The sequence below is a fragment of the Strix uralensis genome, chromosome 4 (genome assembly GCF_047716275.1).
Source record: "Strix uralensis isolate ZFMK-TIS-50842 chromosome 4, bStrUra1, whole genome shotgun sequence".
Taxonomy (NCBI): Eukaryota; Metazoa; Chordata; class Aves; order Strigiformes; family Strigidae; genus Strix; species Strix uralensis.
This window is the reverse complement of record NC_133975.1, coordinates 66,541,932-66,614,020: the sequence shown is the minus strand read 5'-3', so window position 1 is coordinate 66,614,020 and position 72,089 is coordinate 66,541,932. Positions and strand designations below refer to the sequence as shown.

At 40.0% G+C, this 72,089-nt stretch overlaps 1 protein-coding gene across 1 annotated transcript; it reads left to right on the top strand.

Moving 5' to 3' along the window:
- Positions 1 to 37,322: 37,322 nt before the first annotated feature.
- CCDC158 (coiled-coil domain containing 158) lies at positions 37,323 to 71,700 on the top strand. Its single transcript, XM_074864947.1, is given in 23 exon segments — positions 37,323 to 37,513; positions 37,699 to 37,780; positions 37,782 to 37,892; positions 39,997 to 40,050; positions 43,310 to 43,419; positions 43,674 to 44,001; positions 44,343 to 44,419; positions 45,072 to 45,135; positions 46,367 to 46,513; positions 49,881 to 50,000; positions 51,495 to 51,692; positions 52,921 to 53,403; positions 54,165 to 54,354; positions 55,662 to 55,814; positions 56,252 to 56,364; positions 57,166 to 57,324; positions 59,054 to 59,146; positions 60,511 to 60,636; positions 62,661 to 62,821; positions 65,947 to 66,014; positions 67,548 to 67,760; positions 70,237 to 70,338; positions 71,527 to 71,700. Coding segments are annotated over 23 exon segments (3,438 nt in total). The 3' UTR covers positions 71,622 to 71,700.
- Positions 71,701 to 72,089: the final 389 nt, after the last annotated feature.

The window sequence follows — 72,089 nt, the reverse complement described above, 5'->3', positions numbered from 1 at the left end:
TCACAGGTGAAAGTGTGGGCAGATTAAGGGATTTGCCGACTGCATAAAGCAGCCTGCAACTGACCCCAAAACTGAACCAAGACATTCCTCAGTCCTTAGCCCAATGTTTAGCTCCTAGGTTGCCCTTTTGCTTATCTTTCCTTTGCCTTAGAAATTCTGTCAGGAAGCTCAGTCTTGGTGAATCAGAAGCTAGATATAATAAAGTTGCCCTCCTCTCGTCCTTACTAGAATTTCTCCCCAAATTTGTAAACCAAAGAGATGTATTTTAACAGGCCTTGTTGCACCACAGTCAGGCTTGCTTAACTAGCAGCTCTGGGGACAAGGAATTAAGTTTCTTACAGTGCTTGTGCTCTCCACGGCCGCTAGCTCATGATTGCTGCAACGGGATAACTGGGGCAGCTGCACAGCGACGCTCACCTGAATGCCTAAGAGAGGCATGTGACGATGTGTGCCACAGCGCTCAGCTTTGTGCTATCTATCTAAGTATTGAAGGAGTCCACATTTTTGAGTGCTTTTGCTGCACCCTGAGGGACCAATTCTGTTCCTGGTAGCTCACTCCAACTCACCTTTTAGGAAAAGCTTCCCTTTTCCCCACTCCTTTTACAATGGTCCTTTCAAGTGACTACATTTCAGCACTAAGCATGCTGCCATTACTCTCCCCCAGGAAGTACCTCAGCTGGCATAAACCACTGAGACACCCCTCACTTCACAGGACATCCACTGCCTACAGAGCTCTTGCAAAACTGGTCTTCTATACTTGCCACTTGTATTACCATCATTTGGCATGACTGCCTTCATTTTGCACATCCATATTGGGAAGTTGGTTTCAATTACTGATAAAATGTATGCATATAAACACCACAACCCAGATGGGGCTTTCAGAGGAGCCCAGGTGACTCTGGCCAGTGTATGATCTCAGCCTGCCTATCAGAGGACGAGATGCTTTTCACTCAGCCATACGCCTGAAATATGCATTGTCACTCAGTGTCCTGACTGATTAACTATGTGGGGGCTGAAGGAACAGCATGTAGTACTTAGCTAATTACACTGGTCGAGATCTTTTGTTCTGCTACTGCTGGATCGCCTCAATTGATTCTTTCAGTCCCTAAACAGCTTTGTGGGCTGTATGCCTGGGCAGAATAAGGTCTTTTGTCATATTTTAACGAACAAAAATGTTTTAAATCCTCTCCTTCTCCCTCCACTCCAAGTGGCAGCAAGGGTAACCTTGGTACACGGACAGCTCTATGTGGCTGATCAGTACCTGTCAAAGGCTTTCTTGGATGTGGTTGCAAATGCACTCCTCTCCCCACATGAACACACTCCTCCTACAAGGCTGTGGGACTTTACATGCTTCACAGCATCGGCTATCCGGTCCATCAGTCTATCAGAGGTATCTATTGCCTCCTCCATCTCCGTGGGCTACAGGGGATTTAAGTCTCAAAGACTTCTTCTAGAACTCAGATAGGCTCTGAGAGCTAAAAAAGCAATCATGGCTATTTCTGTTGGCCCTCAAACAAATAAATAAGTCTCAGATATTGGCAAACCAAGACTGCAGTCCAGCTGTTAAAACCTTCAGCAACTTTGTCTAGCCCAGACTCCTGAATACACATACCTTTTGCAAGAAACTGAATCATCTAGAGGCTAACACTATGGAATTGGTATCAAATGAGCTCTGTTACAAACCAAACAGCATTGCTTCCTGTGTCTGCTTTTCTTTTCCATCCCTTCAGTTAAGTGATATATTCTTTGTGATCAGGATTGTCTCTTGTTGTATGCTTTGGTTATGCCTAGAGCAAGATGCTCCTGAGAGCAAATCATGCTCCCTTATGCTCTCCTGAGAGCAAACACTCTCTTAGCACTAACACAGTCATAGCACTACATACAGCCACCTAGACACTGCACTGATAGTTTTATAAATTAAATGTGAGTGTGCAATAAGGTTTTTTAAAAAATGTTTCTGATTTCACCTCTCAAACAGATTAACAGTTTGATTCCTGATCTTACCTTCCCTTCTCTGCAAGATACTGAGAGCTGACACGATCAATCCCAAGACAGCTAGAGGGATGGTAGGAAGCCAGAAAAGAATATTATTCCGTTTCTATGAACAAATACCTTACAACAGGTTTTGTCAGAAAAAGTTCAACTGTACCCAGCAGTGCTCAACACTGAATCTTGGCACTGAATTGTCACAACCAATCACCTTCCTGCCCCGAAGTACTAGTAAGGTGGATGCTGAACAACTCCAGAAAATCTGGCAAGCACAAATGACTTGTGAATGCAAATCACTTGAAAATTTGTCCAGAGAATGTCTTTGAAGTATTGCCTTTCTAAGATTTTAAGATCTGTGACCCCAAGGAAGTAGTTATAGGCTTATCCCATTTGTTCTGTGAACTTGTAACAACTTCTGCAATGACTTCTATAATTTTCCCGCAGTTAGTCCATTTTGTAAACCCCATGAGATAAATTTCTAGATTATGCTGCCAGAAAACGCGATTGTGAACATTCAGCATAACAACACAGGTTCATGATTAATTAACTCCTGCATAAACCAATCTGAAACATTTTTGGGGGATAAAAATAAAATAAAATCCCACCTTCAGTTTAAAATTTCCAAGGATTAAGAAGCTGCTGTGGTAGATGCTTGAGAAATTGTTCCATTGATAAATGCCCCTTCACAAATAAAAAGCTACCCCTTGTTTGTAATGACATCTTTTAGCTTCAGCATCCAAACACTGGTGATGTAGTTTTTGTAGTTAAACTGAAAACACTTAACATGCAGTTTAAAACGTAAAGTATCAGAACTGGCAGTGTCTCACTGAAGTTCTCCAAAAAACGTCTCCTAGTCAGTTAATCTAATAAACTTCCGCATATAATGCACCTTTTCTCAGCATTGTCTGGAGTCATTAAACCTGGCATATCCTCCTAAAGCACAAGCAGTAAAATGCAGATGTCATGACCAAGCTATGAGCTGACCGTGTTCTGCTCTACATGCCCATTCTCCAGAGCCGATTATTTTTCAGCTGGCTGAGTTTCAGATGTGAACTAAAGTGATTAATAAATTAAAAGGCTCTTATCAACCATTCCTGTGCTCACAGATCCTAAACAATTTTGCCCTGACACTTGCCAATAAAGTTGTAATAGCTCATAATACATGCTTCATCACCTACTGAGAATTATGATCAAAACTCTTAATTTGAATAATAAGGGAAAAACCCATTTCTTTTCCAAAGTAATGGACTTGGGGAAGGAGAGAACACCTTGGGACTAACAAGCAGTTGTTAACCTACCGTGATCAGAAAATAAAGGCATACTGCTCTTTTGTAGCTGCTGTTTACACTGAATGGTCTCCATGTCAGATTTGTTCCCTTTGAGTTAGTTGGTTCGAGTGCCAGCTTGGCATGTCTGAAACGCTAATTGTCTTGTTTCCATTTCACACATCATCATCACAATAACATTTCTGGAACTGGAAGACAAATGCCAGTTCGACTGATAAGGCAGACTGAAATACAGTCAGATAACCTGCAGGTTTGTTACAACTTCAAGTATGGCTTTTTCCTGGCCCAATAGAAAATAAAGACTCTGGCAAAACTGCAACCCTACTGCTTAGGTATAAAAACTATTGTTTAAAACAATGGCTTTCACCCAAATGCTCACAATACATTTCGGTGTCTGCTGCCTTTTGAGATACTGTAGTATCTCTTATTCTCATAGTTTCAGAAATGCTTCTTTCATTCAGGAAGAAGAAGTCAATGCAGAGCAGTATAAAGTCCCAGGTCCCCAAATGCACACAGGTGAAATCAGTTTGGAGCTAGGCACCAAAATCCTACATGTATATATAATTCCTTGTAGATTTTAAAGTACTATGAGAACAGAAGACCCTTCTAAAATCAGAATTTGACTATCTGATTGATGAGGAAGAAATGCATCTAGATCACCTAATGTGATAGGAAAATGCATTAAAACCAGTTAACACAACATTGTCCTTAACAGTCCAAAAACATAGACCACATTTTAAAATCTAGTGGTTCTTGCATTGTCCAGCTCCATTACTCAGCAGAAGGTTTAGAAGTTGGCCATAGGTTTCACTGTATTCAGATGGTTCACTGGGTTCAGGGAACTAAAGCCATGTAGCATATAGAGTTGAGCTCCCCAGGCCCTGTTAACTGGACTTGAAGGCACTGGAGTTATTCTGGTTCCCTTAGGCCAGAAATGTATCTGTGTATGACCACCCAGCTCCTTTTCTTGGCATGTTTGAACCTCATACATAAAAAGAAACTGCAAGTACTTTCAGCAGATTAGGTTTTTCCATGCCCATAGAGAACAAAGACTATGCCAGAACAGCAAACATCACAGCAGCATTTTACATCCTTGGTAGCTTGTAATCAGCAAAGAAGTCCAATACCAGTCAAGTTGGTACAAAGATAAGAAAAATAACCAAAAGAGAACTTGCCAGTTCCAGAGATCTCAGTTACCCAGCAAACCACCTCTTCTCTCATCAGAAAGCACAAGCTCCCGCTGGATTCATTCTCCCACTGTTATTCTCTGAGCTTCATGAGATCACGATTTACAAACAACTTTTGTGGAGCCCAGATTCTGCTTCTCCCAGATGATATTTACTCAGTAGTTTTCACAAATGCTCAATGACAAATATGAAGTGCTAAGGAACATCCCACAACTGTCATTTTGCACCCACACTCACCATCATCCCTGACTATCTGCTCTCTGTACGTCTCCACCAGCTGCCCTTCCAGCGCTTAAAGGCCTCAGGAGAAGGCTGACACATTTGGCAATTCCATCTTTTTGTCTGAAGTGTCAGGCTAAGATGTACGGTAGATATGATAAATAGTAACACTGATACTTGACAATGCTTATTCATCTTCTCACAAGGAGGAGAAAGAATCATAGAGGAATACTGTCTGCTAATAAAGCAGACCATGAGCAGTTATTACATCGGGTTTCAAATACTCTGTTAAGAATCCTGCAAGTCTACATATACACAAACCCTGAGAGGAATGACTTAAAACACACAAGCATACACAAATGTGAAATTTATATGGTCAATTGTCCTTTGTTAAGAATAAATCAGATGCAAGCAGAAGCGAGAGGCTGAGTCCCTATAAATTATCTAGGCATTCAGAATCAATACAGCAGAAAAGAAGATAGAGTTGAAATATATAACCTATTGTTTTCTACCCTCAACATTAAGAATAAAAAGCGCATGAAACAGCAAGAGCTGAAAGGCACATTGACTTTAATTACCACATTTCATTATACAAACCAGGACCTCAGCCCATTCGATAGCACTAGATCTTACAAAATATTCTTGTGTAATATCATTCATTGCAACAGCTTTTTGTATTGTATAGACACCCCATCCATAGTACAGACTAAGAAACTTTCAGCTTTGGAACCATTTTTCCAACACTGTAATATACACGCTGTTGCTTGATCCAATTCTTTTGTGATCCCTTCCAATCTCACAAGCAAACATGGAAGTGGCTGATCTTTAAGCAAATGTTAGCCAACAGATTCTCACTTGGGACGATGATGAGAAGCACTCCTTGCCAAACCGGAAAGACTCCTCTCCGAACAAAACCTGTGTCGCTCTTTATTTGGGTGGGAAAAGAACTCACTCAGCTGAACAACCTGATGCATTTATTAAGTTTCCCTGCATTTTTTCCTGTCTCCTCCTCTTGAAATGTCAGAGGTTGAATGTACTGCTGAAGCAGTACATGAAATTCTGTTACAAGATGGTGTCACTTCTACTCTTGCTTTCTTTCTGCTGAATTTCCATCCCAGAAGCCATCTTTCTAAGAGCAAATATAACAGGGTAACCTATTCTGGTCTTGCTGGCATCCTTCCTCAAAGAGCAGGGCAAGGCTGGAAAACACCACTGCAACTATTGCAATTGAATTTTCCAAAAGACTTAGTCTGAAAGACAGCTGGAAGATTATTTTCCCTCAAAATTTTGCTGAACATTGTGCCTGAGCTTTATGCCTAACACTGCCTACCTGAATTTCTGAGTCTTTCCTTTGTGAGGGAGCAATACGCCTACAGTAATTAGTTTTGTACTTTAGGGACACATTATTCACTCCAGTGAAAGAAACGGTGAAAGAAAACACAGGCCAGTTTCTCAGCTGAGATCCTGGTGTCATTCCAGTAGAATCAATGTGTTGATTTACACCAGCTAAAGCACTGGCCTCTGGAAATCATTCCTACCTGTATTATATTTGATTAATTTGATGAATCAGGTAGCTTTCATGGGAGTGATGGAGGAGGCAAAATTGACCCACGATCTAAGAAAAAGCTCACATGGCTCTTCAGCATCATATACATATTTCTTCAGAACTCAAAGGTGAAGGCCACCATATTTTATTTCTGTACAGTAATGAATTCTACTTTATTCACACAATTCCTCCCTCTTTGTTTTTTTTATTTTTCCCCAGACAGCATGATCCTGTGAGCATGCCCTTCCACTGGCTGTGAACCAGCCCAGTCCAGCTGACAGCAGTACTCCATAATTTTCCCTCTTTACAGCCTCAGTCGCTTTGCTCAAGTTCCTATCTGCCCATTCAGGGCTCAGTCATTGTCTGCACCTGAGAAAGGAGAAGTCTCAGCATGCTGAAATAAGCTCAGACAAGCTCCTTTTAAATTTAAATCATTTAAATCATTTAAATCCCATCCCAGAGTGAGACAGATCTTTTTGCAAGGTCTGGCTTCTCTATCCTACAAAAGATCCCCTCTTCATAGCTCAGGCACAGCTCCCACTTCTCTTTCTCCCACCAACAGCTAATTTAAAGTCCAGTTGTGATCTGGAAAAGACAGGGGAGGCATGAAGCAAAGGTGTATCAGACAGTAAAGAGGTTATTTCCCCTGCTGCTGGGAGAGAAGCAGCTCAGATGAAAAAATGCTGCCTTTTGATGCCATAGCACAAATTTGGGATATTGGCCAACTCCCAAGGGCTGTCCTTGGATGACTTTGCCATCGTCTCCCAGTTTCTCCAGGCAGATAATAATGCTCATCCATCATACTTAAATAGCTAGAACCAAATTCTGCTTCAGTTACGTCAGTGCACAGCAGAAGAAATACTACCGACGTTTCACTGACTCTTTCCAGGTTTACCACAAGACAATTTCAAGAGCAGATATCCATCCTGGGGGTTCATCATGCCCCTCACAGATGCACTCGGCAGTCTTACTTTTAAAGTCCTTGTTGTGCAACACTTCAGAAAGCCTTCTGTATCCATTTTAGTTTCACGGCCCATCACCTACAGCTATTACTTTGTCACCTGCTACCACTGAAACTGCTCTTGTCATGCATTTCCCATGTGTCAGTGGGTAGAGCTCAAGCATGAGTATTTTCCTATTGCATTTTTGTCTTGAACTGGTAATATACATGTTGCTGATCCAAATCCTCAGCCTGAAAACTGTGTGCCGTCCCACAGCAGGTTGCTCTGGTGGTGTAATATTTGGGGAGGGTTCAGCAGTATTTTGCATCACAGAAAAGGACTCTATATAAACCACGGGTTATTGAAAAACCACACCTTACTGCTGAAGGCCCTCTACAAAGTCATTGTTAAAGACAGAAAGTTTGTCATGGCAAAGTTGAAAATTTTATTTCACCCTCAACAGCCTGCTCAGTCTCTTCCAGCCCCAAAACAAAAGTTAGACAAAAGATGGCATGAGTGGGGACCAGAGGTGGAATCAGATTGCAAGCAGAAGCTCCTTGGTCCTCCCACAGGGCCCTTTCTCTTGAACCATATTGCTCTCTTCACTGCCCAGGAATTAAACTGCACAAAACCACAGTGGAGAAAGGATCAGGCATGTAATCTGGTTTCACTTTTATGATTTGTTCCTAATCTGCCTTCAGTTCCCACGCAGTTTTTGAAGTATCAATCACCCCATAGAAAAAGCTTAAAATGAACAATGGATTCATGGTTAATGAGTTTCAGTAACTCCACTCACCTCACTTGAGCCCTTGGGGTGAGAAAGTTAAGTGCTTCTGTACAAGCTCAAGTGACTGCTCACAATTTCCTTAATATTTCATCTCTTTGTATTTTGTAGTTTGCCTTCTTCTGAGCTAATGTTTATTTTTCCAGAGAGTGGTTATTGTGGTAAACTGATATCAAACTAGCAGTGTGGGAAATGCGATTTCGGTGCATTCATCTGCTGTACTTCAATACTTCATTCAGGAAGGCAATGTGGCCAAAAAAGACTCAATCTAAGAGCTTTTTTCTCTTTAAGAAGGATGACACCTTGTTGCTAGGGCAATGCTGACATCCCCATAATCAGGGAACGACTTCACCCTGGCAGCATTTCTGTTTAAACTAAGGAATGGACAGTACTGAAAGGCAATGTGAGTTGCAAGATGGTCTTAAAAAGTAGGAAGAGGTGATATACTTGAGGGTGAACCTCCTGACATCAATGAATGATTTACACCAGCTCAAACCTGACACCAGCTCAAGCCTGTTCATCCCACCTGAGTGGGAGAAATTTTGCTTTCTTTTTCTCTTCTTTTTTAGCATCATCCTGATCCCTATTCTCTCTTCATTCCCAGGCCCCACATCTTTCCATCATCCCTCCTTAATGCTTACTGAGTCTCTCTCACCAGTGATTTTCTATAGCAGGAATTATTTAGATTCCAGCATTTTTTTCTAATGGAGAAGATTCCCCTCATTTCTGTGTGAGCACCCCTTGGGCACATCAGCATCTTCTGGTGTTGTCTGGGTGTTTGGACACACAAGATCTCTAGGAAAATGATTCTTTGCTGTTTGCTCATCTTATTCACACCCTAAGCACGTTTCACTTTACCCGCATAAGTAGTGTTAGAGAAAATACTGGGATTTCTGAGCTGAGAACAGACTAGGCTCCATTTGTGTGTTTGTAGAACTCTACTGTCCAAAACAGTGGAACAAAAATCTCTTTTTACTTTTGCAGTTGTGGAGAGCAGATGGTTCTTTATGGTTAATATAACTCTCTAAGAATGTTTTCTGTTCTAATCTTGCTGACTAATCTTTCTTCTTCTAAAGTTTTAATCTTGCTTAAGGAATAAATGTGTGATATTGTGTTAGAAAAGCCAATCAACTGCTCAGGCTCTAGCTGGGAAGCAATGTGAGTTCCCCTTTGTCCAAGCTCTTCTCAAATGTGATTGTTTCCCCAGTGTCAAATTCCATGGATTTTAGCAGCTGAATGGGTACAAAATTTGACATGGTCAGAAACGTGTGCTTATAAAAACTTATTATCGTTGAATAGCTGGTGCATTCCTGGTGCACTCATGTGCAAACTACACTTTGAGATAGCTGGCTGGCATCACCTCTGGGCCTCATTAGCACACACACGCACAGAGCCCAGAGAGGTCTGGCTTGCGCTCCCACCCTTCTCTCTCAAATACCGTTCTGACTGTTCCCATGTTTCACGTGGGGAGGAGATGCATGAGGCCAGTGTGGGGCAAGCCAGCATCCTGTATACAACAGTTGTCCTCAGTTAACCTTAGGGCTGGCCCAGTGGGTTAAACGCCATGACTCCTCAGCCAAGGCAAGCCCTGGGGAGTTAGGCAGCCCTTGTGGGTGAGAACTCATGTGCTGGGAATTACAGCAATCTCAACATTTAACTCAGAACAAGTTTGAGCAGAAACACCAAGTCTCAGGACCTTCCAGCTGACATTGCTGTGGGCTCCTAGAGGGTTATGTTGAGCACCAGCACCCAGGTAGCTCCCACTCCCACACCATGCTCCATCAGGCTGATAAAAAACAGCAACGTGTAGTTAGATGCTAAACATGAAATGCACAGTGCAGTCAGAGACCGAGCTAAGTGGCTGAGGTGCAGGTCATACAAAACTGAGCAAAGGATGACAGAACATGTGACGAAGTCACAGTTGTCTAAGCTTTGGTCTCAGCCTTGGGAGAGCTACAGGCCTGTTTGGGCTAGGGATGTCTGTGTCACTCTAATGCATGCAATATGGCACCAGTGCACATGAAGCCTATGTGCACGAATCTAGCGCAAAGTCAAGAGCTTACACTGGCACAGAAGTACTAGACTGGTGTATACACACCAGCTTTAAGAAAAGCTGCTTCACTCTCACACGCTGCTCTTCTGACAAGGCCTTACACTACCTCTTCCCTGGATTAGTCCTACCCCTAGATTTAGAGACAAATCTCAGAAGTTATTTGGAATAGTTGAAATAACATGGTTTGGGCAGCTGGGACTGTGGGGGAAGGTTAAGCACTAATGTTGAGCATGCAGTGTCTCCTTCTTGGCCTTATCCAGTTCTTCACAACCTTCTGCTTATAGCTGAGATTTTTAGCTTGGGCAGCAGGAGCTTCTGTTCTCCCATGGAGGTCCCCTCGCCAGACCTGGGGATGATGGCCATCAAAGCAGAGTAACCTCACATTACTCTTTTCCCTGCCTCTCTCCACTGCAGTATTCATGGGCAAAGGGCCACAGTATCCCCTCTGGGTGGAAAGACACCATGGGTGAGAACTTCTGAGTATTAATCAATAAGAACAGTAGCCAATGGGGAACTTGAGTGACAAAGTCAGATTTTTTTTAAGAGTACTCAGTATTACAGCTAAGGACCAGGGAAACTTCTGTGGACGCTAAGTGTTCCTGCAAATCCAGCTCTCATCTACTTTGCTTTAAAGACTGCTCATCAACTTTTCTAATGCCTATGTGACTTAGGTGATTAAATCCAATTGGTGACACGCTAGTAGTGAGAACATTTTCCAAACACATGCTGATTCTGATAAGACATTCATTAAAAAACCACAACAGCCTGAAGTTCACTATTTTTAAAACAAAAAGTTTCAATTTTTCAGTTTAAATTAAAATTTCATTATTTGATTTGATTTTAGTAGTTGAAGTTATTTCTGGGAATTGTCAAAACTAAAACTGTTATTGAAACAATCTGGATCAAGTGCAAATATCTTTTTAACATCCAGTGACCTGAAAATTCATTTTTCACTCAGCTCCAGTTACCAACAATAATACAGAAAGAGAAATATCTTTCTTCCCTACCTTCCCTGCAGATTTTTGGCAGCACTATTTACTGGCAATGCAATACAGGGACAGGATAGGTGCTACATGTGGCCAGTGTTTTATAGACAGCCAAGGAGAGCCTTGGATGACTATGCTACAGAAATAATTTCATGGATGTGTATCAAATAGACAAGGACTTCTAAAAATGCCTTTCATACACAAGGAAGTGGAATAAGAGCACAGTTGTTTTGCAGTCTTGTGTTTGCTTGATCTTTCCCAAGTATGCCTTGACAATGCCACACTGTTTACAGCCAAAAGATATAGATAGCTGGGTGTAAGACAGCGTATGTTTATCTTCCTTTCTCAGGATATAGAAAGAAAAGAGAACAGGACGCATGTATCTTTGCTCCAGTATGTGGCCAGGAGATGTACTCTGGGGAGTCAGAAATGTAAAAAGCAACCACCTTTAGGTACGATAACACTAAGGTACAAAGACTGTAGGCCTTTATTTCCCCATGCAGCAACAAAATCTCTGTTGACTTCAAACAGATGAGGGAACATGGAAAAATTATTTTCATAAGTAATCTTCCTTTTTCCACACCTGCAGTTCATCTAAGACTTCACACAATAGATACTGTGCTGGTAAGAAGCGTAAGAAATCCCAGAGAAAGTTGATTAGATTCAGCAGTTTGGATCAGAAAAAGAGGCTATACAGTAACATCAACTCTATCCAACTCACCAAGCAGCCAAAAATGCCCAGCACACACAAAGACTGAAAGCACATCAATCCTGTATTTAGATGACAATGCACTTTTGGGATGTGTAACATCATGGATAGATTGGATCGGTGGGCCAATGTTAACGGGATGAGCTTTAACATGGCCAAGTGCCAGGTCCTGCACTTGGGCCACAACAACCCCATGCATTGCTACAGGCCTGGGGAGGTGTGGCTGGAGAGCTGTCTGGAAGAAAAGGATCTGGGGGTTCTAATTGACAAGCAGCTGAACATGAGCCAGCAGTGTGCCCGGGTGGCCAAGAAAGCCAACGGCATCCTGGCTTGTATTAGAAATAGTGTGACCAGCAGAAGTAGGGAGGTGATAGTCCCCCTATACTCTGCACTGGTGAGGCCACACCTTCAGGATTGTGTCCAGTTTTGGGCACCTCAATATGAGAGAGATATCGAGGTGCTGGAGGGAGTGCAGAGGAGGGCAACGAAGCTGGTGAAGGGCCTGGAGAACAAATCCTATGAGGAGCGATTGAAGGAGCTGGGACTGTTTAGCCTGAAGAAGAGAAGGCTGAGGGGAGACCTCATCACGCTCTACAACTACCTGAAAGGACATTGTAGAGAGGTTGGTGCTGGTCTCTTCTCACAGGTAATTAGTGATAGAACAAGAGGGAATGGCTTTAAACTCCATCAGGGGAGGTTCAGACTGGACATTAGGAAAACATTTTTCACAGAAAGAGTGGTCAGACAGTGGAATAGGCTGCCCAGGAAGGTGGTGGAGTCACCATCCCTGGATGTGTTTAAGGGTCATTGAGATGTTGGGGGATATGGTGTAGGGGAGAACTTTGTAGAGTAGGGCTGATGGTTGGACTCGATGATCCCAAGGGTCTTTTCCAACCTGAATGATTCTGTGATTCTGTGATCATTCTGTACATCTCACTACCTATCGCACTACTCTCCATCAGAGATTGTCAGTCTCCAAAAATGCATTCACTCATTTGTGTCATTGCTCAATGTTACTTACAGAGATGTTTTCCTGGGTAAACTTGAAGGGAAAATTGCAAGCCACTGGTGCTTGGTAGAAGACAAAAATTAGTATCTCCTGCATTTAGTGCTGAGTCTCTAAACAGAGGTTTGGTGCAGGGATCTCTGCCAGCAGGTATTCGATTGCAAATATGTCTAAGGATTAGAGAAAGTGGCACTGACCGTTTGATATCAGACAAGCCATTTCCAGTCCTTGGCTTGTGATATGTACATCAGCCATAGAGGATAATGGCTACCAGTGTAGAATGTTTTTCTAAGCAGCACACAGCATATACAGCCCAAATGTAAATTAATAAATATTTATCCTGTGAATATTATTATTTATCAGTAACATCTGATCATGAGACCAGTACTCATGTGGAGATGCCTTTTCTTTCAAATAACGTGCCATGCAGAAGAGCTCAGACTGCCTTTTTCAGAATCACTGGTAATTGAAAAATATTAAAAGTTAGTTTCTCCTTAATGTGAGTGGTACCTCAACTTCACAAGTGCACGAGTAACAAAGGATTCATTCACCTGCATCTCTGACCTGCTGACCAACACTTGCTTGATTCACATTACTCCATAGGCTGCAGTGGATCATGAGGCCCATAGAACATTTTTTTGTTATACATTGTAAAACTGTGTCAGTAGCCAAGGATGAAATGAATCAGTGTTTCTTGCAAGCAGAAATATGAAAGTGTTAGAGAAAAAAAACCACCTCTTTGTATGAAAGTAACCTGTGGTTCTGAATGACTCTGTGTTTTGGGACTCTTCTACTGACACCTCTCACACTGGAAAAATGCTCGCAACACAGCATAACAAAACCAAGTCTCCATCTGTCACCCAGTAGTGCTTTTCCTGACTGCCGCTCCCTTTCCTATTATTAATTTTATACAGCCTTTAGCCACAGGCCCTGTGTCTCATCACCAGCTGGTATCAGAGTACCCATTATGGCCTCACTTGATGCCATGCTTGGAGGAGATTCGGGGAGCTGTAAGAGGAGCAGAATACCATCATGTGCTGATGCACTCTGCCAGCTCTTGACACATTTATGAGCATGTTTGAGAACTGCTGATCTGAGACACACTTCCTCTAGTTCCTGCCTCAGCAACTGCTATAGCTCAGACTATACAGCACAGGGTGATTCCGATCCATCCTTATTGCTCCTATACACAAGAGGAAAAAGAGCAACAGCGCCAATTGGTGGATATCATTACATAGCCCTATAAAATATGTGTTTCAAAGCATCACAACTGCATTAGAAATATGAAATGCACAGGAATAATATCCAGGGATATTATCACAACCATTCCTTCATGAAAATTCTACCTCACTACCTAAATTTTCCCAGGAGCTTAATATATCCCTTGTACTATTAAGAAAAAGCCTTAAAGGAGGATTCTGGCAAGTTTCAGCTCTATTTCACCACGAGACAAAAGGTCAAAATAAGCCACAGAGATAATAGAAATGTCATTCATAGGTTGTATGAAGTCTAAATTGCTCCACATTCAAGCAGAGCTTTATTTTGAAAGATGTATTTTGACAAGAGCAGAGCATCATTATGTAGCTATAGTGTGATTCTGTGTGGCAAGAACAAGGCTGCTTCCACATGCAGGTTAAATGCAGTAAATGGTGTTGATGCCTAAAAGGCAGGGAAGAAAGAATAATTTTAAAGGGTTGAAACTTTTAACTTTGACATTTTTGAAGCAGAATATTTGGGTTTTGTTTTCGGTCATTATTTTCATTTCAAAGTTCACCTGCATTTATTTTACAGAGTTGAACAAAACTTTTGAGTTCACCACAAACCCCTACTTTTTTTTCTATTCTTTTTGTCTTTCTACAATTTTGGTTCAGGGTCCACAAGAACTACTCTCTTTATACAGGCCACCAAACCAAGAATATTTCATAGTTCTATGTTCTTTAAGCTTTCCATGTACTAAAAATTATTTTTCATGCTGTGGTCAATACACTGCAAACCTGTAAATCCAAGTGAACAACTAAATTCCTGACATTGCCTGCTCCAAATGCACACCTCCGCTTACACTCCCTCCAAGCCAGCAACACGTGTATGTACAGATATACAAAAAGATAAAAGGAATTTCAAAGTCCCCAGGCCAACAGAATTCTTCCTCTGGTCTCCTCCTGACCAGGGTCTTTGGGTTTCCAGCGTTCTTCTTCCTGGGTGCTGTTGGTTTTGGCAAGAGCAGTACTACCACTAAGAACTTACAGACCCTCTGTTCTATTCCAAAATCAATTTAGTTAACTTAAATCAGAAAAAAAAAAAAAAAACAAACACCTCCTTGTCAGTTGGAATTTCCACTAGTGCCTGAGGGACAGAGGAAACCAGAAAGCACACTACAACCCAGCAGGAAATATTTCTGACCATGATGAATGCTTCCTTTAGCAGTGCAACAGAATCTTTGCAGATGTTTGTGGATCCTTGGAAGAGCTCTATTTACTACTCTCCAGGCCATATTTTGCTCTGAAAACCTTATTACATAATAGAAGCATTAACAGATTCAGAGTAAAATAAGAAAAGATTTGGAGGGGGGGGGGATGTTAAGAAAGGCACACACGGTTTTCCTTTCATTTCATGTGATTATGTTGTGATAATGCCCTCTACAGACCTGTCCATCACTTGTGGGCTCAGGTCAGAAAAGCTCTCTGACCCGACCAGCTGGGTGACACAAGCCAAACAATGACAAATTCAGCTTCAGTTGATCTTGCCAGAAAGATCTCAGAGTTGGCTGTTGAGCAGCTATGAGACAACCACACTTTCCTTTCGGTCATCTTCTTTTTTTTTTTCTTTCCTGTTTTTTGGGGTTTTTTTCGGGTAGGGAGATTTCAGGGATATATGCAGAGTTTGGAAAGGCACAGTCTCTCACGTGCAGAGAGTTGTCTTCTAACTTTGGCTTCCTTACCTAGCTCCCACATTACCAACTTTTAGAACATCTATTCATTCATACCTTGAACGACTTTGTTAGGGAATACTTTAACTGCCTACTCTGGCACAATAAACTTGCCTTGCAGATTTCTACATATTGCCACTGAAGAGGGCCAATGATATCGCACAGTTGTAGGGAGCCTTGCAACACTGGCACTCAGATTCAATTGCCACTGGAGACATTTGTACCCTTTAGGTCATTTGTGAATGCCACAGCCACAGGCGTAATGAAAAATAATGCTTTTATTGAAAATGGCAGGATACTACCACCATTTTCAAATTATCCTAAAGAAAAGCAGACTTGCTCTTGAGTTCTGAAGACTCAACGTCTAGCCAAAGACATTTGACTGAGTATTCTGCTTGGTCTACAACTGGTCACCAAAAGTACAAAGGCAGACTACAACCTCCTGTGATTTATAAAGAGGGCTTAAAACTGAGATGACTGGATGCATAGATCAACCTCTTAACTAGCACCAGTTGTATGTTGTCACCATCCAAATGTCATAAGTGTATTATACAAACATTGAATTTTCGTATTTACTCCTTTCCCCCTAACTTTCACATCTCTCATTTTCTGTGCCAATGGCTAGTTCTCTCTCACCGACTATAAAACATTGATATAAGGCAAGAGAAAAGTATGCAATTGGTGTGCAGGACCCCTCCAAATCCAGTTATGTATTACCTTTCAGTTCTATATTCCAGTGTATATTCCGGCTCAGCTCAAAAGCACGAATTTTTTTCATCCTGGCATTTTATGGGATTACAAACTATAAGCACCCTCAGCTCACACCTGTGTGTGCACACACACACAGATAGATAGATAGATAGATAGATAGATTGAAAGAAAAATACATTTTCACTGCAGGCACTGCCATCTGCTACCAAAGCATCTCACACGAGCTACCCGCAACCCTTAGCTGCTCTAGAACAAGAAAAAATCAAGATGATAGCGGTGCTGTTGGTATGTAATTTATCCCAAACAGAATTTGGCTCATGGGATCACATTTTTTTCTAGTAAATTATGCCACTGATTGATCTTCTATAATATCTCATCACCAAAGCCAGAATGTCTCATAAAGCAGTGCTATCACACTCTCTCCACCTCAAACTCTGACGGGTCAGTGATTCAGCACTGACTCAGAGGGAGCAGGGCTATGGACTGAACCACTTTGTGTCATTTATCATTGCGTTTCAAAGTCTCCCATCCAAGGAGTGACACAGTCCAACCTGTTAAGCTAATGAGAGCTGACAAGATCACAGCCCAAGAATAATAAAACATATAGAACAATAGATGCTCGCTTTGGTTCTCTTCAGCTCCAACCAGCAGAGGAACCTTTTGTTTTAGCAGCTGATGAGATACACAAGAAGTTGTAGAGACACACAGTCACTCAACCGCACTTACTTTTGTTTCTGCTTACTCCTTTCTCCTAACCTCCAACTATTGATGTGCTAGTGGCTCACTCTTTATTAATCTCCATTAAACACTGATATAAGCCACAGAAAGATTATGTCATTGGTAGACAGGGAAACCTATAAATGAAGTTCATTATTAACATCTGAGGATGATTAAATAACAGCCAGTCTTAAGGAAAGCACAGATTAAAGATCTCCCCAGACATTCTTCTGTATAACACCAGTTTCTTAGAAAACCATTATATGTACAAGTTTCTGAACTCATACGGCAAGTAGCACAGTCCCCCCCAAGTCTTGCTGCATTTCAACACCAGCCACAGGGAAATAGAGACTGAAGCACTTCCAGTTCTTCTGTCTGATGTTTACAGTTTGCTACCCCAAAGGACTAGACTGCATCTTAGTCTTAATGTAGGTCATGAAGAGAAGTCAGACTGCGGTTGACTCCTTAGCTTTACTAAAAGCACTGTAGAAAACCAAAGTTATGATATGCCAGGGAAGAGAGATTTTTAGATCTACCCCTTAGTGAATAGGTGAAGACATTGGTGCTGTCTGGTAGGCCAGCATTGGGAAGAAGCGCAAGGACTCCTTTTCCCAAAGTAGAAGGAATTTTTAATAAATTGGAAAGACAAAGTTTTCTGGCTAGCAGGATTGGGGAGCTGTATTGCTGTGAGTGGCCCCTGCAGAACAACACAGAGGGGTGCGTGGGCCCCTGGGCCAAATCCAACTGTCATCAACTAAAAGGAGCAGGAAGAGGGCCTTGGGCTGGAAAAAGTGCCTGCTTTGCACTTTTGGGCAAGGATAGGTGGGGATTCCTCCCCCTCCCCCCACATCTGTGGCTGTCTTTCTGGGCTGATAAAAAGGATAAGTTGCCCCTGATGAAGCTGTGATGGAAACCTAATCCTCTACAACAATAGCTCAGTGCTAAGAAACATCCGTGGGTCCAAGCATGAGAGAAAGTGAGGACCCCTTCTAAGGGCATTTGTTTCTACATCAGTCTTTTGTTGTGTCTTTCCCCCTCACCCACCTCCTTCCCTGCTTGGTTATTCCAGCATTAGTTTGCACAGGCTGTTTGCAGAGACAGAACAACAGCAGAGGTCTACTTGGAAAGCCAGCAGAAACCTCTTAGCTTGAAATCAGAAATGTGCAGAATCCCAAAAGAACAAAAATGTTTGAACTTGCCTCCCCAAAAGTGTTGTATTCATTGACTTGCAAGCAGGGGGAACACTAGTAGTAATTTAACCCAGGGAAGAGTGCCAACAACTTATTTAATTGCGGCGTTTGTGCCAACAACATCACAATACAACTATTAATACAAGTCTGCAGTACAAGACTAATTCTACTAACCTTTTGCTGTTGCCTTATAGTCAGGTCAGTGGCTGCATCTCTTCTGTGCTGACACTATTCAACAAACGCTGGCAACTGCTTTTAAGCAAACATGAAATGGAGCAGGGCAGGAGGGAGGGGAGTGGGATCATTGATAAAATGAAGATTCGCCCCATGACTCCACCCCTCTCTGTCCAAATGTTTCATATTTCTTTTTCCATTTCAAGCCTCTCTCTTGAAAGTGGAAATGCATCTTGCCATGTCTTTGCTCCTGGAAAACAGCCAGATCTTTGGTCTGAATTCCATCAGCTCATTTCCCAGTTTCTATGAGACTGCACTTGAGAAATGTGGAACTCTCTCAGTCGACTGGCAAGACTGGTCATCAATCAATGTATAAAAACACGAAGTCTGACATCAGAGACCAATCCACTTTTCTAAATGAACTGTTCATTTAAATAATGCATAGTTTTACAGAAAAATAAAAAAATTAGCAAGTAATAAATAAATAAAAAAATACTGCAAGTTTTCAAGGACACAATTATTCCAGTGATTATGTTCCATTGTAAACATCTTAAAATCCAACATTAAGTAATGCATAAACTCCAAGCAACATCATTATTATATGAGGTAGTAAATTCACCAGTGCATTTGCAGACTCACCCTTGCTTCACTCTTCACCCATTGCTGTATTTGTTTTTTTACATTTTCATCTTGTGACTGTATCACAACTATAAATTCTGAATGCCCAGAAGCAGATTTTTTTTTATTACACTCATAAACAGAATAAAGGGGTTGTAGTTTTCAACTGTGACCTGCTGGCACTACCATGATAGATAAAATAAATACTGATTACAAGCTGAACCGAAAACCAAGAAAAATACTTTGGTATGACTATAGTTAACAGTCTTTATCATGAAGTCAGTCGTTCTCTATAGGTGTTAGGAAATTTTCTGAAACATGTAGTGGACTGTATGCTCTTTCAATTCTTCTGAAATAAACACCTCTTGCCACAACATGTATCTTCTTTGGGGATCCCAGACATCCTTCTGGCCTCCTTCTGCCCCATGAAACTCGTTCCACTTTTTGAAATGGATATGTTTGCCATTTCTTTGGCAAATATTTCCATAATATTTTTATCTCCATTTTTATGTGAATTAACATTTGACATTTATCCATGCCTTTAAAAGGAAAAAGTCATGAAAACTTCATAAGTAATGTCAAATGTGAGGATTTGGCATATTTTCAAAAACTTGCCTTCAATAAAAAGGTGAAAAACCTCTAGCAGTGCTAATAAAAACTGACCCTGTTGACAACACAAACCAATTCCCTGAAGACTTCAGCATCACAAATTGTACCTCTATATGTCAAGTCATGTTCAGAAAATGACCCACTACTGATAATGGCTATTAAAAACTGGTATCTCTTCTATCTCTGTTGGCTGGTGTTTAAAACATTTTAACTGCTGATATGGACAGGACAAAACTGCTTACAGCATCGTTGCAGAATGTGTGACTGAATCCCAGTAGAACATGGAGCTATGACATTCGTCAGCCAAACTCGTCATTCATCCGTGCATCAGAAAATCCCCATTCTTGAGTGAGAATAGGGAATGGCTTTCAGACTGGCAGATTATCTGGAGAGGTCTGTGGGAACTGCAAAACATTGCACCTGCCTGAAAAATGGCACCAACTCAGCACAAGACGTTTCCAGAGGGGAAAGTTAATATATGGGAGGAATGCACATAAATCCTGTTATTTCTTAATGGGATTTGGGAGCTTATTTCTCACCCTGTGCTTTGAAATGTATCCCACAGCCTATTCTATTAATGAATTTAAGCACAGTGATTTTCTTATCAGCAGGAATCATTCTTCACTGGGGTTTGAATTTTTTTTTGGTGGGATTTTTTAATGCAAGTGTGAAAAATTAATATTATGCTTGAATACCAGTTAGGATGTTAACACGCTGTGTCCCGGATAAGCTGGCCTTGTCTATTCCTGTTGTCCTTTTCCTAATTTCAACTGACCAAGAAACCTGGAATCATTTATTTGTTTGAGTTTGGCAAAGTAACAAGAGTTGTGGAAACAGGTTTAGGCAGTGTCTGGCTCAAAATGGGAAGACCAGAACTCTATTTCCAGCTCAGCCATGTGAATGAAGCTAGACAAGCCCCCTCTTACTTAAAACAAACTTACAACATTCAGGAAGATGCTTTTTCACTTGGAGTACTAAGTGTGATACACAGACACAGATTGTATTTCCGCAGGGGAAAGATGCTTCCTGGCATTTAACAACTTCTGACCTGAGTCTCTTTAAAGAGCTAGGGTTTTGGCAAGTCCCTCCGAAGTATACAGGCCAGATCTCCCTCAGAAACAAGGATCTAGTAAGTGAGACAAAGCTGAGGGTTTTAAGCAGACCTAGAAAGAAGGCAGGAACCCTTTGGGTGAGACACAAACACACATATGACAGCCTATGTAAGATGCGATTATAAGGAAAAGGAGAAACATATTTAGTGCACTTCCTACACTTCCTAGATTATATTCATCTGATACAGCAATGACCAATATCCTGCTCCAGCCAAAGCAAGATTTCAGAGAACCTCCAAATATCTAGCATCCCTTGCTCCATCACTGGTGTGTGATAGTCGAGGCTACCCACAGGTCTGACTTCCACATCTGATGTGCATTAAGCAGGCTTGGTCCTGTTCAGCACCCACGCTGGCAGGCATTCATAATGCAGACCACCCTGTTGACTTCGCAGAAAGAAATCCAAGATGTGAGGTTGATGTGGCTGGGTGCTAGGCAGCTAGAGGATGCCAAATCTTCCTGCAGACAAGTTAGTCCTGATGCTGAATTGTATTTTTCTATTGTTAACTGGATATCCCCTGTTCTATGCATAAGGACAGGTTTGTGTCCTAGGCAGGATCAGAAACGCAGCTGGAGACTCCAGAATGATGGCAGAACACCCATCAGTTTCTGTTGTTCATGCTCAAAGGCAAAGTCTACTGTCTCAACTCTTAAGTGGGGGAGAGATTTGCCTCCTGGGCTGATGGCTACCAACTCATTTCAGGGTTTTCTGACACTGGTCTTGGATGCTCTCTGCTGCCACCAGATGGTGATCCACTCAAGGCTTTGGAAATACACAAATAAGTGACAAAGATTTTGTGGTTTAGCAGTCTATTTTTAAAGGCTTCTGGACATTTTTCCTTTAACCACCAATGTTTGTTGGCAAGCAAATTAGAGTTCATCTAATTTTCACTTTCAAAGATCCCTCCCAAACTCATGAGTATTTCATGCACAATAGGTCCATGCTGGATTCATGCTCCACAGTTTTAAGCTTCATCAAAAGATCCTGAAGGCAAACACTGATGAAATTTGAGCTGAGATTAGCTCAGCTCCAGCTCTATTATCGATGACATTTTTCTTCCTATGCCTTGGGCTCCCAAGAAGTGTGGGAAAGGTTGAAGGTAGTAGAGACTTTCACAAGCAATCACCTATTCTGCACAAACACCGATTTAAAGAGTGCATTCTCTGGTTCTCATTCTAGGATCGGTGTAAATCTTAACTCTGGTTATACCTGCTACAGCCAAGTGAACAAGGATACATGGCATTTTTTTGTCTAATCTTTTTCATGTAAGCTAAAGCTGGGCACGATTTATGAAGGCTCCCTTTATTGACCCTAAGGATTACACGTTGTATTTAATCACACAGGATTCCTTTCTGTCCAAGAACCTGAGAAGAAAATATTTCTTCTATTACGCCTTTTTGTGACTTTGAAGGATATTACATTGCATGTGGTCCTCTATAACTCATGTGATTGCAATGCAGTGGTAGAGACCTTATCTTTCAGACCAGCCATCTCTGTGGATTTGAACTAAAAGTTTGCAGCTTGGGTTGATCTCTGGTAAGGAGGTAACTCTAAAGCATGACTGGTCAACAGGACACAGTCACATGTCAGTCATCATGCCCACCCCTTGTCAGCACAAAGGTATGACTTTTTTCAAGGGTAATTTCCTTCTACATGCATGTTCATAAAAGTCCCACCACTGAGTTGTCTCTGCACCTTGGGATTCATCTGTGCTGATCTTTGGTAATAAGGACAACCAAGGTATTCCCGATAGATGGGCTCATCATGATGCATCACAGACCAGCTGGCATTACCCCTTTAGACAGCCTAGCTGCAGTCTGAAAAGCAATGCCCAGCAAGCCACTGCTCACATCAAGTCAGTCAGTTTGTCTGCAATTGCTAATTCAGTGCTGTGGAAGTGAACAGAAGTCTTTTTGTGCTAGAGAATGATCAGCAGCCTAATGGCGGGGGCTGACAACAGAAGCCTTTTCATCAAGCAACTCCCTAGCTTTAAGAAAAGGTAGACGATCCTGTCCCTTGTGCTGGCATCAGCAGTCTTTCGTGAGGCCCTAATCTGAGCCCTGAGAAACAAGGAAGAGTGGTGAGGAACTGCCCCTCTGCTTGCTGAAACAATTACAGCATCAGTTCCCTTCTGCTTCTCTGAAAGCAAAGGTCTGCACCATCCAGACTTCCTTGCTGCCTGGGATCAGGCATCTGCCTGGTGTGTTGCCACAGTCTAGCAACAAGAGTCAGACGTGCAGGCAGATGATTCTGCACAATGAACCCCTTAGCTCATCAGCAGAGAGAGCACACCTTTCTCCAGTGTCAAACCTAAAAGAAGTACTGAGGGGCAGGGAGAGAGGAATCAGAAAGAAATAATTTCTGTTGACCAGGGTGGTTTGGTCCTTGATCTTTTTACTACAACCCAGACATGATGCCAGTCAGTGCAGGTCTGTACTTCCTTTTGCTCACAGGATCACCTTTTCACCTGCCTTTAGACTGAGACCAACCACAAGCAATTACATTATGGTTTAGTCCTAGACAAATTACTGCCCACTTACTGTTCATTTACTGCTTTTCCCAGTGAATACAAGAAGTGAAGGAATAACAAACGTGCCAACCCTTCATGCCCTGTCAGCTGATGTAGTTAAATAGTAAGAGATCAGCACTCCCGCGATTCTTATATACCGTTCTTCTTCTGGTCTTACACAAGAGAAAACACATCTCTAAGGACCTGCCACGTTATATGCAACATCCACATCTGTGGCCCTAAATGCATAACCAGTGCAGAAAATGCTCTGCAAGAAGCATGAGGATACAGTGGCTTTGAAATGGAAACCCTCATCAGTCCACTTGCAGTATATTGGAGGATAAATAGTGAAAAGGGATATTTTTTTAAACATTAACAACACAGAGGCCCCAAGCTATTCTTCAGCAGTGAGGAGAAAAATAAAGCCCATATCTAACCAGATATGAACAAGTGTGGAAACTTTCAAAGAAAAAATAATTACAAAAAAAAACAATCACAGAACAAGTCACCATGCCTCTGGATCAGTTTCATGTTCTCATGCCCAGGCCAATAAGTCTATCATGACTCTGACAACTTCAGACATGTTTCTCTCATGTGAGCATTGCCTGTCTTCTGTGCTTGCAGCACTACAAAAAGGTTAACAGTTTCTAAGTTGCCATTTGTCACACACAGAGATATGGGGAATGGATGCACAGAAACTTTGCCTGTCAGTGCACAACATAATTTAACTTGTTTATGGGGACTCTGGGCATTTGAGCGGGGAAAGCAATGGGCCCCTGGTTCTGACCTAAGGGGAGAACACTGACTCCAAGTGTTTTGATCAGAGGCAGAGATGGGGATAAGTGGCCAGCTGGGGTCCAGAATGGCCTTTTGGGTTTTGTTTTGTCAAGAATAGTGAAACAATTTTCATTATATGTCACTAACTGCTCTATGAGCTCACTCAAGTGAGGTGAACAAGGCATCATAACCAAAGAAGTAGCACAGGCATGGGAGCCTCATGGAAGACAGCCTGATGTAGCTCCTGTAAGCACCGATTGCTAGAGGGCTATTCATTTCATCAGAAGTTGGATCAGGCTCCTAACAAGGTTTAAACACCTTACTTCTCAGGCTCTGTCTCAAGCTATTCCTATTATTATTAAACTTTATTAAACTTTTATTGCTTCCTACATCCCTGCTGAGAGGTAAATCTCAGAGTTCGTGTCATGCTTCTGGCATGAGGTCCCTCTAAATGGCCTACCCTTTTGAGCTAAGGGAACCAATGAACTACAGCACAGCATGTGAAAAGTGTTCCTACATAGCCACCACCCGAGAAAGAACGCTTTAGATGTTCAATTCCTAGGCAAGAGAAACAACTCTTTTGTTAGTATCGTCAACATGGAACTCAAAACAAAAGGATGTTTCAGAGGCCTACGACAGCTAAAACTGTTCCAAAGCCAGTCACGAGTGGTGTCCCCCAAGGCTTGGTTTTGGGGCCACTCCTGCTTAACATCTTTATTGATGATCTAGACGAGGGGATCGAGTGCACCCTCAGTAAGTTTGCAGATGACACCAAGTTGGGTGGGAGTGTTGATCTGCTCGAGGGTAGGGAGGCTCTGCAGAGAGACCTGGACAGGCTGGAGCGATGGGCTAAGGCCAACTGTAGGAGTTTCAATAAGGCCAAATGCCGGGTGCTGCACTTTAGCCACAACAGTCCCCAGCAGCTCTACAGGCTTGGGGAGGAGTGGCTGGAGAGCTGCCAGTCAGAGAGGGACCTGGGGGTGTTGATTGACAGCCAGCTGAACATGAGCCAGCAGTGTGCCCAGGTGGCCAAGAAGGCCAATGGTATCCTGACTTGTATCAGAAATAGCGTGGCCAGCAGGGACAGGGAAGTGATCTTACCCCTGTACTCGGCACTGGTGAGGCCGCACCTCGATTCCTGTGTTCAGTTTTGGGCCCCTCACTACAAAAAGGACATTGAATTACTCAAGCGTGTCCAGAGAAGGGCAACGAAGCTGGTGAAGGGTCTGGAGCACATGTCGTACGAGGAGCGGCTGAGGGAACTGGGGTTGTTTAGTCTGGAGAAGAGGAGGCTGAGGGGAGACCTCATTGCCCTCTACAGCTACCTGAAAGGAGGTTGCAGAGAGCTGGGGATGAGTCTCTTTAACCAAGTAATAAGCGATAGGACAAGAGGTAATGGCCTCAAGTTGTACCAGGGAAGGTTTAGACTAGATATTAGGAAGCATTTCTTTACAGAACGGGTTGTTAGGCATTGGAATGGGCTGCCCAGGGGGGTAGTGGAGTCCCCATCCCTGGAGGTGTTTAAGAGTAGGGTCGACATAGAGTTTAGGGATATGGTGTAGTTGGGAACTGTCAATGTTAGGTTAATGGTTGGACTGGATGATCTTCAAGGTCTTTTCCAACCTAGACAATTCTGTGATTATGTGATTCTGTAAAGGTTTGTGTGTAGCAATGAGAATCAGACTGCAGAAATAGATCGCCTGGCTCCAAAATGGTTGAAACCGATTAACAATAATTACCTTAAATTAAAAATTCTTGCAGGAATTTGAGAGGGAATGAACACTTCTGTTAGCAGTTTGCCTTTATTGCCTAGAACAGTCAGGGCTTTCATTTTTACAATATTGACCTTACAGCTCAGGATGAGCCAAAAAAGTAATATGGAAATGGAAATCTGGGTTTGCTTCTGGGTATTATCGTGGTTTTGAGGCCAAAGGAAATCAGATTCCAATTAAACATCTGGTATCCCCTGCAATCACATTTGCATTTCTTATGAAATTTCTAGTTCCAGGTGAAGAAATCACTTGTTTAATGAGATTTCCACTGTGAGCAAATGTCCCCAAATCTGGGCCACATTTACATGGTTCTAAATTACTAAACAGGTATAACAAAAAATCGGAACTTGAACTATATAAACCGAGATCTGAAAACGGAGGCATGGAGGTCACTACAGGGGATTTGACTTCTACTGTTTCTGAAGTATTAGTGACACATTTATGATAGCAACTTACCTTTTAAACACCAACTGAGAGAAGAGGAAAACTGTGATGTTTAATAAAAGGAAAGTATTAAAAAGCTTGAGAACCTTCTTGCCAAAGGAGTATTTCATAACCATGAATAGAGTATTTTCTGGAGATGTAGGCTAGATTCTTTGAGGTCTATAAACTTGCAAAGTTCTCTCAGCTGGGAAGAAATTAGCATAACATGCTCATTCTACAGAGGTGCCTTATTACTGTCACCAACCTCTTTTTTCTCTCCACCTCCACAAGACATTTATCTATGTGATAACATGGGGAGGAACTGTGAATAGTTCCAAATAAAGAATTTGATTGACAGCTATTCTCTAAGCTCAAATAAATGAGAAATTCGTCCCCAGGAAGAATGTTAAGACTATAGCTCCCTTTCAAACTCTCACCTACACTCTTCACTGACAACATGTTTAATACCACAGAATCAATACAAAAGGGAAAATACATTTTGTTAATATGCAGCCTATGATTCATCTTTTTGGACACCGTCCCTTTGCTAATCAGTGATGTTCTGGTGCTAATTTTGGTACTGATTTTTGGTCGTTCCCTTGAGGTGCAGTGGAAAAGGAATGTGCAACTGACTACTTTTTGCCCATTCTTCCATTTCTGTCCTTCTGGTACAACAAAAATTAATATTAGGAAGATTCCACAAAGCTTGTTTCTGAGGCTCCCTCACAAGCTTGTGCTTAGGTGGCAGACCAGGAATACCATGCATAATCCTGAAGCACTGTGGCCCAACAGGGAGCTCCAGTAGACAAAGAGAACTTCCTTATGTTCCCAAGATGGCTAAGTGCTGCTCTAGGACAGTCAACACCCTGAGTTTCCATTTTGCTGACACACTGTTAGCATTTCCAAATTTCTTTTAATTGAAAACCAGTATCTTCTTTTAAATATCCTATACAGCCAGAATCATAACATACTATGATTCTACAGCCTTCATGTAATGAGTTGTATGTAGTCAGTCCAGAAACAAGATAGAAAAAAGTTGACTAGAGGGAATGTCAAACAAGCTTCCTATGCAGAGAGGGGAAAATGTGTGTTGGATGTAATAAATTTGTTTTTTATGCCCTCGCCTCCAGCAAAATACATTACGAAGAGACCTGTGTTGAGGACTTTGAATTAGCTGTCAGGAAACTGCTTCAGAATAGGTTTGTCTTTTCACAGGGAAAAAAAGAACAGCGTTAGCATAAAAAGGTCATCTGTTTTAACTACCTAAATTCATGTTAGCTGCACAACCAACATTTCTGACAAGTTGATTTAGACTTCATTGCATGATGTGCTGAGCATCATGGCTGATTCAGCAAAGCGTTTACTAGTGTGTTTAACTGTAAATTTGCCTATCTGTGCACTCAACCACACACACACCGAGAAATCAGCCTGTCTTGTTATACAGAAGCACAGCGATACGTCTATACAGCAAAGGGACTTTTACTGGAAGGCGGTAGATAACTTGTTCTTATTTTGAAGGCGATACTAAAGCCATGGTAATCAGATCTCTAAAACAGCACCTTCTTTCTACCAGCTGAGAATATAGGTCTGGTCTTTGCAACTTACACTCCCAACTGTTGCCCCCATTGCTTTTAGGTAATTTCTTGGCATATTATTGGTGGAAAAATCTGGCTTTCCAAAGAACTGCATAGGGCTGCAAGAACAAGTTTTCATGCATCCGGGCCTTTTGTAAATTCACTCATCTTGGTTCTTAACTTCTATCACAGCCTTTGGTCTGAAGCTGAGATGGGCCAATATTTGTGGGTCCCAAATGAGCATCCATTCCTGATGGCTAGAAAGAATTTGCATTCAAACAGATTCGCTATCTGACTAGTATTCTATAACAATACATCAATGTCACTTTGATTGTTTTAAGTCATGTTGCAAGCTTTCATGGGTACCAGCTTAAATATTTGCTGAAATCTACATTTTAATTTACACTAAGGCCATTTAACACCACTCTGTCAATGCAAACAGACAGTTAAGTGGACATAAATATAATGTATTTGCCAAAACAGAATAGGAAGCCTAAACACGAATAAAACTCCTAACTTAATTATGAATAATGAGAAATGGAAAAACTGACATCCACATTTTCAGATATTTATAGGTAATATTATCTAGAACTATTACTAGATCATTCCTAGTGCATACCCGCATGAGTAGTGTGATCTTTAATGGTGCCTTCCAACCCAAACCATTCTGATTCTATAAGTACTCTTGTGCGAGTACAGAATTTAACATATAACATCATTCAATTTATATTTCTCCACAGTTCCTCATTACTTCACAGAATAATCAGAAGAATACTGAATTAGCTAAATGGCTAAAATGCAATTAATTCTGAAGAGGACATACTGAATGCAAACACGAGAGGAACTTCTCAGCTGAAACTAGAAACCAGGAAACAGCTAGGTGCTGCATGAATTCCAGAAAGCACAGCTTTCACATGCAAGCCATTGTCCAGCTCTCTATCACTGATGCATGAGCAAAACAACGAAATACTAACATTGATAGCACAAACCAAGCAGTAGCTACAAGTTAAAAAAAAAAAAAAAAAACAAAAAACAAAAAAAAACCCACCACATTTTTGCAGTGCTGTTTCACAGAAGGCAGGCACAAGTCATACAGCTCCCAGTGGCCCTATGCACACTCCAGGCATGTTTGACATTAAGGGGCCTGGTTGTTGTGGAAACCAAATCCCATAGATTAATTAATGTTCAGCAGCCAGAGCTATCTCTCTTCCTCTCTGCCTCCCTGCCCCCAATTAAAAAAAAAAAAAAAAAAAAAAAAGAGGGTGGCGCTTTTTACATCACAGAAGAATGTCAAAGCAAAAAGAAACTTTTTCCTCACAAATACAGAACACTACCAACAAAAGTGAACAACCTGCCCAAAGTGTTAGTCTCTCATGTTTATAAAATGAAAAAATATAACACCATTTCAGTGAGGCTAGTTTTGCTTTATGTGGCTATGCCAAACTATATCTAAGGTCCTGGAAGAAAGATGATTATGTGAAATTTCTAAAATCTCTTTATGATGAAAGAACTCTTATGGAAGTCCCCGTTTTTTGCTTTCAACATGTAGATGTACTAACTACAAATCACTTGTTTCAGATGAACTATTCAAGTGACTGATAGTCTTCATGTGAGTGTGTTTGGACAGTGAGTTGCAGGATTTGAATACCACTGATTCTGAGTATCAGCAATTTCTTTTAGCTGACATTTGTTCTGATCTTTTGAATTCCCCACATACATCCCAGTTTACAGGAGGGGGTAAGATTAAACATAAGTACATACATTAACCTAGCAGCTGACTGTATAAATGCACACTGTAAACAAGCAGAATGCACCAGACAGATGACACAGAAGAGAAGTATAGTTAAGAACCACTACAGGTAAAATTTCAAATTACTAAATCCTATTTTCAAAACAGTTTGGGGGCTATAGGTCAAACATATTTTAGATATTCACAGATTCAATCTGATGCTTTTGAAAATCCGTTGTCTTAAGTATCTGCATTTTGAGGTACCTATGTACATTTAATAGTCCAGTTCAGATGAGAATGACGAACTCTTTCTCCCATTTCTTCCCCTCAAAATATCCCTGTGAGCTATGTTACTAGTTGCCTGTTGACAATACTCAATCATGAATAATTAAAATAATAAAAATCTTGAAGGCGTACCATACTTAACAGATAGTAGTAAGTAGAGCATACATAGGGTGAGAAAACTGCTAATGTAGCGTAATATATACACATATCAAATAGGTACAAGTATTTATTATTCTGTTTCCACATACACACTTCTAATTAGCCAACATCACATCATGTGATTTAAAGCACTTACTTTCTTTTCTCTTCAGAAGAGGTGGTGATGGATTAGTGAACATGCTCAGATATGCTATGACTTTGTGACATAAGATCACCTCATGAGAGTCCCCTACTCACTCCCATTCACAATACTGAAATAAATAGAACCAATTTGTGCAAGCTGAGATACTTCCTGTGGGACAAAAACTGCACTTCGATAGTTAAACAATGCCAAGAGCTCTCATGTGTTTCTCAATACGTAGCTCCTGAGCAAACCTACTGACTTGAATAGGTGCTCAACCAAGTTTTCAAATCCAAGCCAAATACAGTGTCAAATACAACATTTCAGTGTTATTTTACAACTCCTGCCCTTTAAATCAGGCTCCACTCCTAACTTGTTTACATTTCATTTAAAATAAGAAAAATACCTTTGAGATGATTAATGGCTCCCCGTGCTCCAGTCCACCTTTCAGTGTGAATCCCCATGGAGCGCCTCCTTGAAGCAGTGCCTCCAGGTAGATATATCTTCCTTTATGGGTAATGCTGGACTCTGAAGATGATATGGTGGTGTTAATATTATCTAACATCCTCATTTGTCCTATCACATACTCAGTCAAATACAAAACCCACTCAGGCAATCACAGAACAATGAAGCTGGACATTAAACTCCCCAGAAGCCCACCACAAGTCATCCCTGAACACATGCAACAAGAAGAGTCTGAGACAGAATATTTTTCTTCAGAGCTGGAGTCCAAGGTGACGGGTTAAAAACATTTCCCATCAACATTTCAGCATGCTGTTTCTCCTTCAGAATTGCAACGTTTTACTGGTGTTTCAGCCCTGTGATTTCCCCATTCCCAGGTATTCTGGGCACGATATCTTTGTAAAGATTTCTCTTCCTGTCTTCAGTATACCAAACTTGTGCTTTTAAAGATGCGGGCAAAAAAAGAAAAAAAAAAAAGTTTATAGATTTAAAAGTCCCTGGCCAGCAAATTGCCAAGATCCAAACGAATGCTTCATTTGTGATTGATTATCAGTCTTTTCTTCCTTTCTGCATGCGATTTACCATTACAATGGCCTTTTTGCTTCAGCCCACTGCACTAAAAGAATGGAAGCGTCTTCTCCCTCTCGTGCTCTCAGTTACTCTGTCCGCTTACTTCACAATTTTCTGACTTGTCAAAAAACAAAAAAAGGCTGGAGGAGGAGGAGAGAGAAAGTCCATTCCCAAAACTATTTAGAGGGGTTTAAAATGTGAAACAACTCCATACTTATTGTATTAAAAAGTGCAAAAAAGTCTATCAGAAAAACTGGAGAAGCAAGTGAAATTAATCCTTTGGGAAAAATGTTAAGATGATAACTGAGCTCTTTTCATTTTCTGTGCTCTCCCCAATGATCTGCCAAAGCTGCAGCAGCTACTGCTGCTGTGAGGGAGAGTGAGGAAGTGAGAGAGTGAGCGAGAGATGGATTAAGGCAAGTAAGGCAGCGCTGCCCAATTGTGCACATCAAGCATGCAATTATAAAATGCAGTGTGCAAAAGCTGGGGCTCACCCTTTTATTATGCCCCCGGAAACCACCATCTTTCTATTGTACTTGCCAAGGAATTGTAACAATCCAAACTGCCAGTTGCTGAAAATACAATGGACCTCTTCCAAATCAGCACAGTGGAGCACTGCTAATAATTTTACTCTCATAAAGTGCTCTTCCTCTGCATGGAGCCTAACAACTTCCCTGGGCATATTTCTTTCCACCATTCACATTGTCATAAAAGGTCAATGCTTTCTCAATATACGGAATAAGGAATAACACTAAGAACTTCGGATACTTTTATTAATGTAGGCAGTCGCCAATGGCTACTGTAGAATGTAGTGATGTGCATGCATCTGTTCTTGCATATATCCATGTAGGCTTAGGCATTTGACTCATCACTTAACAGGTACTGACAGCATATACCACTGAAGGCTTTCAAAAAGCGTTCTGGTTTTTATCAGCCCTTGAACAGGATGATAGACAGGGTAACCCACAGACCACTCTCTTTCCTGCTGGCATAGCTAAGTAAACAAATAGTAGTGCCTGTGCCTCTAAGGTGCCCACACTTATGATCTTACAGTGCCTGGGACATGCATTACTTCTCCTTTGGGCTTTGAAAGCTGTGAAGAACTTGTGTTAACAAACCCATAATGAACTGTGGGGGTAAAAGCTTTGGAGCTGTGACTCTAAAACCAGAAATCTTTGCATTTGTTGTTGCCCTTCATGCCACCTCATTCCCATCCCTTTTAGGAGGTTACAGTTTCCCCAGAGCCTTCTATTTGCCCCATGTGTCCCAGCTCTCATTTCCAATAGCCATGAAGAGGAATGCAGAAGAGGCTCCTCCCTTTATTATTCATGGTAGATGATCCTCAATCCTTGCTTATATTGAGCTTTGTTCCCTCTGCTTCCTTCCCAGGGGCTGAGTTTTCATTAGCTTCACATCCTGGTCAGGCTCAGGGTTTGCTTTTATCCAGAACTCACCCTTTAGCCTGACGCAAATCAGATTTCTGTAGTTTTACACTCCTAGTGTTTCAGTGTAAAAAACCTCATTCCAAGTCACCACAAAGAGCAATTCATTTCTGTCCCTCCGCAGCCCTTCTAGAGACAGGCTAAGGCTCCAGGAGCTGTCTCTTGGGGTCATACATCCTCCTATCCATAGCCATCAGGACTACTTAAGACTGTGTAAGAGCATGCCAGCCTGTTAATAAGCCAAGGTACTTCTTTGGATTATATCAATTTCCAACACAAAACGTTGGTCACTACACCTAACGTCTGCAGACACCAGAATTCCAATAAGCTATATATCTCACGGTGCCTATAGTGGGTGATGATTAAGTTATCCACATAATTTCTGAGGTACAGTTTTTCTTCTACTCCAGCACTGCAACTCATTTCAGGTGCTGAATCCAACATAATTTTTGCCAGTAACTCCATCAAATTTGTCACCATTGCAAGCACATCATTTTCTCCCCCTACTACCTCCAGATTTGCTAGTCCTTTATACTGTTAATCCAGCTCTAAAATGGTCACATACAGGTGCTTGCATATATCAGAGACCCATGACCAACTAAGGAAAAAGGTTTAATCTCTCACCCAAAAAGGGCTGCCAGATACTTTGCTGCTTTCTCAGCAGGCTCTTAATCCACACAGGAGTTAGAAATCTGTCAGGTGCTTGTACAACCCAGTTCACATATCTGTTACTCACACATTTCTCATCAAGAAAACTGTCTGGGCCATCCTCACAACGCTAACCTCTTGGCGATGCCCAAAGAAACCAAAGGATTTTTGGAACACTAGAGATGGCAGCAACTCCAGCACACACATGTGGGATTTAACTTCCTGCCAGACGCAATGCAAACAAAACCAGTGCAAAATAACTTAATAACATACAGCAACTATTGATGAAGAAAGTGGGATTGACTACATGGATTTGAGCATTGCTGTGCTTTAGCTGAAAACTAATTCTTCTTAGAAACAGATTTCGGTGCTGAATACAATTAAAGCAATATTCATCATTCACCTACATATAACACTTCAAAGTATTAAATTCAAACCTTTTTTTCTCATCTTGCCTCTGGCAAGAACCTCAAATAGCACCAGTATCTTAGCACTGTTTGCTGCAAGAAAGGAATTACTCTATGAGGAGTTCCTCTCAGGACAGAACTGAGATACTTTCTGCTGGGGTGCAATAGAAGAGACCTGGGTTCAGAAAAGTGCTGTCCACACAGAATAATATATTTGAGTTAAAATTTTGCACAGTTTCAGTGTAAGAGAAAAAAAAATTTAGAGTCATGTCAGAAGCTTTTCCCTCAATTGTCAAGTACTGCACCGTTAAAGCAGGAGAAATTGCCATTGATTTAGTTTTTCAGAGTCCACAATCAAACCCTATGTTCATCATCAGTAAAGGCACTGCCTCCTTACTGGTGGCTGCTCTGACTTTTCCTAAATTCCTTTAAATATTCTAAGTTTCTTTTGCAAATGAAGTTCATCAGAGCAATACTGCCCCCACCCGATGGCCGTATCGGTTGTCACAGTTTTAGTTGATTTAAATGCAAACATTTCACAATTTAGTTAATACGCATTTGCTATGCTTTTCCCATTCAGAAAGGAAGCATAATCTTTACTAAATATTCAGAGTGGTGTTATTGGTCTTACCTGGGTCCCTGAGGTGGCAAGTCATTAGGTCAGATTAAAGGTAAACCTAGAAATCAATGAAAGGAAATTCAGCTCCTAAATTTTGTACACACCTGTTACTGGCTTTTTGGCTGGGGAATTAAATACTATGCTTAGTTCAAATCTACCTGCTCTTTAGTTATATCCTATAAGTTCAGAGGAAGCAAATACCTCTAAAGAGAAGCTTTATAAAATAAAGCAGCCCTCATCTGTACTGAAGGACTTCTGAGGAGTAACATGCCAAAATGTCTCAGAGTTGGACATCAGAAGAGCAGAAGTGTAACTGATTACCCAGTATGTTTTGTTTGTCAGAAAATTGTCATTACAATTAGGTCGACAAAAAGTTCAGGATGAGAAGAACACGAATCATCTCACATTTGCTCCTGCTTTTGCAGTCTTTTGTATTTCTAGTTGTGCACAAACTGCTTCTGAGGGAGGACAAGGCTTGCAACAGCCCTGTTTGAGAGAATTTATATTTTAAATTGGCAAGGTGAACAAAAGGGGATAGAAATGTGGGTCTTCGTACCTTTCACAGATACAGAGGGAATGGGTGACTTGCTCATTGTCATACATGAAGCATGAGAGGCTGAGAAATGAAAGTGGTGCTTCTTTTTCCTAGCTAATTGGTTTTATCACAGTACAACTTCTCTTTTTCTTCCAGACAGGGCTCTGTATAAGCTGAAGAGCTTCAGGAATTTTAAATAATAATAGTCAGCCTTCAAGCACCAGTGGCCACAGCTTCTTCCTTCCCCCCGGGTCCTGAAGCTATTCACCTAAATCTGCAGTAGGACGGAACAAAATACGTGTCAAAAGACACAATCCTCCTGAATCAGCCCAGCATCCCTTAAGAAGTGAATTATTCCTTCTTGGGGTTACAATTTCCCTGAAGGTTTACTGTATAAAAAAATTAGAAACAAGTAAATAGAAAATACAGCTTTTCTATACTTACCTACAAACAGCTTGAGCTGACTGTAACATATCAATCCATTTCACTCAGTAAAATGTCAGTCTTGCATCTGAAAGAAGAAATTACAGGAAGGAACACACATGTATGGCCTCAAAGGGATTGCAATCAACTACCAGTGTTCAAAATTTGTTTCTAGAGAGACATTCCTAGGCCTACACAGGGCAGATCTGCTCAGATTCCAGGTTGTATTTGCGATCATCTTCCTTCCAGGCCACAGAATAAACCTGCTTTTCTGGACAGACCTGAGGTAAAATATGAAAAATCAGATAGAGAAAGGGAAATTCTGAGATCTGAGAATGAAAGGAAAGAACAAAGCTGAGACACATAAGTAAGCTGCAAAACCCATGAATCCTTTTTGTGTTGGAAAAGGCACTTGTCTTTGAAGTCTGAAAAGAAAGAATTTTCTTTGGTGAACATAAAAAAGCCTCTCCATATAATATTGCCTCTGGCACAAAATAGCTCTGAGTCCCTCAGTTACTCAAAGCAAACTGAAAAGCAACAAGCCAAGGTGAGGAATAGATCCATCCCTCTAAGGAATGCACAAGTGCTGTCATAATTGAAGGAGGTGAATTCAGGGTATCTGAATTCAGAATTGCAGATGCTCTCTCTACATCTGAATTTTCACCTATCTGATGCAATGCACAGAGTATCACCCTGCTGAAACAAGAGTTCAAATCAGCAACCAGGGATCAAAAAAGAGTCATCACAGTCAAAACCTTACAACGTGTAGGTTGTTGTTGTCATACAAGCATTATAACTGTAACAACACTGAGGCCACTTCAGCAATACCAGTCTCTAATTTTCTATATATTTCAGAGAAACAAGCCATTTTGCACTCTGAATGGACTAAATTAACAAGATGCACAAAAGCAGGGACATCAAAGATAAGTCCTCATTCTAACACTAAATTAATAAAAGATTGCATGATTACATGGAATTATCGAGTATTATTATGCTAAAGGGGTTTCCCTTGTTGAGACTCAGTTACACACTTCAGAAAAAGAGAGAAGCACAAAATGCCCAGGGCAGCTATCACCTCATTTAATTGAACAGCTGTGTAATATTTATCTCTATCTTAGTGCGCTGTGCACACGATTGGACAGCTTTTAGATATACCCATCTGCTGAGATCAGAGGTTTCTGTGCCAAGATATTTCTTGCAATTGTTTCTTGCAAGATGGATTACAGCTAAAGTCACCCGAGGCATCATGGCCAGGTGCTCTTATTGTTAAGCCGGACAATGCAGCAAGCTGTGATAACACAGCCCTGTGTCTGAGCTCATCCTATAAAGAGCAGGCCAAATTCTGTAGACATTTATGTTTGATATGTGGCGTATGAAGAAACACAGGAGCTTCAGACAGATTAACTTCGGGGGGGGGGGGGGGGGGGCTGGTGGTGGGTGTGTTTCTCCCCCAAAATAAGATTATTATTTAACAATTAAATCCATTATTAATGCATTTAACCAAATCTGAAATAACTGGTGGGTGCGGCCCAGGTATTTTAGAATGCCTCTGCTGGCATAAATTACTCCATTACCTTCCTCTGAAGCTGTATCTCCCCTGCATAGCTCATAGTCCTCTCTGTGGGAGTAATGGATTAAACACAAGAAGTTTATATTTGCATCTTGCTGGCAAACCCGTGGTGGTTCTTAGATTTTTTTTTTCTTCTCAGAGATATTCCACAAATAGGAGAAAAGTTATTCAGGAATTACATCCTAAAAGAGTTATTCTGTCCCCAGGTTATAACTGCTGTTTCAGGAGTGGTAGGGGAAAGCGGCAAAGAGGCTGGGGTGCTCAAGACCTGATCTCTCACGAAACACTAGACAAAAAAGGCACCTGCTGCCAGGAGAGGTAATGCTCTGCAGAAAGCACCCCGCCAGGGCCCCAATCAAGGGGAAAAGCTATCAAGTTTCCCGCTGAAGCCGGACTTTGAATGCCACTTTGCAGAGAAATCAAACACTGGATGAGGCGTTTATTGGTTCCCCCTCATGCACATGATCAGCTCCAGAGGAGGAGTTTGTTCCCAAGACTACGGAGTCGGGCAAATGGGCTAGGGTAAGGGGTAAATGGCTCCCAACCGCTCCAGTGGCTCAGGAGGGGTTTGGGAGCTGGATGTACAGCCTGCAGCACAGCAAAAGCAGGAGCAAATGCGAGATGATCAGTGCCCCCCTCCTTTCCAAGCCCCACAGCAAGGAGCAAAACCTCACTGCACCGTCCAAAATAAAAGAGAACCAAACCTCACCAGTGTCTGTCAGAGGTAGGTGCGGGCCGCCTGCCGGATGAGTTTTCATGCTTTGTTAACACCTGAGACTAAGCACTGAAATCTGGCTTCAGGATGTTGAATAGCATACTTAGCCTATAAATTCCTTTGCTTCTTTTCTCTGTGGATAGAAGAAAAACGTATCTTTTCAGTGCTGCCTCTTTTTCTGGGTTGTGCAATAGAAAATCCTTCTTGTCTCAAGCTGTTTTCCATCTTCTGCTTGCATTTTTTGCTGCTGGTGCACTGACAACTCTGGAGCGTGGTTGCAGCTAGGTGAGTGGAGACCAGAGGTCTGTTTTCAGCTGTCTAGTTCTTACATTTCTTAGCTCAGTCTGAAGTAGTCCATGTAAAACCATGTTTCCTCCTTTGTCTTTAGGTTTGTCTTTTAGCACTAGGTGATTGGCTTTCTTCTCTTGTAAATTAAAATGGTGTGTTCTCCATTGAGGGATGGTTATGTGTTTTTAGTCAGGTATTTAAGTATATAAACATATGTCTCCTAAGTTTGCTCCAACTTAAGTTCTTCAGCTCTCTGATGATTTTGTTTTGGGCCCAGTTCACATGCCTGTTCCTGGAAACTTGTAATGTGGTGTGTCAGCCTGTTGACACCTGCATGGGCACTCCTGAAAGCAAGATCCAAAATGGGACAGTCAGCCACATAATTTTCTTTGGTGAATGATCATCTCTTCACTCTGCACCCACTCCCTCACTGTGAATTGAAAGTACAGGTCAGGCAATCACCTTTGGGAATTCAAAAACATTTAATCTCTGAGGAGTTGGGTGTAAAACTAAAAATATTTTAATTTTTATTTCTGAACTGGATTTCTGGGAAGATGCTTTTGGCCCTCTGGGCTTTTCTCTGGTGGGAAGACGTCTCCTCACCCCAATTTCTGCCTTCAGTCACCCCCTGAAATGTTCTACCTTGCTAGCCAAATGCCACGAGGAAGATGACCCAGGCTCTCCCCTACACCTGTATGAGAGGATTTTTATTGCCAGTCTTAAGTACTGCATAATTAAATCTCCTGCCGTCACAATCCAGCCACCATGAGGGCACCTTAACTCCTGTGCCCACAGCCTAAGGGGGACATATGTGAGCAGCCATTTTGGGCCTGAGGGGCTGAGCGCTGGTGTGAGAAGGGAGTGGGGATGGTGCCTGGGCTTCATGGCCACTGGTTTCCATGTCACAGCTTCCCCAAGGCCATGCTGAGATGAAGTGGGCAGCTCCCAGAGGACTGGGTCACAGCCCGTGGCAGAGCCCCTTCCCAGGGAGGAGGCTGGAGAAAGGAGTGAGATAGTTCACCGTGAGGGAGCAGCCTCTCAGGGGAGCCAATAACGGGTGCACACCCTGATGCGGTAAAAAGCCCCTTGGAGTGGATGTATGGAGGGTTTAGAGAGGGTAGAGGGACTTTGGGACAGACCCACACAGGCAGGAGATGCTGGTCGGGGCGCTCAGGGGCGCCCTCATTTCCCGCCATGGAAAGGCAGGTGTTCTCATGTGGCAGACATTTTGTCACTGCTGGGCTGGACCTGCACCACTGTCACCACCAGGGAGATCCACCAGCTACAGCCCCTGCTGCCCTCACCCTCCTCCACAGGGGAAACGCAGGCGGAGAGGGGGGAGTGATAGGGTCTGTCTCGATTTAAGAGAAATGGTCCTGTCGTCAAGGCGCAGTTGAACTTTCAGGGGCTGCTATGTGAGGGTTGGAGGCAATGTTTTCATGTAAAGGAAGCGCTTCTGGTATTTGGGATTGGGGGCTGGGATAAAGGGCTCCCCCTTCCTCCATTACGTGCCCTTAGGAAGCACCCATGATGGTCTTTTTCAGTCAAATGGGTATGTTGAAGGTGTCAAATTATCCATGGTATGGAAACTGCTATTGCAGCTACCTCTTGACTTACAGTGTAGTCCCATGTCTCCCAGAGGACCAGACACCCAGGAAAATCCAACTAATGCAAATAAAACCCCATCAAATACCACTTGGCTGGGCAATATATTAATAGCAATCGTGCTTTCAAAACTCAAAACATACAAGTCTAGACTTGCCCACCTTGGGCTCACCCCAGACTTCAGTTTTTTCTTTTGGGCATACTTCCAAAAGCACTTTTGTGAGAAAAAAAGCCCGTTTGGCTTTAATCAAGCAGATTGGGATAGGCAACCTTTGTAGATGAGATCAAGGCAGTTGTTTACAGAAATCTCATCATCAGTGTTTCTTGCAGAGAAAATCTGGAAACAGCATAGCAAAGTGGTAGTGTATATGGTTTGCCACTTAACTCCTGTTGCAAAACTTAACAGGTGATGCTAACAAGCACTTATAAAAGCCCACATCTGTGTTCATCCTGACAAAACAAAGCATAAGACTTTAAAAAGGCGAGAAACTATGTCCATCAATATCCTTCCATTCTTCCTGCAGTATTAAAATCAGATGTGCAAAAATAATTTTTTATTACATAAAATTGATTCTTACTATATTAGAATATAAAGACAGATTTTTTTTCTTCACAGGTGCTGTTACAATGAGCGAGAATATCCACGCATTAAGGTACTACACAGGTTTTGTTTCTTATTAGATAAATTCCAAATTCCTGTACCTGATATCTGTCATTACAGTAAACGGCACACTCACTGAAAGTGGAAGCTAACAGATTCCTAAGGTGTAGTCTGTTATACTAAAGTGACAGGAAAGACATGAACACAAAATTTAAGGATATGGTGCCCAAGGCACTCTACTGTGAAGGCTGAATTACACTGATCATTGTGATTTGTGTACCAGGATAACGGCTTAATTTTTATCCACAGTAGAATGAGTTCTTCCTGTTGGCAATGGGATTTCTACACAAATAGCAGGATATAGTACGGCCCTTTGATAATGAATTTGCAGGGGTCCAGGATTCTGCCTACTATTAGATTCAGAATCATTCAGCATTGGACAAGTGAAATTCAATTATTTTACTGGTTTGGGTGATTTTTTTTTTTTTTTCCCCCTAGAAGGTGGTGGTTGGATTTAGTGATTTTTATATACTGTTGTGTATCTAATATTTGAAAGTTTCTCCCAAAGAAGGATCATGAATGAGTTTGAAGATTAATGGCCAACTGAGAAGAATGGGGGTGGTATTTTTCTTTCTAAAGCTTTGATTTACTGGTTGACTCAGTCTCTGATGGATCAAACCAAAGTGTCATCTCACTACTGTGCTTATTGCAGCAGTGTGTAGTAGTAGATGCATAGAAAAAAGGTCAGGAAAAAGTGATGTTTTTGCTTAGTATATCTCAGTATCTCAGTGTCCAGGGAATTAGAATGTAAAGACTTACTGAATCTGAATGTCTGTTGCAACTGTCAAATTTATTAGTCCTGGGGATTTGTCTAGTCATTCTTTTAACCTGTTCATGCATTTAGGTTATACTCCACAGTAACAGGACAGTGTTGATAGAACTTCTGCCCTTGCCTGTAGCTGATGCCCCTTCTTCCCACTTTCAGGGTAACAGACTCCTCAGGATGTTTTTCCACCTGCTCTGCACCTCTGCTTGCATCTGTCTCCTCTAATATTTTTTATCAGTAATGTTATAGAATGAAAATTCAGGTTTATCAGGATGCGTTAATACAAACGTAGAGGCGGCATAACAAGTGCAGTGCATAGACACAGGGACTTGTTGCATTGTGAAAAAAAAAGTGCTGCGTGGGCAGAAATCAACTGTGCATGTTGTAATTGGGTCATTTGCGAATGTCACAGTTCTGCTATGTAAACACACCACTACTAACGCTAAGAAACAAGGAGCTGCTCTCCTTGCTGATCTCATGTTCCTCCCTCACCTGTAGGCTTGCCGCTTAAAATATTTTTCCATAATTTCAGATTCCTCTTTGGCCCTCAACTATTTTTTCTTTGTGGTTCCTCTTAGCTTTCTTCTATTTACAGCTTATAGGTGAACTGCCAAAACTTACCTATTATTCTCACTTAGACTGGATTTCTTTCTCTTTTGGTCAGAAAAATTAATTTTGCTCTTTTTTTTTTCCTTATCTGTCTACTTTCTTTGCAGACACACTTTCCTCCAGGAATGTAGCAAATGATCTGTTGCCTGATCAATTCCAGTAAAATAAGATGGTGTGAATCAGCACAGGTTTCCTGTCTTCTGTGCTTGAGGTTTTATATAATGAAACGCTTCTTTGATTCTACAGGTTCTCCGAGATGTTTCTTGTTATGTTTGCAGTGAAGTATTTGACAGATTTCTGTGTGTTTGACTGACCATACAGTAACAGTTTTGTGTCAGTAAGGTTGCATTTTATTGATCAGCTTGGAGAAAAAATGTGGAAATAAAAGGAAATCCTTTTTCAGAAGATAAACCAGTTTAGTTCTTTTTGTTTGATGAAGTGTTATTTTACTTGTTTGGACTTTTATACATTATGCCTGCTAGTGGCAAAACATGATAGTTCAAGTGAATACACTGAAGTTGCAGCAGGTGAAGATGTGGCACTGTGTGGCCAAATACAAGTGCAAACCAGGAAAACACAACAACACCGCATAAATTCTTTGGTTTCACTTCTCTTTTCAGTTATTCATTTCAGGTTGCTTTTGTGACACACTGCAGTTGGATACTCTTCTGTATTCAGTCCTGCCTTTTCAGCAAATGTTTCTATGTGCTATTCTGCAGGGAGGCTCTGGAAAGACAAACAAAACAGGCTCTGAAACTCCATGAAGAAACCACCAAATTCCCAGTGGAATCAACGATACATTCTTTGAGTCATGAGGAATCTTTACCAAGTGGCAGTAGGCCTTCCGTGGGCAAGTATTAAACAGATTTCAGAACAAGATTTTGGAGTAAATCACTATAAACACTGCAGACTATTATGTGATCTAGAAAGGTGCTCATAAGTTCATGTTTTGAATCCTCTTTAGGCCCTGTATCTTGAACAGCTCTTGTTGACACAAGCCCAAGGTAAAGGCAGAGCAGTTTTGAAGCGTTCTCCTCTGAACACTGTGGCATTCCCCACCCAGTGTGCAACCCTAGAATTGGCTGGGTTTGTTGTCCTTAGAAAAGACGATTCCTAGGTTTGACTATCAACAGATAGTCTCTGAGAGGCACTAATGCCCAGTTTTTACAGATGATGGTTTATTCTCATATAACAACTCTTGTTTCAACACTTAAATTTATCTGCCTTTCAGGTGCTGCTAGCCCATTTCTCAGCAATAAGAATGTTTTAGCTTCTCCCATTCTCAGCACAGTGATGGAAAACTCAGCCTCTTCTTATACTGGTAGCGGTCCACACAATAGTGTCTTCTGTTCCAAATATGAAATACATACTGATTCTGAGGAGAAAACTGTAAATGATGCTGGTGAAGAACATGTAGAAAACATTCTGGAAGAATACTCACGGAAAGGTAGAGATGTGCAGAAGAGACTGAATGAAGTGAGTTGCAAATTTGAGACAGCTTCTTAAGTATAAATGAGCTTTTGTTGTTTTTGTCATCGCTGAGTCTTTGAACAGTTTTGCCAGTGCTATTTTGAGTAGCCTCTTGGCTGCTGTAAATTATACTTGGCCATCATGATTCCCACATACCATTTGACAGACAGAAATAGGCAATGAGACGTAATGTTGTTGGCATGATCCTTGTAACGGTGTTCCATGCACAGTCAGTCCACTGCAGCACAATGTGACTAGCTGGTTAACTAAGAAATATTTAAAAATAAAAAATTTTTAAAATCTCTTCATTCCTATACCCATGCTGCTCTCAGCCTCATTTTTTTAGGTTACGTATTCGAGTATTTTGGTTGGTTCAGTTTGGTCAGTTGTTTTTTTTCTCCTTTAGACGACTGAGCTATATGAGCAACAGAAAATCAATTTAAGACTGATCATTGCTGATTTGCAGACCAAACTGATGGAAGTGCAGTTGGAAAGAGATGCGCTTCAGGATGCTAGGTATGAAGACCAAGAGAGATGTATTATAGAGAGTGTATGTATGGGCTTTGAGAGGCACACCAGATCTCCTAGGTGAGAAACTTGCCCTCAGGAATGAAGACAATGAGACTATGGCACCTTGGTTTAGAAAATGGCTTAATATGTAGTTGTAAAAAACAGCAGTTAATCAACATAAGTATTATACCTATTAGTCAAGATAAAAATCCATGTTGTGAATCCTGTTTTCTAAATTATTTTTTGGTTTCCAAATTCAGACAAAAGGAATCCCAGAGCCAGGAGAATGTAAAAATACAGCTAAAAAATACTATTCAAGAGCTGGAAGCTGCCAACCAGCTGCAGGAGGAGATGCTGAGGGAGGCTGACAGCCAAACGGAGCATCTGAAAAAGATGGTCCACAGCCGCGAGGAAGTACTTCTGGAACTACGTGGCATCCTAATGGACTACAAAGACAGCACAGGCAAGAAACTGTATGAGCATGAGAATATTACTAGCCTACACATCCAGAACCTGAGCACAGCCTTTGCTGACATCCTGCAAGATTTAGACTCAGAGGTGTCATACCTCAAAGAAAAGGTTGTCCTGGTATGTGAAGAACGTGCTACTTTTCCTTCCAACACACTGTGTTCTGTTTTTTAGAAAATATTTTTGAGAACTCCGTGAGCTCCCATCTAAACTGCCCTAAGGAAATGGTTATGGCATAAAGAGGTACAATTGCTACTTTGCAGTTAAGATGGCGGGTGCTGGTATGCCAGCCTTTTACACTGTCCCCAACTTGAGATTGCATTTATTGCTGGAATTTAACCTTTACTGTACATAATTTCACAGTTCCAAGGTGGAAGCAAAAGGAATGAAATTATACTTTGAAAACTACTATTTAGACTGTGTTTTCTTTAGGGGTTAGCATTGTCATCTGTTTACATTAGGTGGAAGAAGAACTTGAATCATTGAAAAAAGATTCAGAGACCCAAAACCAACTTCTGCTTCAGCAACATCAAAATAGGTACCTGTTCTCCATTTATTTATTGATAAAACATAAATAGATGTGTTTTCCCATGTTCCACAGATAATTCTTTTATGATGATGATGGTATAGGAGGTGGGGAGTAGCAGGGGCACAGCAAGCAATGTTTTGGAGGACTTAGTAATTGTTCCATTCCAGATATTTATTTGCTCTTGACTTTCTGCTGCTTTTTCCTTCCATGCTGACAATTCCCTGTTTTATTCACAGCATCAAAAATTACTTTGGAAGAATCTGTACACCTTATTTTTGTAAGTGTGATTGGTCACTTAGGTGGACATCTAGAATTTGTTGGGAGATTCATTCCACTGTTAAAAGAAAAGATTGAAAGTAATCACTTTGGTGGTTACATCAGCTTTTTCTTACTAATTTCTCTAAAAGCTTTATCCTTCCTTGTTCAAGAAGTCCTAATTTTTCCAGCTATCCACCTGAATTATACAATAACCAAATAAAATTTGGTATAATAAATTATACAGTAATCAAAATAAAAGGGTCAGTGACTGGATACAGAATATTTCATTCGTAACAGAACATCAAAATTGTTTTCTGACTACTAAAAAATATCATTACCTCTTCAGTGGAGAAGTCAGTTTGCCAAGACTAAAATGATAACCAGTATTTTCTTTTTGAAACAGGATTGAGCAGCTAATAAGTGAGCACGAACAGGAGGTGGCAGCACTAACTGATAAAGCTAACAGTGCACACAGCTATGCAAATAGTATCCAAAGCCAGATGGAGATCATTCAGTATGTTTTTTGATTATAGTGTAAAAAATGTTAAGAGTAACCTTAATTTGAGAGAAAGCTTATGCTGCTAGTATACTCTACTCTGCCCTACGCTTTTGGCTTCTTAGTGTCTTTGTTTGAAGAGTTAAGCAGTCCTTGCATAAATTATGGAATGATGAAAAAATGGAAAAACAAAAAAAACCCATGAAACCATGCTATATAGAGGAGAGGCAGAATAGCCATGCATTAGGCAGACTGTGAGAATCGGGAGACTCAGGCTGGTTCTCGACTGTGAGAATCGGGAAACTCGGATTCTCTTCTCAGGCCGCTGCGGTTGAGGAGAAGAATAAGGCCAGCAAAGTCAGTGGAAATTCAAACTGGCTCGAGCTGTCCGGTCTGTTCTTGCCACCAGCTTTTGGAATGATGAATCTCTTATCTGAGTTGTGAACAGTTTCTGCAGAGTACATGGGTGCAGTTAATGAACAAAAGAGAATGTAAGCTAAGAGCTGTGGCTGCATAGCACCATCACCTTTGCCTTCTAAATGTTCTGTGGATTTGGATAAAAAATTAATTTCCAGCAGCATTATCAGTTGAATCACAACCAAGAATGAATAAACAGTTGGATTGTTTGCATACATGTACAAATAGTAATGAATGGTAATTTTAAAGAAAGGGTAATTTTCGTTTGGGATAAATAGCTATGTTGGTACCGTTGACTTTGGTAACAATTGCATGAGAATATAAAGACACTAATTCTCACTGGCCACTTGATGACTCAGAAATCAGTGCTCAGTATATCAGTTAAATGAGGACATGCCATGCAGTGTTGCAAACTTAAGATGAGATTTAAATATCTTTATACATTAATACCTGACTTAAATAGTTGAGACTGAACAGCTGATAACAAAATGCTTCTCAGTTCTGCTTGTAGAATAGTTAGGGTGCATTTGAAAGCACACTTAGCTTTCTTAGAACTTTCTCGAGAATAAATGAGTTATCATCAGGAATAAAAAGTATCAAGATTACAATTTATGTAATTTTATGTGAGATAGATGTCAGAGAGCAAATTAACTAGTAAGAAGGTGTAATTTTTATGTGATCCCACTGTGAATGATAATCATACTTCAAGGCAGTAAGTTTTAAGTGGTCGTACTGATTGCAGTGAAAACAACCACAAATGTTTCACAATTTAATGGTTCTTACAGTTTCTAATTTCTCCACCTAAAACTTTTCTTAGAGAACAAACAAGAAACCAAAATTCAGTGCATGCACATCAAATCAGTCACCTGGAATCTAGAGTTTCTCAGCTGTGTTCTGAATTACGGGAAGCTAAGAGGATGTATGAAGACAAGGTGTGTATGGATTTGTGTGTTAGCATTAGTGACAATGCAACTGGGTATGGGGTTATATGAAATGTTCCGGATACATAAGGAAAGTCTTTTGATAAGAGATTGCTTCAGAAAAAATGTGTGGACAATAAGATAAATTACATTATCCTTAACTCTGTTTGTATTATTTTTAAGAACAAGTTATCTTTCTCTAATACAAAATAGCTTTGCAAAACTTGTTGAATACAAACAAGTTTTGCTGAATGTATTGAGAGCATACTATAAATGATGCCTTCTGGAAATACATAAAATGATTCTGCACCACAGACATCAGTTGCACATGCAGGACAAGAACATTGTTCCACTATACCACTATACAATATCTCAGCAAAAAACAGGCAGTAGAAATAGCTTCTTATTTAAGTTGTACTGCCCAGAAAATTTCTGTGGTAACTTTTTCTTGGTAAGTGCAAGGATGGGAGAACATATTGATTACAGCAGCGTCTGAGGAGCATTCAGGTGCCCAGAGATGCCCCATTGTGAGTTAAGAATCTTTAACATTCGTTGAAATCCAAAGACTTCTTATCAGCAAGATATAATATAGGCAAAGAGGAGAGGCTGGCCAGCACCTGTGTATTCAAACCGTTTCTTAATCCCATTAGAAAACATTAGTTTTGACAAATGTTTTTTTAACCATGTTTCTCTCTGAACACCAACTTTCTTCCAGGTAGTACAGCAGGCAGTTACTGCTGACAAATGGAGAGAACTTCTTGCAGTGCCACCACAGAATCTCCACCATGTCACTAATTGCAGCATTTTATATCCCCTTTCCATATCACATCTGCTGCATCTTTCACTTGTTTCTCTGCTTTGGATTCCAGTTTTATAAATAATATGACTGTCTTTAAATTCTTTCTTGGTTTTGGTGAAAGATAATTCATGTTTTCCTTAGCAAATGACCTGAAAACAGTTGCTTTCCACTCCCTTTAAAAATTAGTGGAGCTGACCCACGCAGAAATGCTTGATGGATCCAAATCAAGCTTAAATTACAAGTCATGAGGATTTAGGCATCCTTCTCCTACATACTACTGGAAATGGAAAGTTCAGGTCACAGAAGTGCTGTGAAGTTTGGCAGAGCTGATAGTCTCTGATCCAAAAAGGTCTGAGAATGGAATGGTGGGGATGTGCAGATCAAGCCTGTGGAGCCATGGTGTATGTGTACTTGAACTATAAAGCAAAGCAGGAAGGACATTGTGGTTTATCATTTCTGTAGGTTTCCCCTTCTATCAATCCCATTAATTAACACATACCAAAACTCAAACTAGTCGGTTCCAAAAGTGACTTCTCACAGCATCATAACTGAACTATGGAGAATTTGTAAATTAATCTCCATCACTGTATTTCACCCTCAAGAAAGAGTACAGTATACAGTATGCTTTTTATGTTAGGTCTGTTTACCTGAATTCTTTTTATTTAAATCATGCAGTGCACAGCATAAGGTCATATCACATATATAGCTATAACTGTCGTGTGTATTCCTTAGGCATGTACCCTTTCATAATGTTTACCTCATAACAGGTGTAAAATTGGAAACTGGGAATCAGTTTAAGGCTATTTTTCACACTCTACCAACTCCAGAAAATGTTGGGTTTGTATATCTATAAAAGATTATACTACTCGGTCCAATAAAAATTGCTTTTGAATAGGAAGTATATTACACTGAATTGCTAAGGTAGACTTTAGTGAGAGACAAGTTGATAGCTGAGATCATTTGATCTCAGACTGTTATGTGGAGTCATTCCTGGGAAGGTGTGAGAGAGAATCTAAATAAAGCCTTTACAACTGTATGTCTCTCTTACAATAAGCATTTCTCTACAGCTTCTCTGGTAGGAAAACACCTTAGCAACTAAAATTTTCAAGGGAGTGTGTAAAAACTAAAGCTAGTCTAAGTTGTTGATACCAGACAGTTTCAGCAGTCAGAAAATCTGGTACTTAGTGGATATAAATGTAAATGCGTAAGTGTTCTATTTGGATATGCCTATGTTAATATCTTTATTAAAAAATGTTGTAGACTGGTCCATCATCTCATACGCCTGCATCCTGTCAGAGAAAGTGACTACCACTTGGAGCAAAACATGTTTGCCTGTAGGTTTCTTAATGTATTCATAGTGAAGGAATATACCTCCGTACCTTAGGTACATCAAACCTGCTGTTAGGCCTAGGTCCATCCGAAGAGCTTCACTGTATCGTTAAACACAAAGTGAATATGGCTGAATATATGCTTGGGACCAAATTCTCCCTAAATCAACTTAATTGTATAGGAGAGGCCCTGTATGAGGACAGCTCTTTCTGTCACTGTCTGCAAAAGCCCTGTTGATAATGTACGTTGCCATTGAGCTCTGTAGAAGGTGTACTTCAAGCTTAGATTTTCTGTGGAAGTATGGAGTAGTTGTGTAACGAGGATTACAGGGAGAAATAATCTAGGATTTACTGAGATTTCTCCTGATGGAGGGCTCCATGAGATGAGAAAAACCCCTTTCAAAAAGGACCTCAGGCAATTACAGGAAGAAATGGCCCTGATAATGTCCTACTGCTTAGGCATTGGAGCTCTAGAAAGAGAAGATTACTGATTTTATCCGATTTTGGGGAAGAAAAACTTCATAAAAAGATCTTCAGAACTTTTCTTGACAACATCCTCTCGTGTCATCCTGATGTTCCCAGCCCCTGTTTGGTGAAGGACATGGGGTTTTGGGGCTAGCCCTCCATAAATGGTCCATTACTAATTGAAAAGAGTTATGTCATCATTCTAATCGGATGCATTAAAGAGGGGGTGGGGGGCAGAAGAGGAAGGGAAGGGATTATTGCTCTTGTCACAAGCTGACAAAACTTTTTAAGGAAGTAGAAGGGAAATGCCCAGATTTTGGTCATTCTCTTAGCCAAAAGACAGATTGCAGATCCTAAAGTGTTTATTAGAAGAGCACTGTAGGAAATTTCATGGAAATTCCATGTAAATTGTGTTTTACTCATACTTGTGTTATATTGGCTTTTCTAACTAGTAGTACTGCAAATCAAGCAAGGAAGGAGGTTGAACGCTTTTCCCATTCCATTCAGTGTTCCTGGTGTAGGTAAGGAATTTTTGAAGAGCTGTGGATCAGGATGGAAGCCAATTCATTCTCAGGAATCTCAGTTAACTCTGCAATGAAATTGAGCTTCATCACTAAAAGAAGACAACATAATTCTAAATACACCTAGGGAATAACTCTGCTGAGCCAAAAGATGACATTTGGACTTGTTTTGAGTAGAACCTAGAAGAAAACTAGAAGAAATCCAATGTACTTTTAAAATAGAAAACATTAAGATAAATCTTAATGAATATTTTTCTTTATTCTAGGTTGAAGATCTCGAGAAGCAGTTGCACCTAGCTTATTCTGAGATAGCAGAAGCCCAGACAGAACAGAATCAACACGGCCAAGAATCTGGAAATCTGAATGGCCAGATTCATCAATTGTTGGTAAAAACAAGTGATAGTGTTGGAAAAAATCTTGCTTTCTAAAAGCTTTTCCTTACTGCTGGTGTTCAGATTTGCACATTGCTTGTTTGGAAGTGCAGCAGTCCCCTTATAATTAAGTTTGAGGGTTACTTTTTACTAGAAATTTGAAATAGCTGTGAAGAAAGTTTCCCAAAGGCCTTTACCATTAGCAATGCAGGACATATAGAATTAAGATTAACTTTAAGATTCATTCAGAATCCTTGAATCCTATGCAAATTATATGAAAGTTGCTGAACCACCTTCACTTTAATCTCACAGTTTAGATTCCTCTGTTAAGGAACCTTGGTCCCTAACACATATTTTGAAAGACATATCCGGGATTTTCCTAATAGTACTAAACATTCCTTTGTAACTAATTGAGAATATTCACAAATTGAACATACAGTATAAAAAAATTTTCCCACATAGGGTTGGTTTCATCACAGTGGCTTCATGTACTATAATTAGCCTTGCTTTTCTTCTTACATAAGATTATTCCTTAATTACTGAATTTTGGGATATTTGTGTGGTTTCATTAGGTTTGTTTGCCCAGTTAGTGTCACAGTGTTTCTGAAGGAGGTGTTGAAATTATTTCATTCCATATAAGAATATGTTAGTGTAAATCTTTTCCTAGATTGTACGTAACTATAGAGAAGACTGAAGTCAGAATAATCATTGCATAATTGAAGGTTAGGAATCTAATTTTAGGATTCCTTTTGTTTGTGTGTCTTCAGCTCATGTTTTCATTCTGCAACACTCTGAGCTTCCTACTTAGTTCTCTACTTCACCTTTAACAATATGCTGATAGTTAACAGTAGCAAAAGTGATCATTAGCAGAAAAGCCTATTGATAATTCAGTTTGGGCACATTTTAAATTCATATTTTTGAAATTAGTAGCTCTAAAATGTGTATATCAGTATTTTTAACAGTATTTAAATTCTAAATTATCATTTATAATTTTAATTATGTACTGTTGGGATTATGTCTGAGGGAGAGAAGATTTAAGCTCTGGAAAACGTGGCAGATTACTGCATGAAATGAAGCAAGCAGTGAACAATTCTTGCTAGTGATAAAGATGGGTATTTATTAAGAGCAGCCTTCCTTGGCATGTAATGTAGTGCTTCATTGTTTTTCATTTTATGTTGACACAATATAATCTTTTTTCATTTTGTAGCTTATACTGATTTTGAGCTAGATATAAATGACATGAAAGACTTCAGTGTTGAGGTGTTACATGCTTCAAAATAATTATAGCACTAATATACAAAGTTGAAAGTTACTGCTTTGTTGGAAGAAAACATGTAGGAGGTGTCAGACAGGTTTAGCCAATATTCCTGTCTTCTGCTAAGTGTAAATCCATGCAGGAGTCCCTATTCAGGTATGGAATCGTGTAATTGAATGTTGCTAATGTTAAGAGAAAGAACAAAAAAATCCTAAATGTGATTCAGGGAGGGAGATGACTTTAATTTCTTGTAGACTGAACTTCGTAAAAAAGAGATAGAACTAAGTCTAGAAAAAGAGCAGAACAAGAGGTTTTGGGATCGGAACACAGACAACGGCATCACCATTGACCATCTAAGGAGAGAACTAGACAACAAAAACATGCAATTGCAGCTCATGGAGAACACAGTGAAGGAAATGAGGACTGAATGTCACAGACAAATGGAGCGCCAGGTTAGTGAGCAACACAGTGTGAGAGTGTGCAGGGTAGAAAGTGCACTGACTGGGGGCTGTACTTCGGAGAGCAATACTGTAACTCTGGTTATCATGGTGGGGAGGCCTCTGGAGCTCATGTGCCAAACTTTTCCTTCCAAAGATGCAGATACATGACAATCAGAATTTGCATTTTTTTTTCTATTATCTGACCTGTCCAGCCTTCATTTCATTGACTGTTGAGGAAATAGAAGCATAATTTTTAATTTTGATTTTTGACGTACAAACCTTGGGAGAAGATGAATGTTCTGCTGATAGTGTGTTTGATTTTGTCTGTAAACCTCCAAACTTTCTGGAAATTTACAAAATGTTGTTTTGGTGCTGCCAGATGTAACAAACAAATTATTGAGGATAGTATTTTCAGTAGTGAGTGCTTCTGTAAGAATAAGTAGTAAATTAAAGGCCTTCATAATGCTTTACTTTATGTAGTGCTTAATGAAGTTTGTGTTTATAGCCCTAAGCTGAATGCAGTGCTATGTCAGAAAGAATTACTTCTGACAGAGTAGATTCCTAGACACTGACTTGTAGTACATTCCCCTTTCTTCAAGCCCTCAGCCCCTCAAAAATGAGCTGTAATTAGGTAACCCACTTTGCATTATGAATAACGATCAAGTTAATTCCTTTTTTTCCCACCAAACCACAGACTTGTGCTACCTCACACATTCTACATTTTCGCAATCCAGTCTTTTTCGTTTAAAATCCTCCCACCAGGAAGTTCATTATTTTCTTCGGTTTCTATTTTGTACTAGTAGCAGTTGCCAAATCACAGTACTTTGTGCTTTAAATGGTGCACATTGCTGCCTGCAGGAATAAATTCGGAAATAAATTATTCATGTACGTACTTCTTTTCCCATTTTACAGTGCAGTCAGTCAAGTTTTAACACTTAAAGTTCTTTAGCCTAAGTTTTATACTAACATTTCTGGTTTATTCATTTTTTTTACATCATTTTAACATTTTTTCATTTTCTATGGATAAAAATCCAATATTCTAAACAACACTTCATTTATTAAAATGGATAAAGGGGAAAGAAAACCAGAAGAATCACACAGTCATTGTAGACCAGACCATACTGACCTAATTTTTCTGTAAAACTTAGGTGTTTAAGATGTAAACCAGAAATGTGACAGGAAATTCTAAAGGTAGAAATAAACATTTCTCTTGGTTGATCCTTATATTGCTGTTATTCAGATGGCTGCAATTAAAGAAAAAAATGAAAGCATTAGAAGAATCTCCTCTTTGACTGTCCAACTGGAGTCAACCAAGGAAACACTCTGTAAAGTTAAAGAAGATCTTACAGCCAAACAGATCAATGTGGAGACTGCTGAGAAGACAGTGTCAAATCTGACAGCCTGTCTGCAGGAGAAAGAGAGAACCCTTGAGGTTACCAATAAGGAAATCAAGAAACTACATTTGCAACTTGGCAATAGGATGCAGGAGCTCCAGGATCTAAAGAATGAAGAGGACCGTTTACACAGTGTGCAGTCAACATGTGAAACGCTGAAACTGCAGGTGTTAGAGAAGGAAAGAATTGTTGAGATCTTCCAAAAACAAATTGATAACATGACCCAGATTGTGGGTCAGCACAATCGAACTGCTGGAGCAATGGAAGTTGAGAAATCTCAGCTTATAAAGGAAATAAGTGACTGGAAACTCAAAGTAGAAGAACTTAAGGTGTGCAAATGATACTATATATATGTCCCTGTAAGACAGCAAATGCTTTCTGGTTTTAAGTCTGTATCTTAATGGGCTAATACTGTGGTTTTAAAGCAGGTCAGACATTGCACCTTGAAGCCTAACAGCACTAAAAGAGTTAGTGGGCAGAGAAGAATGATATTACCACATTACCGCCAAAAATGAGTAATTCACCAGTGAAAAGCCGTTGCCAAAAGGCTTATGAAAGCTGGAATATAACGTGCTGTCCTGGGTGATACAGTTGTCCACACCAGTAACAGAACCAGAAATACAATGTGTAACTGGGAAATAACAGACAGTGAGCACTCAGAATTCCTAACTTACGACACTGTTTATAACTGTGTATTTCTCAGACAAGAATTACAGGATATGGTAGTCTTATGCAGGTCAGCATCTTCAGAAAAAAATCACTCCAGATAGGAAATTTCATCCTCTTCAGTTGAGCATTAGGACTGAATATGGAGGTACTGCTACAAGAGGATGGAAATAATTTTCGTGTTGTATGGTTGGTAAGGTTAAACATGCTGTAAAGCCATCAGGTCAGATTCTGCTGTAACCTTTTTGCCTGGATTAGCAATTTTCACAAAAGTAATTTGTCTGTTTTACTCTGTTTCTTTCTTGCCCCAAACTGTTCTCTGACAATTGAGATTTAAAGTGATGATGATGACTGCACAGCTTTGTGGTTATTTTATATAATTATGTATATTACACATAGTTACTATTGGTTTTTATGTAAGTAGATTGCAAAGGATGAGAAAGAAGCCAGAATACATGAAATGGAGGCCAGACTGAGTGAACTGGAACTGGAAAAGGTTAAACTGGTTAACACATGCACTGAGAGGCTCCATGCACTTAATGATATGAAACTGGAAAAAGACAAGCTAATGAACGAACTCCAAGCCAGTCAGAGTGAGCTAGCTGGCCTTGCAGGTAGGAATCCTCAACTTAGCTCAGCTCCGAGAGCTGCTAAATTGGGCTGATGTTAAAAATAGAAGAGCAGCTTGCTTGCTGAATCCAAATATGGCTGCTGATACACAAGAAGGTTCCCTGCCAGCATGGGATGGTCAGATTGCTTCAGAGAGCTATGTCATGGTTTGGGATTCTGACACAGAATGATGGGAATGCAGTCTTTATGGCAGTCTCTCACTATCCGGAGCAAAAATACTTAAGCCGCTTCACTCTGGAGATCAAAGAAGCAGATCTAGTAAATCACAGAATAGAAACTTGGCCACTTTTGCTTGAGTGTTAATTAAGAGCAATAGTATATCCCATTAACCATCTATGGTCAAATTACAGTGGAACTTTGTTTCTGTTTTGGTGAAGTTTTGCTACAACGTTATTTAAAAGTTTATGTTCTAATTTCACAACTGTTGTGTGGGGAAGCTGATAAAGGTAATATTTTAAAAAATTAGGGGCTGGACCCAAGACAACTACCAGAATTCAGGGAGTTCCTCTGTTAAATCTGCACTGCAGCCAGATGATACTCTTCACATGCTTTGCTCTCTACAGACCCCTGTACTCTTAGAAAATACCCATGGGTAACATTATTTCTTCACAACTTGGCTATACTTCTAAACTCATTAAATTTTGTAAGAATTAAACAGATACTGTGATTTTACATGAAAGGTCTGCCTTAGGTTTGTATAGTACTGTCAGGGTGAATGAACTTTAGGAAAGGCTTATCGGAGTGAAAAAACACAGAGGAATTAGGGCCAAGCCATTGATAGAGTCTGAGCACAGAGCTGGCTTGCAGTGGTATGAGTGACGTAAGAGGGGTTGAAGAGAGAGATAAGAAACAGAGCTAAGAAGTGGAGTTGCAGTGGAATGCTTGACAAATTACATCAGTTCAGACCTAAGTGGTTATAAGCGTGGCTGGAGAGAAAAATTGCCAGGGCAAAATGCTGTCTCTCACTAATGCCCTTAACTTTCACGATATGTAGTTTGTTCTAGCAACAGGAACTCAGCAATGGGGATTTATATCACTTTCTTGAACTCTTGCTTTGGCGAATGACCAAAGAACACATTTGTTTTGGGTGAAACAGCTTTTGCTGACATGCAGGACAATGAACTACTAGTTGTGCATTTGTTAGCAGTGGATGTTACTTGCCTTATATCTTAGCTATCTGCATATCTAATATTCCTTTAAAGAGGGTAAGTGACAGATCAGTAATTTTAGTCTAGAAGAATGATAATTTTTTGACACTATAATTTCAATCTTTACTTACTTTATTTACCAGAGGGATTTGAAGATTTGAAGTGGGATTACCAGAATAAAGTCAAGGAGATGGAAAATACTGCAAACAGACTGAAAATGCAGTTGAAATCTGCCCAAGCTGAACTGGAGCAGACCAGGACTGCTCTAAAGAATATGGAGGAATCTGATGGTAATGGTTGTTATAGATTGCATTTCTCAAAAATCACACATTTGTCTTTTTAACAAGGGGATTTTGTAAGTATTGATCCCTCAATAGATGCTATAATAATATTCCAGATACTTTGTGAAATAAACAGTATTGCAGATGACAACATTTTCATTTTACCATTTACTACATACTGTAAAACTTTTGAGTTTTCTCGGGTGATCTTTATGCATATTTCCAGGGAATGCTGTCTTCTTGTCTTCTGTGTATGATGGGTCTGGTGCCACTACCTTGGACGAATCTCCAGCTGATTCTAGTGGGTGGTTTGCACACATAAGTGACTATGGAATCCTGGTTCAACTTACATATTCTAACATATTGCTGATAACTGACTTCCAGAGTCTTTTATCAGAACTCAGAATGCATAATCAATGTTGTTAATTGCGAATTAACCTTGTCTTTTACAGCCATGAAAGTTGCAGTGGGAATGCAGAAGCAGATCACAGCCAAGAGAGAACAGATAGACACATTACAGAGCAAGATTAAATTCTTGGAAGAGGCAATGACAAATGCAGCTAAGGTCACAAGAGCTCCCTGTAAAAGTATTTAACTGTATTCAGAGAAATTTTTCTTTGGAGGAATGCATGGCCAAAAGCACAATTGGCCCAGGAAGGATGAAAAAGAATTTTACTTGATGTAATGGGCACCCTCCCTGTCCTCCTACTAGCATATATCAGAGAATATCTCCACCACATAAATTAGCCTCTATGTAAAGACAGGTTTTAGTTTATGTTTGTTCTCCATGAAAGAACAGTACTAGTTTCAATGAGAATCAGGCTCTTACATACCGGCTCTTGCATACCAGCTCTTTCTAAAAATGTCAACTAATGCATTCTGTATGCTTCTGAATTTGGCCCACATTGCTTCCCCTCTTTGTTTTCTGAGGTGGTTCTTTGCAGCTGTGGTTGTAAACTCTGTATGTCAGAGTCTGTCTAGCATATTGAGGTCTTTCTAGCATTTTCTGTGACAAAGAAATTACTCAGTTACCAATAGCTGGAGTTTACTGAATGATCACTATAACCTGTCCTCCTCCTTTATTGGCTTTGGATCCTGTGGATCTGGAAGCTTAAAATTCCAGTTTCAAAATGGATCTAAAATCTAAGATGTTATTTCATCAGGACCTGTCCAATTGTACTTTTCTTTATAATACCTATCTTCTTGCTGCAAAACCTCATCTTTCTGAAGGATGCAATAGCTAAGCTTCTGAAAGGGTTAATTCAGATCTTTCAAAGAAAAAAAATAACTGCAGAAAACCAGTATGTGTAATGTAGGTAGTAACAAGTTTTTGACTTGTACTTTGTTGTCCTCATCTTAAATTCAGGAGAAGCATTACCTCAAAGAAGAAAATAATAAGCTAAGTCAAGACTTGAGCTATATTACAGCAGAAAATACCAAGATTGCTGGGGAACTGGAGATCCTGAGATCACAAGACAAACGTCTGAAAGAAAAAATATCTAAGATGGAGACTGCCCTTGATAAGGTAATTTAAGGTAGCTTTCAGTTCAGTGAAACTTCTGGGTGCTTTCCTCTGCAGTCACTTGGGAAGAGAAAATGTGTGACCTCTTATCTAGGTTGTATTTAGTGTATCCTATTCACATGTACTCTGAGATACTTACCTGAAGAGATAGCTATAGTTAAGACTGTTTTCTGGGTTTTTTAATGGTAAAAAGCTTCGATTTTCATTAAGAGAATTCTTGATTTACTCCTTACTAGCTCAGGGAAATACAAACTGCAGGGAATTTAAAGCAGATTGATTTTCCTGACAGTAGATTGACCTTCCAGACCTTCCACTGGCTCTTGGCACTGCTCCTTTCTCTGGTGAGAAAGACTATTATTCAATATAACAGGGACTCCAGTGGAACTGAGTGTTGGCACACACTGAGTCCACACACTTGTCCACGCTCAGCCCTTTCTGGGGCCCTAGTCAGCCAGCTGTGGGTCCCTCAGGGTGAGGGAAATTTTTAAGAACATCATGTTGTTTCATTTGCCTTTCTTAGTTGAGGTTTCTGTTGCTGACATACATGACTCTTAAGGCTAGGTTCTACATTTTGATCTCACTTGCACATAAATCCCAGGTGCCCTACAGGTAAGCTGCTGCTCTTCCAGAAGGAAGAGTCCTTTTCAGCTGCTCAGAATTCTAGCTTTTCAGGATGTAAATTTCCATGTAAGGTGTCATTGTCAAATTGCTTTATTACTTTAAAAAAATAATAGAAGTAATTGTGATGCCTCCTCCCAAGTGTGTCATTTCTTACTTTAAATGCTTGACACTGGAAATTTAACTTTCTTTGTTGTAAATATCATTGTGCACAGTACTAACCAACTGGCAGAGAAGCTGAGACACAGTGGAGACAGGTGCTAACTGAAAGCTAGCACATATGGTACACAGAGTAACAATTCTTAGAAATTAGTAAAGGTTGTAATGGGTCATTTGACTGGATGCTAGTATATACTGTTGCAAAGCATCCATTGTCTAAACATCATGAAGTGTAATTGACCATCTTGCTTGTCATTAATGATTCAAAATTAAATGTTCAAAAAGCTGCTGGTTGTAATGATACAGCCACAGCACCTCAGGGACCCTGCCCATGCCTTAGTGGCAGTCATAAAGAAGCACAGAAAGAGTCAGGTTTTATTTTAAAACCAAAGAGGGAACTCTGCTAGTGATAAAAGCAGCCTAGTTCATAAAGGTGTCTCTCTCTCTTTTTGTGCTTTAGACTAGAGCTTCCTTCTTTTTGCTATCCTGACAAGCACTCAATGAAAAATAGCTACATTGATAGATCTTCTCACACCTTTTCAGAGTAAACTTTTTAAAGAATGAGTATATAAGAACTTAACAAAGACAGATCAACAAAGTTATCAGCCATCCATTTTAAAACATTGAGTATAGTTTTACCTCATTAGCACAGTTGAATGTTCTAATCCCAGAGGTGTTCAGTAGGTCTAGGACCGTCCCTGACAGTATTAGCTCCCTTCTGTGATATTATGGTGTGCGTATTATGGCTACTAGGGTCATGTAACTGGTCAGTTGCTTTTGTAAGCCTATCAAGAAAGGCATCTGGTCATATTGCAGTATTTCTACACTAATAGCAATAGAGAAATACAGCATCTGTATGTGTACCTTGTTTCTTTATCAGAAAGAAAACAGGAAAAAGTGTAATCCACAGAAAGTTAACAAAATTAATTTATACCCCTTCTATCCTCTCTTACAGGCATCCATGCAATTTGCAGAATGTCAGTGCATAATCCAGTGTCAAGAACAAGAAGCTATGCGTGTCAGACTGCAGCATACTTTAGATGTAAAAGTAAGTACGTTACAGAGAAACATGGGTGTAAAGTTAGATGCATTTACTTTGTGTCCTCACTTTAGGTGTAACCCCATTTACTGCCAAGTACTCTAAAAAGTTTGCGTTCTGAAACCTTTTTTTACATGGGCTCCCTCATTGCTGCACAAGTCATGTCCATAATTTTGGTTACATTGAAGTGCTTTTTTACAGTAAGGACAAGAAAAAAATTAAACAACTACAGGAATACTGGACCATATGCTTCAGCTGCTAAGCTTTGATTTCAGTGACACTTCAGCATTTTCTTGTGGCCTTAGGCAAATAAAAGCTAGAAATGTTCATGGCTTTACTATGAAAAATGAATTAGAGAGACAGGGTCTGTGGGGATGCCTTTTACTAGTGTAACTGTTAGAGATAGAAAGTACTAACAAGCTTTTGGACACCCATGTCCTTCTTTAGGCCTGAAATAAAACCAGCAACCTTCAAGCTACATCCAGGCTGGAAACCAGGACTCTGAGTTAAATTTGATTATGCTAATTAGTTAGGCAGCACAAAAAAAAAAAAAAATAAAAATTTAAGAAGCAAAGAGAGAAGCAAGGGGAAAGGAAATAGAGTCATGAAGCATATGGGACAGAAAAAGGAAGACATGTAATTGACATCTGTCAAGCTATATAGCATTAGTGAAAGAAAGGGTTTAGGGAAAATCAGGCAGTAATGTAAAGTCGGTATCTCTGTTACAGAGCCTGGAGTTTTTATTGCTCAGTAGATTTAGTCCATCCTCTATCTTTACTAATGAGTTTAATAGAGAATATTATTTACCTTTGCCTTATTTATAACCATAGACTATTAAGGCTGTAATGAAACTACTGTTATAAATGAACGGTATACTTGAAAAAATAATTTTGTCATAAATTATCATTCATTTTACTGACTGCCCCAGTTGCTAGTTTTGAGTAAAACATGAAATGTTATATTCAAAATACAAATCTACATAAGCAATACAAAAAGTACTTCATGTGAACAACAGCAAAGGTGCGGAATCTCGTATTCCAACAAAAGAAATTCTCACCCAAGTGGGGAAAAAAAAGGTACAAGAACTGTGGGACAGCTTGATTTTGTGGTGACCTTGAGATGTCCTCCACCTGAATGGTTCCAGAACATACGTTAAAATTCAGAAAATAAATGAAAGTGCTGCTCTTGCACCCGGTTCAGTCACTTAAAAAGGTTATGTCTGAGCACATCTAATAAATACTAGGAAGTGTTTTGAGAATTGAGTGCTGCATATTATAAAAGATTTGACTAAAAGAGATGCCCTGTTACAGAGATGTCCATTAATTCTGCATAGCTATACTTCCTTATTCTGCTTGGCTAATGTTTTTTTGCAGGAGCTGCAGGGCCCAGGCTACTCATCAGCTTCTGCTTCAGGAAAGCTCCGGCACTTAGTGCCTCTCTCCCACTTGCACTCTGCTGTTGTGCCACCTTCCCTGAACTTGGCCAGCTGTGTCCCTCATGTGAGTACCTGCCTCAAAATGGGAGACTGCACAGGAAATGGGGATGTTCCAAAGAGTAAAAATAACGTGGAATTTCTAAATGAGAGAGCATCTGGTAGGAGTGTCCAAGAGTGAATTCTTAACACCAAAGATGAAATCATTTTCTGTAACTTCTTGTATGTTATGGCCTTTCAGATTTTCTTTTTTTCTGTTTGCGAAGTACATGTAAAAAAAAACTGGACAATAAAAAATTCTATAGATTGTAATAGGAGTTTCTCTTACCTCTATCACCAATAACATTTATAAACTATTAAAATTGAAGGTACTGATCTGTTTTCACTTTTTATTTTTGCTAGCACTTTACTTGCTGTAAATCACTTACATTTGGCAGTGAAAATAGACTTGTAAGTAGTTCCTGATAAATTTCAACATCTGATTGAGCTGTAGTAACTTTCAATACTTAAATCTTTTTCCAAGCTGGTCTTCACTAATTTTGATGAATTTTATCCTAAAAGACACATCATTGTCCTTCCTTCCTTTTGTTTTTGTACATCTACATTTAGGTTTAAATTAGATGCTAGTGTTGTTCTAATTTTTCGTTACAGAAAACATCAACTCAAATCTCTCATGCAAAAAACCAATCTTTTGGTATTTTCTACACAGATTTTGTATAATTCTCCAAAAGGGACCTGATGTGTCTCCCACAGAAATTGGTAGAGGTTTTTTCATTAATTTTTACCTCAAAATCTGCAGGATATTATGAGTTAGTGAAGATATTTTTCAGTAATTTTTTCTGTTTTTCTTCTGATGTTGTGACAAACATTTACATCAAGGAACAAAGGATAGTTCTGTGAAATCCTTGCAGCATCAGGCACTCCCATTCTTTTATCTTTGAGTTTATTTATACTTTTGAGGATAAGGAAAGAAAAAGGACCGATTTTTAATGTAGTACCATGGTGAGGACCTAACAGGTTGTAGGAGAACTTGATTCAAGGTCTACTTGAATCTTCTTTGTTCCTGCATGATTAGTTATTGTACAAAATGAAGCATCTCCAACACTTGAGACAGAGACCTAACCTGGTCAATAGACTGGTTTCTTAGCTGGAATGTGGGAAAGAAGGATTTGGTCTGATGCAGTATCACATTGACCCATTATGAAGCTGAGGATTTGTTCTCTATATAAGCTCTGCTGACACTAGTATGTTCCCATAGGAAATGACTTTTTTTTTTTTTTTCAATGAAAACATGTTAGCAAAATGTTTCTAGCCAGTTCCATCCACAGATGAAGCGTAAGTCAGTGCAAGAGATGCTTTGAACATGTGAAGTGCTGAGTAGTCTGAAAAATCCAGTTCTTCACAGAAAGAAAGGATTCTTTGAACCAGGCCTTTGCCTCAAGTCCTGATCAGTAAAATGAGAATAATATTGCACTTCATGGCAGAGTGTGGCTATGACAATAAAGTGGTGCATATTTGCAGACAACTCAGCTGTTACAGAAATGAGTGCCTAGAAAACACCCTGATATACTAGTATTTCTGTCTTCAGAGCTGTGTTTGTGTTCTGTACAGTAATACCTGGGATCACAGGTTAAAAAGGAGAAAATGGAGTTGTCACATAAGCAAAGATTATTGGTTCTGAGAACTGAAAAAGGTAATGGTTGTATTGGGGAGGATGAAGTTTTCATAATTAAAGGCTTATTTTAATGTTTTTGACCTTGAAACCGTAGTTGTAACCTTTTTACAACATTTATTCAAAACACAGATGTTAGTTGTATTTTCCTTAAGTCATATTTAGTTGCTTTACACATTTCTGTCAGATAGCTTTCCAGATAAGAGTGCGATCATATTCAGAGGGTATTTTGACATTCTTCAAGTTATCATGATCTAGCTTCCGACACTTCTTAACTAAAATTACAAAAAATCCACCCTGTTTCTAACTGGTAAGACAAGAGCAGGGGGGGGAAAACATTCAACTTTGGATGAGTATAGGTAAGAATTGAAAAAGAGAGTGCCTTTATAATACTCTGTAACTGAATTATTTTATTTCAGATGCCTTCCAAGCCAGGCATTTTGAAGGAAAAACCATTGCAGGGTCTAAAGAGGATTCCTCAAGAATTAACAAGCTCAGACTGTGACATTCCTTCTGTGGGTCTTGGCAAAGATGACAATGGTGGGAGGAAATCACCTTTAGCAACCATGAGGAATACAGTGTAAGAGTAATATACTGTTATTTTCTGTTGTGTGCTGTGTGCTTGTATTGCCTTCTAAAACTAGGATCTGGCTATTCGTGTGCTTCAGGAGCAGTATAGGATGCCTTTTTGCAAGAAAGTTGGGTTTACAAGCAAGCTTGAGATAATCTGAAAGCTTCCAAAGCTGCTGCTGTTTGCCAGGTTCCTTAGATGCTTTACGTGTTAGGGAAATAGAAGGTGACTACACCATTTGCCTTTATTCTTTGCTTTTTGCTGTTTCTGCTTTTATTTTCATTTAGAACTCCTTTCTTCTTTTTCTGCTTTATGTAAATATCCCTTCTCTCATTGTTGAAGCAGGCAATTATTTTTTTACCCAGCAAATGATAATGACAGTGGTACGTGAAGTTGAAAAATCAATACAGCACAAATTCTGATGTTTCTAATCCAGAACATAAGGATACTTCATAAAGGAAAATATAATTAATGGACTTTGATTAGACCAAATTTATTTAAACCATGACATTTCTCCCATAGTACATTCTGGTAGAACAAAATCACGTCAGTCCCAATAGCCTGTGTATTCTGGCTTTCTCTGCTTTTCCCAGGTATTTTTACTGAACAAAAGATCTGCCTGTTACCAACTTGAATGTTTTTGACAGCTTAAATATAGAAGCTTCTATTTCACAAGCAGAAAAAGGATTCATGCACAGAAGTTGGTCGGTCTGTCTGATTTTTTAAGTGGTAAATGTACAACCTCTTCCTGCCTTGACTTTGCCTATCATAGATGGAGTCCTGACATAGATAGAGCATGACAATCAACAGTGTCCTTTCCCAGCCTGTACTATATAATTATTGCCTATGTTCTCTGTTTATGGTGGCAGTGGGAGAAACTGTTCTTTTCTACATATGGTTGCAAGCTTTTATGGTTCAGACCATTTGGATTTTCTGAGAATTTTTCTCCCTTGAAACAGTGTTCTCTTGCAGAGCTGAAATGAGGATGGGAGAATCCTGCACCTAATCATCTCTCAGTATACAAAGCCGTCTGTCTGTACATGACTATCTCGGTGCTGTTGGTAGTGCTAGTCCTGATGTTGTCTTTCTACATCTTTCTACACAGAGATGGTGCAAGTAGAGGATACACTGCTGCCTTCGGCCTACGATCAGATCCTTGCAAGAGGTGAGGAATCACCTTTCTGAAAAGGTCACAGACAACACAGATACAGATGTTGATTGAGCGAATACAGTAGGACAATACAGACAATATTCTGAGAAATAAAAAGAGTTGTTGTACAAAATGGATTTAACAGTTGGGAAGGAAATAGTGGTTTATGTTCTAGTAAAGACTAGAAGCTCCTTGTAGATCAAAATCCTGAGATAGCTCAATGAAGTAGTGATGTGTAAGATTCATTGTCCAGGCTTGTGTCCTTAATCTCCAAAGCTCCTGTTTCTATGTAGCACAGTTGAAAAACAAGTGAGTAATTAAACAAGTGAGAAGTAGTTCAGCAAGTGACAGTAACAATATTTAAACAAGTGAGAAGGATTACCAAAAGGCATTTGTCACCTTGGCATTTTCTGTAAAGAAAAAGATGGTAATGACGTCCACAGGACATAGCTGAAGTCCATAGAAGTTAATTAATTTCCTTTTAAATAGATACTTTATTAATTAATAGAGGACCTTTACCAAAAGATACACAAGTGGTATATGGAAAGCTGGAAAAAGATGTTTCTCTGTAGCTTCAGCAGAGCTAAGATTTTGTTGATTGTCTCTGAGATGAAGCTCAATTATTATTTTTTTCTTTTGTTCCTAGTGCCTTAGTTAAAAGTTGTGCTGTATCCAAAGTTACCATATCAGAATATAAGATGCCAAATGGCAAGTGCCATTTGCTATAAAATCTTAACTTGATTTTTTTTTTTTGTCTCTTCCAAAGCTGAGGTTGTCACAAAAAGCCTGACAATAGAGCAAGAAAGTTTTGTATGATAAAGAAAGATAGCACTTTGAATGCTTCAAGCATGCTTAGTAGGGGGGTTTGTGTAGATACAGATGGAATAGCAGAGCTGCCGGTAGGAATGGAGCATTTCTACAAAAGGTCAACATTAAATTCAGCAAGATTTTACTTCTCTGGAACACTTCCAAGTGTCTCTCAATGCTCATACTTAAAATGTGTCTAGCTGTTTTTTAAAAATTAATCAGTGATCCATCTCCATTCTCTCATCAAATACTACTGCGCTCTAAGAATTTACAGTGTCTGAGAAAAGACATAGGTCCAAACCTGGAAAAGGCAAGAATTTATGTTATGGTAGCCATCTGATGCTATTCGGTGAAATATAGGCTAAAAAGCATCTAATAACTGGAAGCTCATCTGAAGAAGCTAAATAGAGGCACTGTTGTGTGAGTAACCAGAAGGAAGATTGCAATGGCGTTATTTGTCCAAAGCAGAAGTTTATTGTCTTTTTTTCCATCTTTATGACTACCCAGTATTCATAATGAATCTAGTCCTTATTTCCCAAAGATATCCATGAAATCAGTAGTCTAAATTTGCTCCAACTCTAATAGACTTATTTTAGTGAACTCGTATAACAATTTTATGATGCCTTTTCTTCACTATTAGAATGTGGCTGCCATTGCACTCTGCTTGAAAAACAAGCTTATCTTCTACAAACGTGAAATATAGCAATCCTACTGGCATGGCTTTTGCTGTGATTTTGATAGTGATATGTTTTTCCACGTAGGGAGACTGCAGCTAGAGACTCTGCTACTGAAAGCATTGTGGAAAAGGGTACTTTCGGACCGTGAGAAGTGCTTTCACTTAGCTGAGTAACCTGCTTCTTAAAGTACTCATTTGAGGTTCACTTTCTAAGGCTTTTTTAATACAGCATCAATCCTGAGCATGTTTGTATTCTTTTATTCATAATGCTAAAAGCTTCCTGGGATTTACAAAACAAAGCTGTGATGTTGCTTTCATCCCCCTAAGAAAGAGCTCTGGAACTTATTTACATTGTTTGCATTTTACTTATTTACATTTACATGTATAAGATCTGGAGATTACATATAGAGCTTCACATTCTCACTGTGGAGGCTAGTTAGCATCACCAAAACTTAGCATAATACTTCCAGAATGCAATTTTTGCCATCGTTTTGCTTGCAGGGATCCTTCATGCTTACATACTGCAGATCTTCAGTCCCAAGACATTATCCTGCCCTTTACATCCCTTGGTAAGTTTTCACTGGCTACATTTGAGGATGAATGTGCCATATCGATGTCAAACTGGAACATTACAGAATATTACAAAAAATACAGTCCAAATACAGTATATTTTCTTAGGTCATTTACTCAAATACCTCTTTGCAGGTGCTATTACAAAGTCTCTGTTGCACTTACTGAAAAAATCTGTATCTTGTTGCAAACCACCTCCATGGAGGCTGATACCAGCACACCTAAAATGGATATCTTCCATGGCAGTTATTCATGAGGAGCAATAGTCTTGTGTAATTAGCATGGATAACACTGTCAAATTTTGGGGGCCTAAATTTAGGCTCTTGAATTCTGTGTTCAGGTATCTAAATATGGATGTGCATTTGAGAGGCATCAGGTCATTGCAAATTCCATTGATTTCCTCCCAAGTACTGAGTGATCAGTCCCTTTTAAAGTGTGGTGAAATGAATTTAGTAACCTATACAGAAATATAAGGCTATGACTTTGACCATCAGGGTTTGAAGATACTAGTCTTAACTGACTCCTGTTTTCTTGTCCATAGATTATTCATTCTGTGAATTTTCTGTGAAAATTGACTGCAGATGCTGATATATTTAATTGTTCTCTATTAGTATTTAAGCCACTGTGCTTCAGAGGTAGGCTAGAACTCCTCTGTTTGTCCTGAGGAGTAATTACTATGGGTCCTCTTTTTGTATTTCTGAGTATTAAAGAAAATTTCCTGGGTAGTTACTGTCAGCCTTCTAGCAAACCTACTGCAACAGCCAGGGATTTTTCCTGGTTTCCAAAATAGCTGCAAGTAGTGTTTTTTACATAGTAGACTTGAGAAGTAGTAGAAAACCCCCGAATTATTTTCAAGATGTCCCAGGAGGGGTGTTAGGAGTAAGGAAACAGACTGCGGGAAGAAAAAGAGAAGAATTGTAGTAAAGCTTCCTCTCATTAGTTGCATGCAACCTTTTTTTTGGTTTTTACACACACGCTGTGTGCCATACACATGAAAATAGTTTACATACTCTGTTGATTGCATATTTCTGTGCATATTTTGTCTCTTTTCCTTATGACTCTCTTTCTGTCAGGAATTCAAAGCGTATCAATCAGTTATTGGAAAGGAGTGAACTGGCAGACCTGTGTAAGCAACATTGGTTTTTTTCTGCTTCTTATACCCAAGTAATGAGATCCAAGTCAGCCCAGCAGTAATGTACGGGGACTCTCAGCTTGTTAGCAGCTATGTTACCCCCATCAGGCTGTTTTGGAAGGAAACATGAAGCGAGTAGCCAGTAGCAAAAAGCAGGCCCTACTTTTTCCTAGGCAGGTTTGCTGGCCGTTCTTCACATGACAATCACTTTTAACAGAAACAATCACATTTTGCAAAGAGGCTATCATCTCCTGCCACCTTGGCTACTAATAAGGAGTGGAAAGGATGGAAGCGTACAGTGAAGGGAATCCAACCCTGTAACTGTTAGATAACATCAGAGCTAGTATGGGAGTTTCTCTTCAGGTGTGTGCTCACTGCTCTTTGCTTGGATATCTCCTAGGATGTGCATCCATCTTCTCAGCAGCAACTTGTTCTGTATCCTCCCCCAAGAAGGTGTCTCAGGAGGAGCGATACAGAGAAAGGTCTCCAGTACACTTGCTATTAACTGCTCCACCCGATGACCTTGCAGCTGGCCCCAGCGCCTCACCAGAGCACAGACCGTCCACAAGGAAGGTTGGCTCTCCAGAGGGTGCAGCCACGGGCCCCCAGATAAGTAAGTCTGCTTCCATTTACTGATACAAAGAGCTTGGCTGGGTTTCTTTCCAGCCAGTACAGCCAGAGAGTTACAAACTAGAGTAAGAGAGTTACAAACTGTAGGTTAAATTCAGCCATTCAGCAATTCTGTAGAAACCAGTGGAGTGCCAACTATCATTCACTGATAGAGTCTTTTACAGTTAATGACTGTGGTACCTGTACTTCATACTGCATTTATTTTTTATGTACCTTTGTAAGACATTGCTTACGGAATCAATTCACGTTACTGAACGTAAACACTAGTGATTCTCAAATGTACAGGGCTGACATGGGATTGGTCTTCCACTTGTGGTTCCAGCAAGTGCAATTACAGTATGCAAACTTATTGAAACATAATTAATGATGGTTCATTTCAAAGCACTGATGTAGTGGTTCTGGCCCACTTAGCAAAAAGCAACCTGTTCTTGCTTACATCAGACTGCCTTTGCCCTGTCACAGTTCTGTTCAAGTAGAAGGTTTTTTTCTGTGATAAATTAATTGTGAGTAAAATGTAGCAGCTAATTAATGTATTATACAAAGAGAAGAGAAGATGAATTCCGTACACTGCTAAATTTAAGAACTGGTAAATTGCTTTATTCAGGTAAATAGACTGTAGGGATGCTTAACATCAATATCTGCAGTAACAGGCAACCCAGTCGCCTCTTATCAATATTTGTAATAGTTGTTGTGGTTCCTATATCATGTTTAGAAAAGTTCTGGGGTTTACTGGAAATATTGATGTAAAGCTGTGTCTGTAGCTCTTAAGTGATAAAAATAAGCTTTCCTGCATCACAAAATATGTGTGATGTTGATGAACATTTTCAAGGTAGTCTGTTAATTACTGCCAGTGAGCCAGGCTGTCAGGACTGCTTTATTACATTTAAGTGACAGACAGATCCCAAAATGAGTAGATGCAATAGGAAAAACAGGTAACCAACTAAATTTTCAAATAATACTTACTGAATACCATTTTTAAACACCACATTTCTCTCTTTTGCAAGGTCTGAAAATAGCATTTCTCTTAATGTGCACATAAGCACTGCAGGTAGGAGTGTAATGGAGATGCTGCACACCTAGCTCTAAGCTAGTTCTGGTACAGGCAGAAATCAGACCATAGCTCCAAGGAGCTCAAAAGGAATAATGTTGCCTGCTTCTCAGGTGGGATTTTTTTTGTAGTTTCAACCTAACTTTAGCATGTCTGTATTGTGTTGTTATTTTATTAACGCAGTCTTCTCCTCAGACCTTTATCTTTTGCATTTTAGAAATATCAGGATCTCGTCTTTATGCAGAGTGGTATCTAAACCAGCTGGGCTGAGCACTCATCCTGACTAGAACATTAACACTGTTGCTCATTGACCTTTGCTTCCCCCAGCTGTCTGGCTGTGCAAAGATGAAGTGCGTATTTGTTAGCTAATCTGTATTTTTAATGCACATTTAAGAACTAAGAAATGTCTGTTCAGAAGCAGAGCACAAATGTACATGGCATCTCCCCATCAAAGCACTGAATTGGCTATGTGAGTGAATACGTGCAAATTTCTGTACCTGTAGAACAATTCAACGTTCCCCGCAATGAGCCTTAGTTCTGGATTGCATCTGTTTTAGGAAACACGCAGACTTTGTGGCGTCGCTATCTCTGCAATGGGACATAAACCCCAAATCCTTTCCATGTAGACCACAGGAGATCTAGCAGGTCACAACTGTAATCTTCAGTCAATTGCCAATGGTTGCTCAGTTCAAAGTGGCATCACTCATTTTTTGTTCTGGTTTTTTTTGTTTTGTCTTGTTTATCTGGTCAGCCAGTTACCTCCATCACTGGGTCCTTGTAATTTTTTTTTTTTACTCTTTTTATTTGAGAATTGATGACTGTAGCAAAAGTGAAACAGTCCAAGTTCTCGTCAGAAGAGGCTCCAGGGTGGGAAACTGTGGTTATTCATAAGGTACTGGTGTGACCATGTCAGTGTTCAGTCAGACAGGCACAATGCCTATTGAATTCTGCACTGGTCTGGATCTTCAAAGACTTGGAATTTTTGGTTTTATTCCTGGCTTTAGTAAGTTCCATCTTTCTGTACCTTTGTTTTCCATCCATAAAATGCAACTGACACTACTGCTTTCCGTTGTACAACCCTTGCAGTTTTACTGGCAAAAAGGGACTTAGAAGTTGTGGGCATAAATACTACTTTAGTAACATAAAGCACTTTTTCTCCATTCCCCAAATGAGGAAATTTATAGGCAAAACAGAAATGTGGTTGTATTTTCATTTAAACAGAAATACCACTGAGTATAAATTTCTGTTAATAACCTTGTTCTTACTCATTTTCCTTGCTACTGGAAGTTTTATTGTTTGAAATTTTATTTTCTAAGAACTTTACTTTTGATGGAATGTTTAAATAATTTATAATGACCTTTATTTTTTTTTTAATGTGTGGTAACATATTGATGAATAATTTTCTCACTAGCTTCTCAGCTCATGGAAACTAGTGAGACTACACCTAGGAGGCTACAGAACAAGATGGAAAGCCTGCAAAACCTGATGGAATCATTACAGATAAAAAAACAAGGTGCCAGGATTTACTGAAAATATTTCTATTTTATTTAAAATACCCACACTTTCCAGAAACAGTTCTTGTTACCTGCCAAAGCACTACCTGTGTTTTTGCATGAGGTCAGTTTAGATGTGCCTGTTTTACTAGCAGTACCCACTTCTACATTATCCTGCTCCTAGGAGAGTAATTAGATTAACTCCACAATGCACTGTTGCTTAGCCCCTTAACTCTAATAAGCTTCAAGATCCTTAACATTTCAAACATGGCAGCTGGTCAGGGGTGCCCTCATGTGCTGTCATGTCCAATTAAATAAAATTTTTAACAAGCTGGTGACTCTGAAAGATACTCTGAGAGCACTATACTCGAAAAATGTAGTTTCCCAGCAGTGGCCCTAGAAGTATATCCTTTCCTTCTCAACTTTTTAAAAAATCTGAGATGACCACAGTGACGATGGAGAACTTTTCAGGTTCTCTTCTTGCTCCCATTGAAGTCACTGATTAAAAGTTCATGAACTCTTGTGATGGCAGGATGCCAAGTGAGATGGAATTTCTTTGCACTTTTTCTCATTGTACAGTCCAGTTGCTTCCCCTTTTCCCCTTTAAGTCTCGCTGCATAGATTTGGGAACTTATTATTTCCCCACATCATGCAGTGCACACAGGGACATACAAGTGACCTGATTTAGGTGAAACTAATCAAATTATTTAAAGTATAAGGTAAATGTTCTCATTTTTATTCTTTGACATCCATTAACATCTTCAGTTTGCCTGTTTTCTGTATCTACATAAAAACATATATTCATATCTGTAATTTATCGAGAATTACCATATAAAAGGGGGGGTGGGGAAGCCTTTTACGTACACACTAAGTAAACCTGTTTTCATGAGTGTTGGACCAAAGGTATTAATTTCACACCATCCCATAAGAGAGATTCTGAAATCAATAGCTTTTTGCCACTACTCCAGCGTTTGGTGCTTTGGGTTCACAAAGCAGATGAGGTGATGCCTATTTATAACTGGGTTTATCTTTTCTGTTAATGCCCTGCATATAAAGAATTGCAAACTAAAGTTGCATTTATAAGGGCTTGATAAGTACAGTGTAATGTGTGGGAGGATATTACAAAGGTTCAGGTGTCTGCACCTGAGGCCTCGATCATTTTAGCATAAGGTGGTGTTCAGATAATCTGTTCTTGCTGCTATTTTCAGCCATATCATCAGTGAACAGGACTCAGGACATGAAGACAGGGAAAGCAAAGGAAAAGGAGAAAAAGCTATCAAAGGGAAGACGCTGTATACTTTAGTGATTACTTTCACGTATGTACATTGTGTTTAAAATACATTATATTTTTAAAACCTAACAATAAAAGTTCAGTTTTGTAATTCTTGCCTGGAACCATGACTCTCTTTAGAGTTTTTACCTTTAAATGAGTGGGAAATACAGAGGAGTAATACATCTAAATACAGACTCTCTCTGGCATGTATTTTCAGTAGCTGTGTGTTGTGGGGGTCACTGGCCACAGGGCACTGCTGACTGCTTTAAGTGCCAGTATCTCTTCCATGTGTTCTGGATCTTGCACACCATTTCAGGTCCTGGTTTTTAGAAAATTAGTTTTGAAATGGTTTGTTGGGCATTTTTTTTTTTCATTCTAAAATAAACTGGTTTCCCCTCCCTCCCTACTTCATGTTATTACTTCAGTAAATTCCGATTCATCTGGATGTCCCAGAACTGCCAAGTATTTCCAATAAAAGCCACCTGCCCGTGGCTCCTG